Raw genomic sequence first — 72,089 nt, 5'->3', positions numbered from 1 at the left:
CAAGTCATCTTAAGCCTTCACTGAAGAGTAGTGAAGCAATCCAATTTTGAGTCTGATCTTCACAAAAGAGTAGTGAAACAGATTCTTCACAAATCATCTTCATCCTTCACGGAAGAGTAGTGAAGGAATCCAATTTTGAGTATGATCTTCACGAAAGAGTAGTGAAACATATTTTTCACAAGTCTTCTTCAACCTTCATGGAAGAGTAGTGAAGTAATCCAATTTTGAGTATGATCTTCATGAAAGAGTAGTGAAACAGATTCTTCACAAGTCATCTTAAGCCTTCATGGAAGAGTAGTGAAATAATCCAATTTTGAGTCTGATCTTCACAAAAGAGTAGTGAAACAAATTCTTCACAAGTCATCTTCAGCCTTCACGAAAGAGTAGTGAAGCAATCCAATTTCGAGTCCGATCTTCACGGAAGAGTAGTTAAACAGATTTCGTTCAAGCCATCTTCAGCCTTCACAGAAGAGTAGTGAAGCAAGATCAAGATCAAAGTTTGATCTCCACGAAAAAGTAGTGGAACAAATCTCCCAGCAAAGCATGGAGTTCAGTCGACGAAAACTTATTGTTTTTTTATCTTTGCTTTATTCTTGTTTACACAAAAATAAGCTGTCGATAATAATTTTCATCCGAGTGATGTTTTTATTATACATATAATAATAATATTATTATTTATAAAGCCCAAAGGCCCGTTTACAAAGCAAAGCTCACATGCCTAAGTTACAAGTTCAACTGTAGGCCCAGTTACAACCCAACTCGGGCTAGGTCCAGACTTTGTTTAAATTGATGCACGCTCAGCAACTAGTCCAGGCCCTATTCCAACAACCAGTCCAGGCCCAATTCCAGCAAGCCCGCGAGAAGGTCCATGCATGCTAGGGTTTCCATGCTTCTCCAACACCGCCGTTCTTCCACAACCACTCGATCAGAGGCAGATCCAAGGGTATACATCCATTCAACAGGAACCCCAGGGTATCATTACCACCCTAGGGCCTATTACAGCCACCGCCTCTAGCTGCTCCAACTGAAGAGTGCCACACCTCCACCACCTCTCTAGATCTATCCCTAAGATTCTAGAGGCCACACAAGAGCTGCACAGCACATAACCCTAGGGTGAGTCACCACCATAGGTCCGGTGTCTCACAGGTTGGGATAATCATTTCGGCCGACTGCTGGGGGCTATAAAAGCCCGAACCTGCAAGAACACAACAACAAAAACGAGAGACCAAAAAAATAGAGACAGAGGGGGATACACAACATCAAGCATCCATACACCAAAATAGTGAGAAACAAACAACCCAGCAACGAAAAAGCAAAGAAGAAAAGGAGAATTAGCGTACCTTGTCCTTGTTGGAACCCAAAAGAGTCATCGAAAAACCTTCTATTCGAAGGTATTCTTTTAGATCTAGGAAGTTTTGTTGGGTTTTAGCAAAAAGGGAGATCAGATTTGAGTCTAAAGAAAACCGGTGAGGATTTTTGTGTAATTTGTAATTTTTCGACCACCGTGGGTAGTGGCCGGCGACGGTGGTGGACGGTGGTGAATGGCTGCCGGCTGGTGGCCGGCCATCCCTCCGGTGGGATATTGAAGAGAGAAGCAAGAGAATTCTCTCGTTAGAGAGAGAGGGAAAATAGAGAAATGAAAAGGGTAAGGCTCTTAAGGGCCGAATTTGGGCATTTATACCCTTTTCTATACGGCGTCGTTTTGGGAGAGTGTATCTGTGTAATTTAGGGATGGGTAAACTACATCCACAATCCTCTTAGTTTTGTAATATTCCATTTTGGTCACCAAAATCAAGTATTTACGAATTTAAATTTTATCTTCAAATTTTATTTTACTTTATTTTAGTTCTATTTGTAAGTTTATATATTTAGGGTAAAATTATATATTTAGTCCCTATTATTTTTATTAGTTTATATTATAATACCGTATTATTATATATGTTCAAATTATATTATGAGTACTTATAGTTTATAATATTTCGAATTAGAGGCTATAATTTTATTTTTTTTCAATTTAGTCACCCTACTTTAATATATTTTAATTTAGTCACCCTATTAATCATTATTTTATTATATATATATATATTTAAGCTGTATTATTTCATACAATAGATCATTAAATATTTTCTTAATTAATTAAGAAGGTATTTTAAAATGTTCATTGGTAAGATTTGATGTTCATATTTTTTTATTTATTGGTTTGTAAATTTAAATTTAAAAGAAAAAATTTATAATTTATTGCAAAGACACACCGAACTCATTTTTCTGGTAAACGGACCCAAGTTGTATTATTTTAATATTATTATTAGGAATTGTATTAGAATAATATAACATTTTGGTGACCAATCTCACCACATTAAAAGATTGGTGGCGACTCTACAACTAAGTGATTCATCTAATTCAAGGAAGATAAACACTCAATTTTTTGAGACTAGTTACATCCCTTGAGGTGTACTATTTGCACTCTCCGTCGTCGGGTAGAGAAACGTCTCTACAGAATATACATTAATGATGTTTTAAATATATTTATACGAATATGAAATTATTTTGTTATTTAAATATACTAATATATGAATAAAACAATATGTGAATGTGATAATTTTTCTATGAATATTATTATTCTAACACTCATTTCCTATATACGTCCCCGTACACGAGTCACATATGTCACATGAGTTTTAAAACATTTTCATACTTGAAAACTAGTAAAATTTTGTTTCTTTAAATAAAAAGTTTAATAATATAATTTAAAACGTTCTTCAAAATACATATATACATAAAAACGTTGGGAATCCATCAAACAGTAGTTTAAGTTTGAATATAATATAATGCTATAACCATATGTCAAATACATACCAGAACATCATCATATAACTAATACATGTCAACAAGTAATATCAAAAGTAAACATCTAAAGATGTCATACAGTTACTGATGAGGCAACCTTGATTTACGATGTCAGCTACACTCCTCACTTTAACCGTACACTATTACATACTCGTGAAAATCATCACACCCTAAGTATTCACTTATTGAGGCATTATATAATAAATGAGACAAATTAAAACATAAGTATTTCATAAAAGATCAATATACAAGTTTAATCGTATAAAATATATTAATGCATAAAACGATTGGACAGGCAAATTTTCCATTAAATAACATGAGAAATAATATTTCGTATGCCTAACACACATATAAATCAGTATATTCCAAAATATCCATTCAACACCCAATGTATGACAAATGAGAATTCAAGGTGCACAATAACATAATTCTAACCCCTTTTCGGAAAAGTAATCTCGTACGATTATCATCCTTGCACAGAAAGTTCCATAGTACACAAAGTACTACTCAAAGTACACAAAGTACTCTTACAAAAATGCAATAATGCATTTTCTTAAAAAATTCGATAGATATCCATCTCACTGTTAGAGTATGCCCAATGACCAATCATATGATGATTGTAATAATACATTTATTTACTGATTTTATTGAATAAAGGCATTACCAATATTATTTTCAGTTATATGTTTGTCTTTAACATAAACTGAAAGATAATAAAGTCCATATAATAACATTATTAAAAGATTCATAGTCAAGTATCATTATGGGCATGGACAATAATAATATCCTTAAGACTAACATGTTATTGATTGATGACATGGAGTTGTCATTGGCATAGAGATGTTAGAATTGATACATGATTATATTGTTAGAGAACAATGTATTGGATTGACCCATCATGAGCATATGTCTTGGATTATTATGTAACAGTCATAACATTGCTCATGGTAATGACTATATGTATGATCCTCATACTTGAGATCAATGTCATCACAACATATATTGTTGTATGTTTTGATATAGTTAAACATGCTCTGTAAGTGGTTGCACTATAAAGATTACTATTGAATATATCTCGATATATGTGGTGGGGTTTATATGGTTAAGATAGGATTTGTCCTTCCTACATAATAGGAAATATATCACAAGCTACTTGATTGAGTGAGACTAGAAATTCATGGCCATGCTCGAATAAGTTGATATTTGATATCACAATTTATTCGTTAATTATAGTCTACTCTAGATATCAAGAAACAATAGATGGGTTGTACAAGTGAGACTATTCTAAGACTTATGCCTATTCTAGAAATAAAGGACAAAAGGATGTAATACATAAAAGAGTTAATCACGAAGATGATATGTCGAATCATAATTTATTTTAACTTAGGTAACAATGATATATTGCTACATGTCACTCTTTGTATGTAATATTAGAATTGATCTAATGATTACTACTAATGTTACAAGAACCTACAGGATCACACCATAGGATTGAAATGAGCAAAGATGTTTAATTTTTTGTATGTTACTAAAATATATCTAGAGTTAAGATATGTATATTTGTTATACATATTATTTTAATTATCCCAAATATAGTAAGTAAGAATTAAAAGAATGTAATTTAGATTACAACTCTTTTAATTGATATATAATTAAGGATAATTAAATAAGTTTTTAAATAAACATTAAAGATTGTAATTCAGATTATAAGTCTTTAATGTATATTTAATTTGAATTAATTAAATAATATTTTATTTATTAATTTGAAATAACCTTAAAAACCCTAAGATGTTAGGGTAATTGATATATTTAAAGGAGGTAAGGTTTAGCAGCCGTTTCACTTCAGCCGTTTTTCTCAAAACTTATTTTGGGAAAAGAAAATTTTGTTCTCAATCGGGTGAACTAAGTAGAGGCCGAGACGTTTTTTTGTGGAGGCTTACAATTCAAACAGTTTGTGGTCACCACTTCTCATTGTTGTCTTTGCGGTTTTTCAAGGAACCCATTGTAAGTATTGACATCCTTTCCTCCCGATTTTGGTTTTACGTACTTGGATCCCTGGTGAGACCGTCGAATTTTGTTTCCGCTGCGCCGTGGGGTGCCCCGACGGTCCCAACAGTGGCATCAGAGCCACTTGTATGATTCAAATTCGGGTTAAATTATTGGTCTATGCTATATGTATGAGATTCATGTTCTAGTTTTATCTTTTTCGACAAATATGCATGATATCATTGTTCGAATCGATAACCACAATGATTAATATGTTAATTTGTTAATCTGTCTTTCAATCTATTTGTTGCTGCAATGATTTTATGAAATCCATACATCAGTTGTTGACATTATGATCTGTGGGAGTGCGATAGCAGATCGCTTTTAGCTATGGAACAAAGGTTGTTCCGATGCAGAAAACCTTCGTGATTAGAAATCCCAAAAGCACGATTTCTGTTGATAAGTGTTATCAAATCATGAGGTTTTTCTATCGAAACGGAAGTATTGTTTTTTCAAAAAATCCTACGTATTAATATTTTTTAACAAAGGCGTAACAACGTGTATACATATGATATGTTTGTTTTGCATGGTGTTTGACATGCCTAGTTATAGCCCTTGTTCAATTTACAATGGTTTAATTTGAAATACGGTCTGTGAGCCGTGCTTTTCTATATATTAGTTGTATTTCTCTTCTCATCTTACTCCATCGTATGTAAAACGAGTTTCTTTTAAAATTGTAATCCTATGATGATTCACAAGGAGCAGAAGAATGAAGAGAAGATACCTAGAGAGCACTATTAGGCTTTAGGGTCTTTTGGTTCTCCTATTGGCTTGGGATGGGTCACCTTAGTCATTTTTTTGGGCTATAACCATTGCATCTTATTTATTGCTATATATGCATCAAATGATAAAATAAGAATGAATATTGATGATATCAATAAGGGCCTAATATTAAAATGAACAATGATGAGATAATTATGCAAATCCCTCTTTATAATCAAAGTTAACTTAATTGTCCAATATTTACCCTCATTAAGGCTTTGATTGATATTGTGTGGGCTTTTCCAAAGCATTGGCATATAAAATCTATCTTGGTTAAATACGAAGAATAAGTAATTGATATTTAATTAAGATATTCGTAATAACTTAGCTAGGTTATTCTAATAGGATTAGAGACCTATAGGTTAAATATTTGGATAAGTCATGAGATGACTTGAACAATAGTTGTTCACCAAAAGGAGGAGTTACATGAGATGTAACTAATAGTGTTACTTACCTAAATAATTACTATCCTACAAGAAAAGCCAAAGCTGATTTACGAAATTGATGTACTATGCATCCTCACCCACTAGAAAAGTTTTCGATTAATATTTCTGAAATTAAAACAGAGAGGGCTTTTAATTTTGAATAAAATAGTAGAAGTTATTTGTAAATAAAAACCTATTTATAAATTTTAATTCGGTAAATTTACTTGCTTTAATATTTCCATTTTTGTAGATTTAATGGAAAACAACACTTTACCACTGCGATCACTCCTTGAGAAGGATAAACTTAATGGAATAAACTTCCTTGACTGGTTTCGTAATTCAAGAATTATTCTCAAACATGAAAGGAAGAAATATGTCATTGAAGAACTTGTTCTTGATGAACCGGTAGCTAATGCTTCAAGAACTGACAAAGATAAATTCAAAAAACATATGGATGATATGTAGATGTTGGATGTCTAATGCTTACCACCATGATTCATGAGCTTCAGAAGCAACATGAGAACATGGTTGCATATGAGATGATTCAAAATCTCAAATAAATATATAAAGGGAAAGCACATTAAGAGAGATATGAGACCTCTAAAGCTCTATCTCAATGAAAAATGGTAGAGGGAACTCCTGTAGGAGCTCACGTCATCAAGATGATGGGTTACAACCAAACGTTGGAAAAGTTGGGATTTTCTCTCAAAGATGAATTATCTACCGATGTTATCATGCAATCGTTTCCAATTATCTTTAGCGAATTTAACCTTAATTTCAACAATAATGAAATTAACAAGACTTTGCCATAGTTACTTGGTATGTTACGAACTGCTGAAAGTAACATGAAAAGGTTGAACTTAAGCCCATTCTGATGGTCCATAAGGACAAAGGAAAGGGAAAGAAAAAGGTAGTGCCAAAGTATAAGGGCAATGCTAAGGCAAAACCGAAAGGGAAAAATGCATTGAAACCCAAAGGGGGAGTTAGCATGGAAGGAAAATGTTTCCATTACGATAAGACTGGACATTGGAAGAGAAACTGCCCTGTTTACCTTGAAGAGGTCAAGAAGGAAAAAGCAAACGAAATGTTTGTTTCAGGTATTTATTTTATTGATGTTAATTTGTCAATATCTACTTCTTGGGTATTAAATATTGGTTGTGGCTTTTATATTTGCACTTCTGTATAGGGACTGCAAAAGAGAATGAATCTAGCTAAAGGAGACGTAGACCTACAAGTGGGAAATGGAGCAAGAGTTGTTGCATTAGCTATAGGGACATATGTTTTATTTTTGCCTAGTGGACTTGATTTAAATTTAGAGGATTGTTATTATGTTCCTAGTTTGACTACGAACATTATTTATATTTCTTGTTTGGACAAGATTGGTTTTGAGATTATTATTAAGAGTAATTGTTGTTCTTTTTATCTCGATAATGTTTTTATGGTTCGACAGAATTGGTTAATGGTCTCTATTTTTTTTATCAAGAAAACACCATTTATAACATAAATACTAAGAGATCAAAAACAAATGACTCGAATCAAACTTATCTTTGGCATTGTCATTTAGGCCATATAAGTGAGGAACATATCAAAAGTCCATAAAGATGGATTTTTAGATTCATTTTTTTTCGGACAATATGATGTATACGAATATTTCTTGTTGGGAAAAATGACTAAAGCTCCTTTTAATAGTAAATGTGAGTGAGCAAGTGATTTATTGGGGTTAATACATAGTGATGTATGTGAACCGATGAATACAGAAGCTAGAGGTGGATTTTATTACTTCATTACTTTCACCGATGACTTCAGTTGGTATGGGTATATTTATCTTATGCGCCATAAATCTGAAGCCATTGATAAGTTTAAGGAATTTAAAAATGAAGTACAAAATCAACTAGGCAAGAGTATTAAGTCATTTCGATCAGATCGAGGTGGAGAATACTTAAGCATAGAGTTTGATGAACTCCTAAAAGAATGTGAGATTGTCTAACAGCTTACACCACCTGGTACACCAAAGTGGAATGGAGTTTCTAAAAGAAGGAATCGAACACTGTTAGACATGGTTCGATCGATGATGAGTCATAGTGATCTTCTGATTTCTTTTTGGGGACATGAACTTGAAACAACTGCTTTCACACTAAATTATGTTCCATCTAAATTGGTTCAAAAGAAACCATACGAGATATAGACTGGAAAGAGTCCTAGTATGTCTTTTATGAAAATTTTGGGTTGTGAAGCTTATGTAAAACATCAGATATCTATAAAGCTCGAACCTAAATCTCATAAATGTATATTTGTTGGATATCCTAAAGAAACTAAGGGTTACTATTTCTTTAACCCTAACGAGAACAAAGTGTTTGTTGCTCGAACAGGAGTTTTTCTAAAGAGAATCTCTCAAAGAAAAGGAAGGGTAGAAATATTGAACTTGGAGAAGTTCAAGAACAACTGATCAATGAACTTGAAGTTGAGCATGTTTCACAAGTTGTTGAGGAGCATTCAACAGATTTAGAAACACAACCACTGCGCAGATCCACAAGAGAACATCGTGCACCTATGAGATTTAGATTTCTTTTTACTACAAATGGATATGTTCTTCTTATGGATCAAGATGAGCCCAGGACTTATCAAGAGGCAGTATCTATCCCAGACTCTGAGAAATAGCTTGAAGCCATGAGATCTGATATGGATTCCATGTCAGTAAAATAAGTATGGACTTTGGTTGAACCACCTGAAGGGGTCAAACCTATAGGGTGTAAATGGGTTTTCAAGAAGAAAACTGACATGGATGGTAATATACAAACATACAAGGGGCTATTAGTCGCTAAAGTTTTTCGACAAGTTCATGGTGTAAACTATGATGAAACATTCTCCCCTGTAGCTATGTTTAAGTCCATATGGATCTTACTCGCAATAGTTGCATTCCATGATTATGAAATCTGGCAAATGGACGTCAAAACTGCTTTCCTTAATGAAAAACTTGAAGATGATGTGTATATGACACAACCATAAGGTTTTTTCATTCCAGGAAATACTTGAATGGTTTGTAAGATACAGAGGTCTATTTGTGGACTAAAGTAAGCTTCTTGAAGCCCAAATCTTTGTTTCAATGATGCAATCAAAGATTTTGGTTTTATCAAAAAATGAAGATAAGCCTTGTATTTATAAGAAGGTTAGTGGGAGCATTGTTTCTTTCCTAATATTGTATGTAGACGACATACTCATCATAGGAAATGATATACCTACTTTACAGTCTGTTAAGACTTGGTTAGGTAGTTGTTTTTCTATGAAAGATTTGGGTGAGGCAGCGTATATCTTAGGAGTTAAGATCTATAGAGATAGATCAAGATGACTTCTAGGTCTGAGTTAAAGTACATATATAGAAAAAGTATTGAAAAGGTTTAGTATGGAAGAATCCAAGAATTGATTTTTGCCTATGAGGCATGGCATTTCTCTTTCGAAAGAAATGAGTCCTTCAACTCCACAAGAAAGAGAATGGATGAATAAGATTCCATATGCTTAAGCTATTAGTTCTATCATATATGCCATGATATGTACTTGACCAGATGTATTGTATGCTTTAAGCATGACGAGTCGGTATTAAGCAAACCCTGGTGAAAATCACTGGGGTTGCGATTAAAAATATCCTTAAGTACTTATTAAGAACGAAGGATAAATTTCTTGTATATGGAGGGAAGGAAGAGCTTAGTGTAAAAGGTTATACTGATGGCAGCTTCCAAACTAACAAGGATGACTCACGATCGCAATTAGGTTTTGTGTTTTAACTTAATGGAGGTGTTGTGAGCTGGAAAAGTTCAAAGAAAGATACAATAAATAATTTTACAACAGAGGCTGTATACATTGTAGCCAGTAAAGTAGCAAAAGAGGCTGTTTGGATCAGGAAGTTCATATTGGAATTAGGGGTTGTTCCAGCATATCAGATGTTGTAGAACTCCGTTGTGATAATAATGGAGTCGTTGCATAAGCAAAGGAACCCAAATCTCATCAACGAGCGCTTTCATCTCATTCGAGAGATCATAATCGAAGAGATATGGATATATGCAGAGTACACACGGATGACAACATTGCTGATCCCTTGACGAAGCCTCTTACACAGCAGAGACATGATCGTCATACTGAGTCACTCGGTATTAGATATGTGAGTGATTAGTCTTGGTGCTAGTGGGAGATTGTTAGAGTATGCCCAAAGACCAATCATATGATAATTGTAATAATACATTTATTTACCAATTTTATTAAATAAAGTCATTGCCAATATTATTTTCAGTTATATGTCTGTGTTTAACATAAATTTAAAGATAATAAAGTCCATATAATAACATTATTAAAAGATCCATAGTCAAGTATTATTATGGTCATGTTATTGATTGATGACAAGGAGTTGTCATTGACATAGAGATGTCAAAATTGATACATGATTATATTGTTAGAGAACAATGTATTGGATTGAACCATTATGAGCATATGTATTGGATTATTGATATCATCACGTTTTCATCTACAAAGGGAGTACTTTTGAACATCTTTATATTGAATTTACTTATTATTAGCTTTATAATATATGCTATTATAATATATTTTATGATAAGAATATTAGTTAAAATAACTTAGTATGAATTCATATTACACATTGTTATTTTTAATATGTTAAGAATGTTAGGATAGTTTTATTATCATATTATGCATGATTATTATATATACATCAAGGCAGCATACTTATAATGCATTTCATTAGTTTATTTGCATTCATGTTAACTCTTAGGCTTTATACATTATCTTACACATATTAGGAGATGATGTACTTAGCTCATGACCATCATACTTAGCTCACATTACCATAAACAAACATGGCAGCAAGGTATTTAGCTCGTTTTAGCTCAATATCATGAACTTACCTTGTTTCCTTGCACATATAGGTACAATGGAGTGTGATGCACGTTGAGGTAGCTTGGTGAATGATTTGGACGTCATACATAGCTCACAAACAGCTCACAAAGTACAAGGCAGCTCATGGAATGCTAAGGGAAGCTCGGTTCAGCTGGATAAGCTTCAGGCTAGCTAAACTTAGATAGTTGGACTATTTGAAGCTGATTTGCTAATAGTGATGACAAAGGTAGCTGAATGTAGCTGAACATGCTGTTATGGAGCTCAAAGGGACTCGGCTAGGAAGATCATTTATAAACAGCCCCATTCTTGCTAGCTAGCTCAACACTCAAGCAAGCTTGGAAGGAGACATATGCACGCCTAAGATGGAACCCTTGATCAGCCATCATTCCATGCGCAAGGCTACACCACAAGCATCCTAGAGAGGCCATGTGCACGCCTTGTGACCAGACCACCATGTGATTGGCGTGTGACTTCATTTAGGCGCCAAGATGAAGAGTCCTCTTACCATTCGGCCAAGCACTCCTTTCTCTCTAATTTGGCGCCAACTTGAAGGGGTACAAGCACTATTCGGCCAAAGGATATTTTCTTCCATTTAAACCGAACCATCCTCTCTATTTGTAATTAAATTATGTTATTTTATAGAGGCACAAGGGCTGGCCGAAACCTCTTGTAACCATTCGGCCATATCCTTCCATTTCCTATAAATAGGAAAGCATATTTCATTTGTAACTACACCTTTTTATTCAATTAAAGTGAGATTATTCTCTTCTTAAGTCCTGGTGACTTTTTATCGACTTATCAAGTATTTTATACTTGTGGCGTCAACCCCTTTCTTTCATCTTGATACTTCTGGTTCCTAGTTCATATAACTAGTGGGTCAAAGTACTTAACACCACCCCTTGAAGAAACAATATAAAGATTGGGTCTCTGCTCTATATAGCATTGGTTCTTCTTTGAGATCTCTTCAAGATACTATCCTCACAACCATCCTTTTATTTCATCACCGTAACCATAGCCTTATCAACTATCTTCCGCTTCCATTACTCATTATTTAAATAGCCTACCAATTCACCCATACGTCTACCACCCTTAACCATTCTATTTTGAGCCATTCACTTTGCAGGTTGTTTTGCTTCCTTCCTAGATCCACAATCATTTGAAAAGGTACAAGTACCTTACATCAAGCGGTAATCAGAGCTTTGGTGGAAGAAGCAACGTGCAACAACAACAAAAAGAAAAATACAAAAAGAAGTGCAAAAGTGAAGTGCAAAGTCAAAGAAAAAGAATAAAAAAAAAAATCAGCAAAGAAAATTGAAGGACTCAAAAATCAAAGTACTCAAAAAGAAGAAAAAGCAAAGAAAAGAAAGAAAAGTTGGAAGTACTCATCAACAATTCTTATCACCAAGCATTTTCAAGTAAGCCTTTAAAATTGATTGTGGTGATAGAAGGTTGTGAAGTGACTTGTGTAAGTAACCCTTTCATTCTCTTCTTTCTAATTTCTAAGCCACCTTTTCAATTATATTTGCTTTCCATTCCTACTAACCATTTGCAGCCGACGCCAAACAAGTGAAATTACTTGATATAGTCTTGAGTAAAAGTTCATTAGAACTTGAGACAAGAGAATCGAGAGGAAAAAGGCTGGAGCGTGTGTGAGATCAGAAGAGGACAAGTAAAAGCCATTAAAAGTCCTAGAGTGCAAACACGAGCGGATTGAGTGACATCAAGTTTTTCTTGGAGTGACTCGTTAGGCTTTGTGAGAGTATATTCTGGTAAGGTCTTTTACACATCTTATTCTTTTCTTATTTATTAACCATGTCTCGGAGTTCAGGACGATCCCCAGAAAGAGAATCCCCTAATTTGCAGACTCAAGCCGTTATGCGTGAAATGGCAAGATTGCTGAAATTAGAATTGGAGCCTTTGCAAGATCGTCTGGATCAATTAGAAGTATCTCTAGGCAATCGGAGAATAAATCGCCCTAGAATGGAAGAAGACTTAGAAGAGGAAGAGGCTGAAGTAACATCAGTAGCAAGGAGAGATGTTCATCGAAATCAAAATGACAACTTCAGTAACATTAAAGTGACTATTCCTCCATTTCAAGGACGAACTGATCCAGAAGCCTATCTTGATTGGGTAATCAAAATTGAACACATTTTTGAATGCCAAAACTATACGGAGCAAAAGAAGGTTAGACTTGCTGCTATGGAATTCGTTGACTATGCCTTAGTTTGGTGGGATCAGTTGGTGAGTTCAAGAAGACGAAATGGTGAACGCCCCATCACAACTTGGGAAGAAATGAAGGCTATTATGAGAAAAAGGTTTGTTCCTAATCACTATCACCGAGATCTCTATCATAAGTTACAAAATCTGAAACAAGGAAGCAAGAACGTTGAAGATTATTTCAAGGAGATGGAGATTGCCATGATCCGAGCCAATGTAGATGAAGATAGAGAAGCAACAATGGCAAGGTTCTTATCTGGTCTAAATATTGATATTGCTAACCTTGTTGAACTTCAGCATTATATAGAAATTGAGGAGATGGTGCATGTGGCCATGAAAATTGAAAGACAACTCAAAAGGAAATCATACACTAGGAGCAGTCCAAATTCGGCCACCAAATGGAAGCAAGAACCTATTACCTTCCGGAAACAAACTCCAATCCAACTAAAGGAACGCGCAGAGATACCCAAATCTGCACAAATGGGCGAATCTAGCAAGGGTAAAGAAAAGCAAACCAGCACTTTCGAGAGATCCAGAGACATCAAATGTTTCAAGTGTTTTGGAAAAGGACATGTTGCTAGCCAGTGTCCCAACCGAAATGCCATGATGATACTTGACAATGGAGATATTGTATCAGATTCTGATGAGCCTATTTTGACGAGGAACCTGAAATAATACAAGACGAAGAAACGGAAGAAAATGCAGATCATGGTGAAATGCTTGTTTCAAAGAGGTGCCTACAATCACAAACATCCCAAGAGGATATTCAAAGAAACAATATCTTTCATACAAGGTGCCATGTCAAGGATAAGGTTTGCACAATGATCATAGATGGAGGAAGTTGCACAAACGTAGCCAGCACTCTTATGGTTGAAAAACTTGGATTAACAACGTCAAAGCATCCTACTCCGTATAAACTCCAATGGCTCAATGAAGGAGGTGAGTTAAATGTTACCAAACAGGTTCTAATTCCTTTTTCAGTTGGTAGGTACAAGGATGAGGTGCTTTGTGACATTGTCCCTATGCATGCTAGCCACATTTTACTTGGGAGACCATGGCAGTATGATAAAAGGGCTATTCATGATTGTTTTCACAATCAATACACTTTTAAGCATGATGGACGCAAGGTGACCTTGATGCCTTTAACGCCCAAAGAAGTGCAACAAGATCAGTTGCATATGAGAAAGAGTGTACAAGCATGGCGCAAAGACAAAACCCCAACAAAGAATGAAGAGGAACAAAACAAGAAACCAAACTTCTTCATAGAGAAACATGATGGTTCAATGCTGAAAAATGAAGGGTCTTCTACGAACAATGGTGATGTTTGGGGCTTAAAGTCACAACTTTTCACCAATGGGTTTAGACTTCAAAAGGTAAGTAACCCTTCATATGAAACCTTTTCTCTTCTCACTTTTCAGGACCAATCACGTAAAAGGTCACTTCCAAAAGGGATATCCTTAGATAAAGATCATTCCCAAAAGGTATCTGTTGGTAAATCATATTCCAAAGAAGACCTAAAGGAAATCTTACGAAAGGTACCTAATGGAAGAACACAAACGTTCAAAGAATACTTTCTATTAGCAAAGAGGCGTGAAGCTATGCAAGGACAGAATGAACTCGATTTGAGGACAAATCTCCCTAAAGAAGGGGGGGATGATATCATCACGTTTTCATCTACAAAGGGAGTACTTTTGAACATCTTTATATTGAATTTACTTATTATTAGCTTTATAATATGCTATTATAATATATTTTATGATAAGAATATTAGTTAAAATAACTTAGTATGAATTCATATTACACATTGTTATTTTTAATATGTTAAGAATGTTAGGATAGTTTTATTATCATATTATGCATGATTATTATATATACATCAAGGCAGCATACTTATAATGCATTTCATTAGTTTATTTGCATTCATGTTAACTCTTAGGCTTTATACATTATCTTACACATATTAGGAGATGATGTACTTAGCTCATGACCATCATACATAGCTCACATTACCATAAACAAACATGGCAGCAAGGTATTTAGCTCGTTTTAGCTCAATATCATGAACTTACCTTGTTTCCTTGCACATATAGGTACAATGGAGTGTGATGCACGTTGAGGCAGCTTGGTGAATGATTTGGACGTCATACATAGCTCACAAACAGCTCACAAAGTACAAGGCAGCTCATGGAATGCTAAGGGAAGCTCGGTTCAGCTGGATAAGCTTCAGGCTAGCTAAACTTAGCTAGTTGGACTATTTGAAGCTGATTTGCTAAAAGTGATGACAAAGGTAGCTGAATGTAGCTGAACATGCTGTTATGGAGCTCAAAGGGACTCGGCTAGGAAGATCATTCATAAACAGCCCCATTCTTGCTAGCTAGCTCAACACTCAAGCAAGCTTGGAAGGAGACATATGCACGCCTAAGATGGAACCCTTGATCAGCCATCATTCCATGCGCAAGGCTACACCACAAGCATCCTAGAGAGACCATGTGCACGCCTTGTGACCAGACCACCATGTGATTGGCGTGTGACTTCATTTAGGCGCCAAGATGAAGAGTCCTCTTACCATTCGGCCAAGCACTCCTTTCTCTCTAATTTGGCGCCAACTTGAAGGGGTACAAGCACTATTCGGCCAAAGGATATTTTCTTCCATTTAAACCGAACCATCCTCTCTATTTGTAATTAAATTATGTCATTTTATAGAGGCACAAGGGCTGGCCGAAACCTCTTGTAACCATTCGGCCATATCCTTCCATTTCCTATAAATAGGAAAGCATATTTCATTTGTAACTACACCTTTTTATTCAATTAAAGTGAGATTATTCTCTTCTTAAGTCCTGGTGACTTTTTATCGACTTATCAAGTATTTTATACTTGTGGCGTCAACCCCTTCCTTTCATCTTGATACTTCTGGTTCCTAGTTCATATAACTAGTGGGTCAAAGTACTTAACACCACCCCTTGAAGAAACAATATAAAGATTGGGTCTCTGCTCTATATAGCATTGGTTCTTCTTTGAGATCTCTTCAAGATACTATCCTCACAACCATCCTTTTATTTCATCACCATAACCATAGCCTTATCAACTATCTTCCGCTTCCATTACTCATTATTTAAATAGCCTACCAATTCACCCATACGTCTACCACCCTTAACCATTCTATTTTGAGCCATTCACTTTGCAGGTTGTTTTGCTTCCTTCCTAGATCCACAATCATTTGAAAAGGTACAAGTACCTTACATCAATTATTATGTAACAGTCATAACATTGCTCATTGTGATGGCTATATGTATGATCCTCAGACTTGAGATCAATGTTATCCCAACATATATTATTGTATGTTTTGATACAGTTAAACATGATTCGTAACTGGTTGCCGCATATGATTTGTCCTTCCTACACAATAGGAAATATATCATAGGCCACTTGATTGAGTGAGACTAGAAATGCATGGCCATTCTCGAATAAGTTGATATGTGATGTCACAAATTATTCGTTAATTATAGTCTACTCTAGATATCAAGAAACAATAGATGGGTTGTACAAGTGTGACTATTCTAAGACTTGTGCATATTCTAGATATAAAGGACAAAAGAATGTAATACATAAAAGAGTTATTCAAGAAGATGATATGTTGAATTATAATTTATTGTAACTTAGGTGACAATGATATATTGCTAGATGTCATTCATTGTATGTTATATTAGAATTGTTCTAATGAATACTACTAACGTTACAAGCCCTAGGATTGAAATGAGCAAAGATGTACAATTTGTTGTATGTTACAAAAATATATCTAGAGTTAAGATATGTATATTTGATATACATATGATTTTAATTATCCCAAATATAGTAAGTAAGCATTAAAAGAATGTAATTTAGATTACAACTCCTTTAATTGATATATAATTCAGAATAATTAAATAAGTTTTTAAATAAACATTAAAGATTGTAATTCAGATTATAAGTCTTTAATGTATATTTAATTTGAATTAATTTGAATTAATTAAATAATATTTTATTTATTAATTTGAAATAACTTTAAAAACCTTAAGATATTAGGGTAATTGATATATTTAATGCAGGTAAGGTATAGCAGTCGTTTCACTTCAGCAGTTTTTCTCAAAATCGATCTTGGGAAAAGAAATTTTTTCTCTCAATCGGTTCAACTAAGTAGAGGCTGAGGCGTGTTTTCGTGGAGGCTTACGATTTGAACCGTTTGTGTTCACCACTTCTCTTTGCTGTCGTTGCTCTTTTTCAAGGAACCCATTGTAAGTATTCACATCATTTCCTCCCGATTTCAGTTTTACGTACTTGGATCGCTGGTGAGACCGTCGAGTTTTGTTTCCGCTGCGTTGTGGGGTGCGATGACGGTCCAAACACTCACACCAAATGTAACACCCCAGACTGATGCGGGTGACCCGATCCGTTTCAAGGTGTCACATTAGGGTGACCTGAGTAACCCTTCGTAAAAATAGCGGAAAATTTTAAAACTTTTATTAAAAAATGTAAACTTATAAAATCATTTATAAATACAAAAGTAAACTTTACCAGTATTCAGAAATAAAACAAATTTATAGACTCGTGTATAAAACAAAATGCAACCTATTTACCTCCTAATCACATGTACCATACTCTGCAAGCAATGCCAGAGAAACTCCCTTACTAATGTCGATAGTTACACTGGTACGATTTCTTTAACCTTGAATAATGAGTAACAGAGTGAGCTTTGGAAATTTCAGTAATACAAAATTATCATATGATGCTGAAGAACATGCATATAACAAATAAGCATATATTTCCTTATTGGTTCACATATCTACAGATTTTTAGGTTGAGCTAAGGACCTATTGATATCTCAGGTAATAATAGACCGTAAGCTTTCAATTCAGAGGTAAATATTTTCGAATAACTGGGTTCAGGAGATCAGAATAATTTATCTAGTGTGTTCTTGCAAAACCAGTGAAAAGATATATACATTTTTAAAATATTTTTTTAAAATTCAAAAACCATAGTAATCCCTCCAACGAAACACGTCCAAATGTGTAGCCTCTTTAGAACTATACACCCACCAGCATATCCAATAAGGCCCTGAGCACAAAGCTGAGGAGTATGTAGATATACTTCCTCCAACAATACCCCCAAATAAAACATTTTTCATCAATAAACGGAGATATCATAAATCAAAACATAATTCAGGTCAGATATCATAATAGAATTCAGGTCAGGTATTAGAACAAAATTCAAATAAAAAATCAGATAAAACATTCATTTGATTAGGGAACACACTAGAGTTTTTAGATATTAGTCAGAGATATTGGATAAACTTATCAAGAAGAGAAACACAGATCTTTAGTATACCGATAGAATGTCAAAAGTTAGAATCACTATTGGAAGAGTTCATTAACTGACAGAATCATCAGTTCATAATGTGAATTATTAGGATTATATCTTATTCGGGCATTTTTCGGAAGCTCTACGTAATCAGAAGGGTATTCAGAATCATTTACATCTGAGTTACTTGCGTTTTCAGATATGACCAGAGTGATTTGAGCTGATAAGGGAGAACAAATATTTAGGATCATTACAATTTGTAATACCCCAATTATTAAATGAGGGATTTTATTGAAAAGATTCAACAATTGAGTATTTAAATGCTTAAATGTTAGAAGATGATGATGGATTTGAAATAGTGGTTTAGACTAAATTGGAATAAAGAATGAACAAAAGGAGATTTTGGTCATTTAGATTTAATTGAATTTAATAATCAATTATGGGATATTAGATAAAGAGATAAGAGAATGAGTGGGGGAAAATGAAGTCAACTATTATCTTCTTCTCTTCTTGGCCGTGAGAAAATCTCCTCCGTAGCTCAAAGGTGAGTTTTCAATTTGTTGACTAATCCTTTCATTTTTTTGAAGCATTGAGTATAATAGAAGCTTAATATAGGATTTAATGGGAGTAAAACTATGAAATAGAGAAAATAATGAAGATTTAAGAAAATGGGTTTTTGAATGATATGTTAATATATGAGTGTTTATTGATGATTATTGGTAGATTTGACTTGTCAAATAGGTAAATAAGAGGTTAGAAGCAAAGGAAGAGATTAAAAATAAGTTATAAATTTTGGTGTGATTCATAGAATAAACTGATTTTGAGGGATACTAGATGTTTTAAGTGTTTAAATGAAAGAAAGTTAGTATTGATAAGTAGAGAAAAGTTAAATAGCATTGTTGGGGGAAACATCGATTCTAATTTAGGTAACGGGGTATCGGTACCCTAGTAGGGGTATCGATACTACCATGTCAAAAATGCTAAGATAGATTGAGATTGTTATAGAAATTTAATAATAAGTATCTTTGAGTATTTCTTAGGTATAATTGAGAAGGAATATACTAATAATGTATATTGTACATGTTTTGAATGGATGCTTAAGTAGATCGAAATCAAGCTCCCAAGTCGAGTAAGGAAAAAGGCAAAGGTCAAGTCCCAGAATAATTATCTTTACATTTTGGTCTGCAAAGCCAGGCAAGCTAGGAGAGTACCTTTATTGTATTCAATTTAAATAAAGATGAATGAGATTCATCAAGTTATAATATTTGAATGTTAATGTATGTGTTATTGAAATTTTTATGTTTCTATTGATTATATGGAATTGATGTTGTGAATGAGTTTTAGAGTATGAATTGCTCCATAATGAATGAAAAATTAAAATGCATACAAGTGCATTATCAGCATGAAATGATGATATAGTTGAAATGTATTTGGGTACATTATCAACAGAAAAGTAAGCACTAGTTGAAATGTATATGGGTACAGTATCAACAGTAAAGTATACTATAGATGAAATGTATATGGGTACATTATCAACAGAAAAGTATGCTATTGCTGAAATGCATATGGGTGCATTATCAATATAAAAATATATTATGATTGAATTGCTTAGGGGTGCATTATTAACATAAAGGCATGGTATAAGTAAGAATCATTCAAAAGAGTCTTCCACTCGTCCTTAAACTATTTTTACTTTGTAAATTTATAACCCTAATTTAAGGTTATAAGAACTAGTAATACGTGCCTACGCCTTAACTGAAGACTTCTTCTGCGATAGCTCAGGATGAATAAGCTGTGCCCATACCTTATACGAAAACTTCTTCTGGTCTTGCTAACATATTGAATTTTGATTTTTTTCTCCTTAATTTGGGGATCTCATGAATATCATGCTATTCATTGGATTTTGAACTTGTTTAATCCAAATCTTTAACCTAATCCGCAAAATACAAAATATAATTAATATCAATGATTTAAGCAATTTTAGTTATTCAAATATGAGGAAAATATCATGGAATATATATCTATTATGCGTCTTATCACTCACTAAGTAAATATTTAATGTGTGTGTTTTCATGCGTAGGTAACAGCGAAGATCAATCAAGTAAGGAGTGCAACAGTAGCAGCATATTTCATCCACTAAGGTTGACTCATCAGTAACATTAGGAAAATAATGCTCATTGTGGAAACTTCTACGTCATTTAATTAAATGTAATAAAATATTTTGTAATGTGTTTTGAACAAGTACTTATTTAGTATTTTAAAATTAAGGTGAAATCAACTTAAAAACAAAACATATTAAAGAGTTTTCAAATGATAAATAAATATTAAATGATAGGACATCTATACTGGTTATATGTAAACGTATATAAGTTATGGGTGATACATTTATTAGCATCATAGCTACAGGTTTAGCCGATTCTCGGCTAAAACTGGTTCAATTTTCAAAAGAAAAATGATTACATGCCATAAAGATTATCAATGTTACTGATATGATGACATTAGAGGATGATTGATGACACTCCTTACTAATTGTATTGTTATTACTGTGTTTCTATTAATACATGTCAGAATCCTCGAACTCAAGAAGAGAAGGGGAATAAGAAATACAAGAAGAAACATGTGGTGAGAGTTATGAGGATAATAGTGCACGACCTCTTCCATCTGAAAATGCCAGTGCACCTGCACCTCAGGGGATTTGAGTGCCTGAGTTTGGAACTTTCATGCAAGATTTAGACAATATATTGAATCGGTTTCAATCTTCCCCTTCCTACAGTTTCTAAAATGTTGATTCCAAAAGAGCTGAAGAGTTTGGAAGCTCCAGAGTTCTGAGGAGATAAGGGTGAGGGTCCTGTGAAGGCCGATCTGTGGTTAAACGATGTAATGTTAATGCTAGAAAGTTTGCAATGCTCGGATCCAAAAAATTTGGGTGGAGTTGTATTGTTACTTAGAGGATCAACTCTTGTATGGTGGTCAAACACTACGATGTATGCACTACCAGAGCATGTGACCTGGCAATATTTCATAGAAGAATTCAAGAAAGTATGTGGGTGAACAGTTAAAATGGGCAATGTTGATGAAGTTCCTTAATCTAAAACAATGTGATCGATCCGTACATGAATTCGAGGCCTAGTACAACAAGTTGAGCCATTTTTCCACTGAAGTTATTCCAAATGACAAGGCAAGACATGATTGGTTCATAAAAGGTTCGAGGCCAAAATTGAAAGAGATGATGTCTTCACATAATGGATAGGTGGATTATCGTAAGAAGCTATTATTTTTTAAGGATGCGGAAGGCTTCGAAATGGTAGTGATTGATGAAAAAGCGAAATCACCCTCCAATGTGATATCAGCCATGACAACACAGAAAATGATGTCAAAAGGATGTGTAGCTTTTCTAGCTAATGTAATAGATACTCGAGTACCTGAAGCGAGGTTACATCATATTCCCACGGTTAAGGAATTTCAAGAGGTATTTCCGAAAGAGTTACCGGGTTTAACTCCAGATCGTGAAGTAGAATTCAGGATTGAGGTTTACCCGGGTACTGAACCTGTTTCTATGACTCCATGTAGAATGGCACCAATAGAGTTAAGAGAATAAAAAACACAATTGCAGGAGTTACTGGATAAAAGATTTATCAGATCCAGTGTTTCTCCTTGGGGAGTGTCTGTGCTATATGTGAAAAAGAAGGACAGGTCTATGCGGTTATGTATTGACTATCAACAATTAAATAACGTAAATATAAAGAACAAGTATCCTCTTCTGAGAATAGATGATTTTTTTGATCAATTAAAATGTGTAACAGTGTTCTCCAAAATAAATATGAGGTCGGGGTACCATCAGTTAAAGATCAAGAAGGATGATATTCCAAAAATAGCTTTTCAGACTCGGTATGGACATTATGATTTTGTAGTAATGTCATTTGGATTGACTAACGCCCCGACATCATTTATGGATTTAATTAATAGAGTATTCCAACCGTATTTAGATCAGTTTGTGATAGTGTTTATAGATGATATATTAGTGTACTCCAAGTCAAGGGAGGAACATGACATTCATCTTTGTGTAGTTCTTCAAAAACTTCGCGAAAAGAAATTCTATGCGAAATTGTCCAAATGCGAATTCTGGTTAGCTGAGATTACTTTCCTTGGTCATATAGTCTCTGCAGAAGGTATAAGAGTGGATTCTAAAAAAATTCAAGCTATAGTGGATTGGCAGTCCCCAAAGAATATTTTTGAAGTTCAAAATTTCTTGGGGCTTACAGGGTATTATAGGAGGTTTATGAAGAACTTCTCAATGTTAGTCGTGCCTCTAACTAAATTGTTATGAAAAGGTTGCCTTATTTTTGGACAGAAAGGTACCAAGAAGGCTTTGAAAAGTTAAAGAGATTAGTAACTGAAGCTCCAATGCTCGTGCAACCAGAGTCGGGTAAAGAATATGTTGTTTACATTGATGTATATCATAACAGACTAGGATGTGTACTGCTGCAAGAAGGGAAAGTTGTGACTTATGTCTCAAGACATTTGAAGAATCATGAGAGAAATTACCCAACACATGATTTAGAATTGGCAGCAGTAGTGTTTGCTTTAAAATTTTGGCACCATTATCTGTATGGTGAGCGTTACCAGGTCTACACTGATCATAAAAGTCTAAAGTATTTTCTGACGTAGAAAGAATTAAATTTGAGGTAGAGAAGATGGATTGAGCTCTTAAAGGATTATGGTTTGGTTATTGATTATCATCCGGGAAAGACTAATGTGGTAGCCGATGCTCTAAGTCGAAAGACTTTTGTAACTTTAAGGGCTTTAGATGCATGTATATATTTAAAGGAAGATGATGCATTGATTGTGGAATTAAAGTTAAAACTGATGCTTTTGGATAGGATAAAATAATTACAAGGTCGAGATAAGAAATGCTTAATGAGATTGGCCCAAATCGAAAAAGAAGATGTCAAAGATTTCGAAATAAGAGAAAATGGATGTTTATATTATCTTGGAAAACTTTGCATTCCCGAGGATGAAGAATTGAGAAAATATATTCTTTGCGAGGCATATTATAGCTCTTTGACGATGCATCCAAGCGGGAACAAGATGTATCAGGACTTAAAGAGTCGTTATTGGTGGCCTGGTATGAAAAGAACTATAAAAAGTTTGTTGCAAAATGTTTGACATGTCAGCAAGTAAAAGTTGAACATCAAGTGCCTTCCGAATTACTACAACCAATGTCTATTCCCGAATGGAAGTGGGAGCGAGTTACGATGGATTTTGTTTCAGGGCTACCATTGTCATCGGGTAAAAAAGATTCGTTATGGGTTATTGTAGATCAATTAACCAAGATAGCTTATTTTATTCCAATTCAGGTATATTACTCGATGGATAAGTAGGTGAAGTTGTATATTAATAAAATAATCAGATTGCATGGAATATATGTATCAATAGTGTCGGATAGAGACCCATGTTTTACTTCACTGTGTTGGAAGTCATTGCACGAGGCATTGGGTACTCGATTGAACTTCAGCACAACTTTCCATCGCAGACAGATGGGCAGTTAGAGCGAGTCATTCAAATACTTGAGGTTATGCTAAGGGTACGTGTGATTGATTTTAAAGGACCATGGGAAAGGTATTTGCCTTTAGCCAAATTCACATATAATAATAGTTATTAGTCAAGTATTAAGATGGCCCCGTATGAAGCATTATATGGAAGAAAGTGGCGTACACTATTAAATTGGTTTGAATTAAAAGATCGAGATCTAGTGGGCTCGGATTTGATGAAAGAAATGGTGGAAAAAGTAAAAGTTATTCAGGGCAATTTAAAGATAGCCTCTGATCGTCAGAAATCTTATGTTGATTTAAAAAGAAAGGAAATCGAATTTTAAGTTGGGGACAAAGTATTTTTGAAAGTATCACCATGGAATAAAGTACTTCGTTTTGGGAAAAAAGGAAAGATGAGCCCGAGATTTATTGGACCTTATGAAATATTAAAAAGGGCCTGACCCGTAGCTTACCAGTTAGCTTTACCTACGGATATGGATAAGATCCATAATGTTGTCCACGTATTGATGCTTAGAAGATACAGATGTGATCCATCTCATGTCATCACTCCAGAAGAAATAGAGATCCGATCAGATTTAACTTACGAGGAGAAACCAGTACGGATCTTAGCTAAGGAAATCAAGACATTACGTAACAAAAGTATTCCATTGGTTAAAGTACTTTGGCATAATCATAAAGTAGAAGAGGCTACTTAGGAAAAAGAGGAGGCTATGAGGAAATAGTTTCCACACCTATTTGTTTAAATTACTTCTATAAATTCGAGGACAAATTTTCTTAAGGAGAGGAGGATTGTAATACCCTAATTATTAAATGAGGGACTTTATTGAAAAGATTTAACAATTGAGTATTTAAATGCTTAAATGTTAGAAGATGGTGATGGATTTGAAATAGTGGTTTAGACTAAATTAGAATAAAAAATGATTACAAGGAGATTTTGGTCATTTATATTTAATTGAATTTAATAATCAATTACGGGGTATTAGATAAAGAGATAAGAGAATGAGTGTGGGGAATGAAGTCAACTCTTCTTTTCTTCCCTTCTTCTCTTCTTGGCCGTGAGAAACTCTCCTCCATAGCTCAAAGGTGAGTTTTCAATTTGTTGATTAATCCATTCATTTTTTGTTAGTTTTTGAAGCCTTTAGTATAATAGAAGCTTAATAAAGGATTTAATGGGAGTAAAACTATGAAATACAGAAAATAATGGAGATTAAAGAAAATGGGGTTTTGAATCATATGTTAACATATGAGTGTTTATTAATGATTATTGGTAGATTTGGCTTGTCAAATCAGTAAATAAGAGATTAGAAGCAAAGGATGAGATTAAAAACAAGTTAGAAATTTTGGTGTGATTCATAGAATCAATTTATTTTGAGGGATACTAGATGTTTTAAGTGTTTAAATAAAAGAAAGTCAATATTGATAAGTGGAGAATAATTACATAGCATTATTGGGGGAAACATCAATTCTAATTTAGGTATTGATACCAAAAAGGGTGTATCGGTACCCTAGTAGGGTTATCGATACTACCATGTCAAAGATGCTAAGATAGATTGAGATTGTTATATAAATTTAATAATAAGTATCTTTGAGTATTTCTTTGGTATAATTGAGAAGGAATATACTAATAATGTATATTGTACATGTTTTGAATGGATGCTTAAGTAGATCGAAATCAAGCTCCCGAGTTGAGTAAGGAAAAAGGCAAAGGTAAAGTCCCAGAATATTTATCTTTACATTTTGGTCAGCAAAGCCAGGCAAGCTAGGTGAGTGCCTTTATTGTATTCAATTTAAATACAGATGAATGAGTTTCGTCAAGTTAGAATATTTGAATGTTAATGTATGTGTTATTGAAATTATAGTGTTTCTATTGATTATATGGAATTGATATTGTGAATGAGTTTTAGAGTATGAATTGCTCTAAAATGAATGAAAAATTAAAATGCATACATTTGCATTATCAGCATGAAAGGATGCTATAGTTGAAATGTATATGGGTACATTATCAAGATAAAAGTAAGCACTAGTTCAAATGTATATGGGTACATTATCAACAGAAAAGTAGGTTATTGTTGAAATGCATATGGGTGCATTATCAACATAAAAATATATTATGACTGAATTGCTTATGGGTGCATTATTAACATAAAGGCATGATATAAGTAAGAATGATTCAAAAGAGTCTTCGAGTCGTCATTAAACTATTTTTACTTTGTAAATTCGTAACCCAAATTTAGGGTTATACAAACTAGTAATGCGTGCCTATGCCTTAACTGAATACTTCTTTTGAGGTAGCTCAGGATGAATAAGTCGTGCCCACGCCTTATACGAAAACCTCTTCTGGTCTTGCCAACTTATTGAATTTTGATTTTTCCTCCTTAATTTGGGGATCTCGTGAAGATCATGCTATTCATTGGATTTTGAACTTGTTTAATCCAAATCTTCAACTTAATCCATAAAATACGAAATATAATCAAAATCCTTGATTTAAGCAATTTTAGTTATTCAAATATGAAAAAAATATCATGGAATATATGGTTATTATTCATCTTATCACTCAATAAGTAAATACTTAACGTGTGTGTTTTCACGCGTAGGTAACAGAGGAGATGAATCAAGTAAGGAGTGCAGTAGTAGTAGCATAAATCATCCACTAAGGTTGACTCATCAGTAACATTAGGGCAATAATGATAATTGTCGAAACTTATATGGCATGTAATTAAATGTAATAAAATATTTTGTAATGTGTTTTGAACAAGTACTTATTTACTATTTTAAAAATAAGGTGAAATCAACTTAAAAACAAAAAGTATTAACGAGTTTTCAAATGATAAATAAATATTAAATGATAGGACATATGTACTGGTTATACGTAAACGTATACGAGTTATGGGTGTTACATTTATTGGCATCATAGCTACAGGTTTAGCTGATTCTTGGCTAAAACTGGTTATATTTTCAAAAGAAAAATGATTACATGCCATAAAGATTGTCAATGTTACTGATATGATGACATTAGAGGATGATTGATGACACTCCTTACTAATTGTATTGTTATTATTGTGTTTCTATTAATACATGTCAGAATCCTCGAACTCAAGAAGAGCGGGGGAACAAGAAATACAAGAAGAAACATGTGGTGAGAGTTATGAGGATAATAGTGCACGACCTCTTCCATCTGAAAATGCCAGTGCACCTGCACCTCAGGGGATTTGAGTGCCTGAGTTTGGAACTTTCATGCAAGATTTAGACACTATATTGAATCGGTTTCAATCTTCCCCTTTCTACAGTTTCTAAAATGTTGATTCCAAAAGAGCTGAAGAGTTTGGAAGCTCCAGTGTTCTGAGGAGATAAGGGTGAGGGTCCTGTGAAGGCCGATCTGTGGTTAAACGATGTAATGTTAATGCTAGAAAGTTTGCAATGCTCGGATCCAAAAAAGTTGGGTGGAGTTGTATTGTTACTTAGAGGATCAACTCTTATATGGTGGTCAAACACTACGATGTATGCACTACCAGAGCAAGTGACCTAGCAATTTTTCATAGAAGAATTCAAGAAAGTATGTGGGTGAACAGTTCAAACGGGAAATGTTGATGAAGTTCCTTAATCTAAAACAATGTGATCGATCCGTACATGAATTCGAGGCCGAGTACAACAAGTTGAGCCGTTTTGCCACTGAAGTTATTCCAAATGACAAGGCAAGACATGATTGGTTCATAAAAGGTTTGAGGCCAAAATTGAAAGAGATGATGTTAGCCTTGAACTTGCAGAGTCTACAAGAAGTCATAAACAGAGCCAAAGCTATTGAAAGAGCTCAGGAGGAAACTTTAGCTACAGAGCAGAGTGGTCAGATAGGGAAAAGAGCAGTAATGCTTTCCACTCCCCATTATACTAAAAGAGGCAAGGGCTCGAGTTCAAGATATTCTGAAAGAGATAGTTATGCGGCAGTTTCACAGAAAAATAGACAATCCCAGTCTTTTGTTGTTAGCTCTGGTAGAGCATCGAGGGAAAAGACTTATGTCAAACATGTGGCAAGCTATACCGAGGAGTATGTAGATTTATCAGTGGAGCTTGTTTTCATTGTGGTGAATCTGGTCACTTTGCTCGTAATTGCCCAATGAAATTGGGAGATAGATCCACATAATCAGAGAGATCAGGTGTTGCACCAAGTAAAATTAGAGGAAGGGGAAGATCAGGTGGTCAATATGAGTCTAGCTAGAGATAAGAGATTCAGGGAGTGGCCCGAGTTTATAATATAAATACCAGCAAAAATAGGTATTATTCGAAGATCATAATAGGTACATTTCACCTTTTTGATGAGCATATTTTTGTTCTAGTTGACCCTGGTTCGACAACTAGAGGAATTCCTTTAGAACCAATTCCTAGTGAAATAGTAGCAGTGAACCCTATGGGTCATAGTTCAAGGGTAACTCGAGTATGTAGGAAATCTTCAATTAAGATTCAAGGGGTTGTGCTATTAGAAAAATTGATGGAGTTGCCATTTGATGAGTTTGAAATCATTTTTTGTATGGATTGGTTGTCTTCACATAATGGATAGGTGGATTGTCGTAAGAAGCGATTATATTTTAAGGATGTGGAAGGCTTCGAAATGGTAGTGATTGCTGAAAAAGCAAAATCACCCTCCAATGTGATGTCAGCCATGACAACACAGAAAATGATGTCAAAAGGATGTGTAGCTTTTCTAGCTAACGTAATAGATACTCGAGTACCTGAAGCGAGGTTACATCATATTCCCACGGTTAAGGAATTTCCAGAGGTATTTCCGAAAGAGTTACCGGGTTTAACTTCAGATCGTGAAGTATAATTCAGGATTGAGGCTTACCCGGGTACTGAACCTGTTTCTATGACTCCATGTAGAATGGCATCAATAGAGTTAAGAGAATAAAAAACACAATTGTAGGAGTTACTAGATAAAAGATTTATCAGATCCAATGTTTCTCCTTGGGGAGCGCCTGTGCTATATGTGAAAAAGAAGGACAGGTCTATGCGGTTATGTATTGACTATCATCAATTAAATAAGGTGAAAATAAAGAACAAGTATCCTCTTCTGAGAATAGATGATTTGTTTGATCAATTAAAATGTGTAACAGTGTTCTCCAAAATAAATATGAGGTCGGGGTACCATCAGTTAAAGATCAAGAAGGCTGATATTCCAAAAATAGCTTTTCAGACTCGGTATGGACATTATGATTTTGTAGTAATGTCATTTGGATTGACTAACGCCCCGACATCATTTATGGATTTAATTAATAGAGTATTCCAACCGTATTTAGATCAGTTTGTGATAGTGTTTATAGATGATATATTAGTGTACTCCAAGTCAAGGGAGGAACATGACATTCATCTTTGTGTAGTTCTTCAAAAATCTCGCGAAAAGAAGTTCTATGCGAAATTGTCCAAATGCGAATTCTGGTTAGCTTAGATTACTTTCCTTGGTCATATAGTCTTTGCAGAAGGTATAAGAGTGGATTCCAAAAAAATTCAAGCTATAGTGGATTGGCAATCCCCAAAGAATATTTCTGAAGTTCGAAGTTTCTTGGGGCTTGCGGGGTATTATAGGAGGTTTATAAAGAACTTCTCAATTTTAGCCCTGCCTCTAACTAAATTGTTACGAAAAGGTTGCCTTTTGTTTGTACAGAAAGGTACCAAGAAGGCTTTGAAAAGTTAAAGAGAATAGTAACTGAAGCTCCAATGCTCGTGCAACCAGAGTCGGGTAAAGAATATGTTGTTTACATTGATGTATATCATAACAGACTAGGATGTGTACTGCTGCAACAAGGGAAAGTTGTGACTTATGTCTCAAGACATTTGAAGAATCATGAGAGAAATTACCCAACACATGATTTAGAATTGGCAGCAGTAGTGTTTGCTTTAAAATTTTGGCGCCATTATCTGTATGGTGAGCGTTACCAGGTCTACACTGATCATAAAAGTCTAAAGTATTTGCTAACGCAGAAAGAATTAAATTTGAGGTAGAGAAGATGATTTGAGCTATTAAAGGATTATGATTTGGTTATTGATTATCATCCGGGAAAGACTAATGTGGTAGGCGATGCTCTAAGTCGAAAGACTTTTGTAACTTTAAGGGCTTTAGATGCATGTATATATTTAAAGGAAGACGATGCTTTGATTGTGGAATTAAAGTTAAAACTGATGCTTTTGGATAGGATAAAAGAATTACAAGGTCGAGATAAGAAATGCTTGATGAGATTGGCCCAAATCGAAAAATAAAAGGTCAAGGATTTCGAAATAAGAGAAAATGGATGTTTATATTATCTTGGAAAACTTTTCATTCCCGAGGATGAAGAATTGAGAAAATATATTCTTTGCGAGGCACATTATAGCACTTTGACGATGCATCCAAGCGGGAATAAGATGTATCAGGACTTAAAGAGTCGTTATTGGTGGCCTGGTATGAAAAGAACTATAACAAAGTTTGTTGCAAAATGTTTGACATGTCAGCAAGTAAAAGTTGAACATCAAGTGCCTTCCGGATTACTACAACCAATGTCTATTCCTGAATGGAAGTGGGAGCGAGTTACGATGGATTTCGTTTCAGGGCTACCATTGTCATCGGGTAAAAAGGATTCGTTATGGGTTATTGTAGATCAATTAACCAAGATAGCTTATTTTATTCCAATTTGGGTATATTACTCGATGGATAAGTTGGTGATGTTGTATATTAATAAAATAATCAGATTGCATGGAATATCTGTAAAAATAGTGTTAGATAGAGACCCATGTTTTACTTCAAGGTGCTGGAAGTCATTGTACGAGGCATTGGGTACTCGATTGAACTTCAGCACAACTTTCCATCCGCAGACAGATGGGCAGTCAGAGCGAGCCATTCAAATACTTGAGGTTATGCTAAGGGTACGTGTGATTGATTTTAAAGGACCATGGGAAAGGTATTTGACTTTAGCTAAATTCACATATAATAACAGTTATTAGTAAAGTATTAAGATGGCCCCGTATGAAGCATTATATGGAAGAAAGTGGCGTACACTATTAAATTGGTTTGAATTAAAAGATCAAAATCTAGTGGGCTCGGATTTGATGAAAGAAATGGTGGAAAAAGTAAAAGTTATTCAGGGAAATTTAAAGATAGCCTCTGATCATCAGAAATCTTATGCTGATTTAAAAAGAAGGAAATCGAATTTTAAGTTGGGGATAAAGTATTTTTGAAAGTATCGCCATGGAATAAAGTACTTCGTTTTGGGAAAAATGGAAAGATGAGCCTGAGATTTATTGGACCTTATGAAATATTAAAAAGGGCCGGACCCGTAGCTTACCAGTTAGCTTTACCTACGGATATGGATAAGATCCATAATGTTGTCAACGTATTGATGCTTAGAAGATACAGATGTGATCCATCTCATGTCATCACTCCAGAAGAAATAGAGATCCGATCAGATTTAACTTACGAGGAGAAACCAGTACGGATCTTAGCTAAGGAACTCATGACATTACATAACAAAAGTATTCCATTGGTTAAAGTACTTTGGCAGAATCATAAAGTAGAAGAGGCTACTTAGGAAAAAGAGGAGGTTATGAGGAAACAGTTTCCACACCTATTTGTTTAAAATACTTCTAAAAATTCGAGGACAAATTTTCTTAAGGAGAGGAGGATTGTAATACCCTAATTATTAAATGAGGGACTTTATTGAAAAGATTTAACAATTGAGTATTTAAATGCTTAAATGTTAGAAGATGGTGATGGATTTGAAATAGTGGTTTAGACTAAATTGGAATAAAAAATTATTACAAGGAGATTTTGGTCATTTAGATTTAATTGAATTTAATAATCAATTACAGGGTATTAGATAAAGAGATAAGAGAATGAGTGCGGGGAATGAAGTCAACTCTTCTTTTCTTCTTTTGTTCTCTTATTCTCTTCTTGGCCGTGAGAAACTCTCCTCCATAGCTCAAAGGTGAGTTTTCAATTTGTTAATTAATCCTTTCGTTTTTTGTTAGTTTTTGAAGCCTTGAGTATAATAGAAGCTTAATAAAGGATTTAATGAGAGTAAAACTATGAAATACAGAAAATAATGGAGATTAAAGAAAATGGGGTTTTGAATCATATGTTAACATATGAGTGTTTATTAATGATTATTGGTAGATTTGACTTGTCAAATCAGTAAATAAGAGATTAGAAGCAAAGGATGAGATTAAAAACAAGTTAGAAATTTTGGTGTGATTCATAGAATCAATTGATTTTGAGGGATACTAGATGTTTTAAGTGTTTTAATAAAAGAAAGTCAATATTGATAAGTGGAGAATAGTTACATAGCATTATTGGGGGAAACATAAATTCTAATGTAGGTATTGATACCAAAAAGGGTGTATCGGTACCCTAGTAGGGTTATCGATACTACCATGTCAAAGATGCTAAGATAGATTTAGATTGTTATAGAAATTTAATAATAAGTATCTTTGAGTATTTCTTAGGTATAATTGAGAATGAATATACTAATAATGTATATTGTACATGTTTTGAATGGATGCTTAAGTAGATCAAAATCATGCTCCCGAGTTGAGTAAGGAAAAAGGCAAAGGTCAAGTCCCAGAATATTTATCTTTACATTTTGGTCAGCAAAGCCAGGCAAGCTAGGTGAGTGCCTTTATTGTATTCAATTTAAATAAAGATGAATGAGTTTCGTCAAGTTAGAATATTTGATTGTTAACGTATGTGTTATTGAAATTATTATGTTTCTATTGATTATATGGAATTGATATTGTGAATGAGTTTTAGAGTATGAATTGCTCTAAAATGAATGAAAAATTAAAATGCATACATGCATTATTAGCATGAAAGGATGCTCTAGTTGAAATGTATATGGGTACATTATCTAGATAAAAGTAAGCACTAGTTCAAATGTATATGGGTACATTATCAACAGAAAAGTATGCTATTGTTGAAATGCATATGGGTGCATTATCAACATAAAAATATATTATGACTGAATTGCTTATGGGTGCATTATTAACATAAAGGCATGATATAAGTAAGAATGATTCAAAAGAGTCTTCGAGTCGTCATTAAACTATTTTTACTTTGTAAATTCGTAACCCAAATTTAGGGTTATACAAACTAGTAATGCGTGCCTACGCCTTAATTGAATACTTCTTTTGCGGTAGCTCAGGATGAATAAGTCGTGCCCACGCCTTATGCGAAAACCTCTTCTGGTCTTGCCAACTTATTGAATTTTGATTTTTCCTCCTTAATTTGGGGATCTCGTGAAGATCATGCTATTCATTGGATTTTGAACTTGTTTAATCCAAATCTTCAACCTAATCCATAAAATATGAAATATAATCAAAATCCTTGATTTAAGCAATTTTAGTTATTCAAATATGAGGAAATATCATGGAATATATGGTTATTATGCATCTTATCACTCAATAAGTAAATACTTAACGTGTGTGTTTTCACGCGTAGGTAACAGAGGAGATGAATCAAGTAAGGAGTGCAGTAGTAGTAGCATAAATCATCCACTAAGGTTGACTCATCAGTAACATTAGGGCAATAATGATAATTGTGAAAACTTATATGGCATGTAATTAAATGTAATAAAATATTTTGTAATGTTTTTTGAACAAGTACTTATTTACTATTTTAAAAATAAGGTGAAATCAACTTAAAAACAAAAAGTATTAACGAGTTTTCAAATGATAAATAAATATTAAATGATAGGACATATGTACTGGTTATACGTAAACGTATACGAGTTATGGGTGTTACACAATATATGTCGAATGATCAAATTATCGAACAACTCGAGATGAACAGCTCCTAGAACTAATTCTTGTCGACTGGTTAATTCATTTTCCTTCCAGGTTATTTACTCTTAAATACCAAAAATTATTGTCCATATATCATCTTCAGAATCATCGCTGAATAGATGTTCCAATGGTATTTATTTCATTTCTATGTTTCAACAATATCTGGAAATGCTGACGTACTTGTTTGTGATTCATGACCCATAAAGATAATACATCATTTAAGGTCATTAGCTTTCCTAGACTCATCCGAAACAATTATTTAATAATTAGTCATTGAGGTTACTTAGTTCACTTAGCAGTCAAGTTTTCCCGGTTACTTCAGAGTTTTCCAGAGTAATTCGAATGTTTCTGAATTTCGTATACGTATTATACTTTCGTTCAATTCAATTTGGTATTCGTGGTTGATTTGTCTAACGAATATACGCTTCTTAGTACCGAATGCACTTTAGATTTAAGATGATCTGAGTACTTCCAGAATTATCATCTATATAAACTTAGGGAGACGAACAAGAATTCAAGTGGTATCTATGCCATTCAGGTATTGATATAGCACTAGCAATGGTTGACCAACTTAATACGTGTTCTATAACTTTTAAGAGCAATACAACATCCATGTTTATTTGAATTTCTTAATTAATCCAAGAAATTTACTTATTCTAGGCCATAAAGGTATTTTGGTCATTTTGGTGCTCAATGTTAATTCAGTCATTTAAGAGCTTGAGGATATCCAATCATTTATGAGCTTGGTGATATTCTTGATTCATTTCCATTCTAGGGGTATATTGGTCATTTTATAGATACAGGGTATTTCAATCATTTCCTTCTGTCCAATCTTATTACTTAATTCAAACTTATCATCTATTTCAGTACTTTCGAACAATTCTGATAAAAGAGAACCCTCGATAAATTATTCTTCAGTATTTACTTATAACTCGGAGATTTTCGGGTCAAGTGCCTTCTCATATGTTACAAACGGATTATCAAAAATTTTATGTACCAAAATAGAATCTTAGCAATTAAACCAGTAATTTATCGGGTAGGTATGAATTCTCAGTGTACTTTCTTATTCATGGTCAACTAGGACTATTTTTATCTCTCAATGATATTTTTGTAATTTCTTAACCAAGTATTTTCGGTATTAAAACTCTTAACAAGGATAAAAAGAATTTAGAGATCCTAGAGTTAAGTGCTTTTTTGAATAATCTCTGAACTTGAAATTATTCCATATCAAACTTCTAATTTCATGGACAAGCCATCAGAATTTTATTCAGTTACCGACTTTTTATCGCATTCGTATCGAGTGTAGGAAATACCTAACTACACAAATGAGATCAAACATTTCCGTATTCATTCTTTTACCAATACCAACATGTTTCATAAAGCATGAAAAGGCAGTAATGTATTACCTCAATTTTCATTCCATATCGATTGACAATTTAAACTCCATTTGAATGCCCACGATCTTGAAATCAACTTCCAATAATTCCTCAGATACATATTAACAACATTTTCATAAAAAATAGAGCTTAATTATGAAAAAATGATCGAATCAAGTGATTAATAAGTGAAAACTAGCTTATCGGGTTCGAATTTGGCAAAATGGATCACAAAAATGGACTCAGGACACCGAAAAATGTCAGGATAGGTGTACCCGAAAAAAGTCAATGATGCGGTGGTTAACGGTCCGATCAACGGTAAACGACAGTCAACAATTTATGGCGGTCAACTGCTAGGTGGCTTAGTGGCTCGGCTCGGCTTGGCTCGGCTCAGACCGGTCCAACCGGTTTGTATTGGTCTAGCCAGTCAACTACTGGCAGACGACGTCCACGCGTAGGGGGAGGCGTGCGCGGCGCGTGCAGCGGTTTCGATATTATATAGGTTGAATCTACACTTTTCAATAGAAGTGAATAGATAACTTATTGTTGTCCTGATCTAGGAATGACAAGTATTGTTATCCTTGAGTTATAAGTATGGTTGCAACAAATATTATAAGAATAGTATTAGTATTGGACTATGAAATGGATAAATAATATAAGTAATGGAATGAAATAGATGAAAGGAGATGGCTACAGAATTACAATGAAGTTGTTGGTGGCCTTGATGGAATATGGTTGATGGCGTGGATGTTGTATAGAAGATGGTGATGATGTTGTATCTCAAACTCACCAAAGAGGAAGCAATGCTGGAGAGCGAAACCCCAATCTTCACAAACTTACTTGATGGGTGGTAATAGTGTCTTCAACCCACTAGATACAAATCTAGGAATTTAGAAATCAATGGTGAAGGAATGACGCCACAAGTATAAGAAATATAATTGCTTAATCGGTAAAGTTCACTAAGAACTTTGAAGATAGATTTAACTCACAAAGATTTTTTATATTATGAAATGAGGTGATTACAAATGATAGCAAGCCTCTCAATTTAAAGGAAATAAAAGGGCTTAGCTAAATAGGCACCTATTGTTTCGGCTAGTTACATGTCTCTACTGAAAGTAAATAATTAATTAATTGAATGGATATGTCTATAGGCTTGGTGTTGGTTCGACTAATCTTTCATAAAGGGACTTGATGTTTCCGCCATACATGAATCAATCTCCCTTTGGCCGAATAGTAGGGTGCTTGTTCATCTTGGTGCCAACTTTATCCTTCTAGGCCGAATGGTGATGTGCCGGTTCATTTTGGCGTCCAAAGCTCTCATGTGCAAAGCATGTGGATGGTGGCCGAATAGGTATGGTGCTTTGTCTCATGTCCCTTCATGATTTAGGCCTCCAATAGATGTAATCACTTCACCAATGTGCACCTTGATGAAAAGGCATCTTCAATGGGCATCATCATTCATGAAAGGTCATAATTGTGGGAAGGTAACCTTTCATGTTTGAGCTAGTTTTAGGGAAAATGAGCTGGAGGTGAGCTGGCCATAAATGAGTTGTAGCATGATGAACATTATGGCAACTCCTTGTGAAAAGGTACCTCCTGAGGTGACAACTATTCGTGAAAAGGTATGATTTCACAAAATTTGAGTTAGGACATATTAGAAGTGTCATCAGTGGTGATGATGATGGTGCAGCTCCCCAGCTGAATTGAAGTCATCTTGTAGCTCAAATCATCATCTCAATCCAGCTATGAGCTCACGGGTCTCCGGATAACTTCTCACCAAATGTTCCTTATGCTCACCTAAACATTCCCATGTAAGATTCATTACCTTTTCTTTTACTATTTAGCTCCAAGATAGCTCCCAAGTTATGGCTGAATGTGCCTACACACATAATATAAAGAATAAGTTAAGTATATGAACTATATTAATGTGTATAAGATAAAAATGTCTACTTTAGTATATAATAATAACTTATGCCTCACATAGTAATGAATAAGTTATTATCATTATAGGTATAGATGTAATATATGTATATGAATATAACTATGTTAAGCATATGAAATATGCATCATTATGTATAAAGATAAAAAGTTTCTTCCCTTGAAAGGCTGGAATAGCAAAGTTAAACATGATGTTCAATTGGATCACATCATCCTCCCCTTCTTTTAATCGATTTGTCCTCAAATCTTCCTAGTGTCCTTCCATCCAATAGTTTTAACAAGTACCATTATGAAAAGGTTCATGTCATTTGAATGAATGCTTTGGAAGTCCAAGACCTGAAAAGAAAGAAAACATTCATAAGTAAAGATTTGATTAAACATAATTAAAAATAAGATGTACTCCCTATTCATTTCTGTTAAAGACATGTTGCTTTGAACGTTTATGTCCTTTAGCATCTCAAAAATCATGTTCAATGGTCCTCCAATAGATGTATGCATTGAATCATGATAGGTTATAATTTTTGGAATGGAGATTTCCTTAGAATCCTCATAAGTCACGCCCTTTGGATGAAGAATTGTCTCCCAAGGTCACGTCCCTTAATCTCCCAAATTGACAAATTGTGTTGCTTGGAACATCTTGCAAATCAAAGAAAATTTTTGCATTTTCAAGGTTAGAAAAATCTTCTTCAATCTTGCATCTTGACAATAAGCATTTCTGTAACAAGCACTTAGATGAATAAGCACTTTTTTCTGAAAATTTTCCTCCTTGCTTGATGTTGATTTCCCTTCCTCATAGCCTCAACACTTTGCTTCATCTTGATTTGATCAATTTGGACTTGTTTTGGCGTCAAATGTGTCAGAATAATCTTCTTTCCTCCATGGTTGAACGAGTATATATTGGTAAAACAATCATGGATAGTCCTTTTATCATATTTCCATAGCCTTCCAAGCAGTAAATGGATAGCATGCATAGGAACGACATTACACATAACCTCATCCTTGTATTTTCCAATTGAATAAAAAACCATCACCTGTTTATTGACGTTAAGTTCTCCTCGTTCATTGAGCCATTGTAGTTTATAGGGACTTGGATGCTTCAATGTTTTCAATCTCAACTTTTCCACCATGATTGAACTTGCTACATTGGTACAACTCCCACTACCTATGATCATGAAACATACCTTTTCATTCCATGGAATAGTATATGAAAAATGTTTTCCCGTTGTCCATTGTCCTCTAACACTTGAGTACTAATTCTTCTCTTAACCACTAAAGCTTCTCCTTCCACGAAAGCCCCAAATTCGACCTCTTGCTCAACTTTAATGGGTGCTAATTCTTCTTTTTCTTCATGTTCAGATTCAATGTCACCATTTCCAAGTAAAAGCATGGTGTTTCGTTGGGACATTGTGTAGAAATATGCCCCCTCCCAAGAAATTTAAAACACTGAATGTCTCTTGGTCGTTCAGGGATTTCACCTCTTCGATTATCCTTGTTGAATTATAGAGTATTGGATCTCTTTTCTAGGAGTAGAAGTAGATTTCTTCAAGTTGTTTGGACTCTATTTTGAAGGTGTACGCATGGCATTGTGAGAGGTAGATCTTCTTCGCAGTTGCCTTTCTATCTTCATTGCCATTTGCACCATTTCATCTATCTTTATGTAATGGTATAACTCCAAGGTATTGGCAATTTCTGGATTGAGTTCGACAAGAAACCTAGCCATGGTTGCTTCACGATCCTCCTCAATATTGACTCGGATCATTGCCACTTCCATTTCCTTATAGTAATCCTCCACACTCCGTTGGCCTTGTTTAAGATTCTACAGTATTTGAAACAAGTCCCGGTGATAATGAACACGAATGAAATGTTTACCCATGATACCTTTCATTTCAAGTCATGTTGAGATTGGTCTCTCTCCATTCCTCCTTCTAGTAATAGTAAGTTGATCCAACTTTATCAAAGCATAATATACAAACTCCAGGGTTGTCAATCACACTTTCTTTAGTTTGGAATAGTTGTGGCAACTAAAAACATGTTCCACCTTGCTTTCCAATTAAAGATAGACTTCAAGATCAGTTTTTCCTTAGAATTAAGGAATCTTGATATTGATGTTGCTCATATTATCATCAACATTGGCACGTTTAGGTCCTTGTAACATTGTTGGTTCTTCTCCATCATAATTTTCTAGGACATCATCTTCTTGAAGAGGTTGTTGTGTCTGAGGTGTATCATCGTTTTGAGCTTCTGGGGGATCTCGACGTTGGTCTAGTTTATCATAAAGAGCATCAAACTCTTCACGAAACATTCTCATAATTTCTCGAATTAATGCTTGCATTTGCAAGTTTGGTTGACCTGTATTTCCTTTAGTACTTTGAGCCATGGTTGTAAAATAAAATAAAATAAACCTTACCAGCACACTCACAAATTTCACGCCAAAGAAAAGATAAGATCACTCCACTCAACACTCGTGTTTACTTTTGGAAATATGATTTGGCTTTTATAATTCCCCTTTTGATCGCACACACTCAAAAAGCCTTTTTCCACTCAATCTCTCTTGCTAGGTCCTTTGAAGAACTTACTCAAGATTAGACAAGTTATTTCTCTTCTTGTGTGCATCTACTGCAAAATATGTTAGGGTAAAAGGAAAAGAAGAAATGGAAAAATAAGAAGAAATGATTCAAGGACATGAAAGTAAAGAAAAGGTTAAAAACAAGGAAAATGAAAGTAAAGAAAAGAAGTGGTGACTTTTCCTTGGCTTTTCTTTTCTTTTTTGTAATTTTTTTCTATTTTTGTAATTTTTTTCTTTTTGTTTTTGAACTCCTTTCGTTGTTGTAGGAGATTTTGATTTCCTTTTTGAACTTATTTTCTTTTTGCTTTTGTTGCTGCAGGCCAATGACACTTTTATTGTCAATCCAACTATGCTCTAAATACCGCTTGATATAGGCTGAATATGCACTCTTCAATGTAAGTGAATAGATAGCCTTATTGTTGTCCCGATCTAGGAATGACAAGTATTGATGTCCTTGGGTTATATGTATGGCTGCAACAAATATTATAAAAATAGTATTCGTATTGAAATATGAAATGGATAAATAATATAAGTAATGGAATGAAAGAGATGAAAATAGATGGTTGCAGAATTATAATAAAATTGTTGGTGGCCTTGATGGAATATGGTTGATGGCGTGGATGTTGTATGAAAGATGACGATGATGTTGTATCTCAAACTCTCCAAAGAGGAAACAATGCTAGACAGTGAAACCCGATCTTCACAAACTTACTTGAGAGGTGGTAATAGTATCTTCAACCCACTAGATATAAATCTAGGAATTTAGGAATTAATGGTGAAGGAATGACGCCACAAGTATAAGAAATATACTTATTTAATCGATAAAATTCACAAAGAACTTTGAAGAGAGATTTAACTCACAAAGAATTGTTTATATTATGAAATGAGGTGATTACAAATGATAGCAAGCCTCTCAATTTATAGGAAATGAGAGGGCTTGGCTAAATAGGCACCTATTGTTTCGGCTAGGTACATGTCTCTAATGAAAATACATAATTAATTAATTGAATCGATATGTTTATATGCTTGGTGTTTGTTCGGCTAATCTTTTATAAAGGGGCTTGATGCTTCCGCCATATATGAATCAATCTCCCTTTGCTCGAATAGAAGGGTGCTTGTTCATCTTGGCACCAAATTCATCCTTCTTGGCTGAATGGTGATGTATTGGTTCATTTTGGCACCCCAAGCTCTCATGTGCAAAGCATGTGGATGGTGGCCGAATAGGTATGGTTTTTTGTCCCATGTCCCTTCATGATTTAGGCCTCCAATGGATGTAATCTCTTCACCATGGTGCACCTTGATGAAAAGGCATCTTCAATGGGTATCATCATTCATGAAAGGTCACAATTGTGGGAAGGTAACCTTTCATGTTTGAGTTAGTTTTAGGGTGAATGAGATGGAGGTGAGATGGCCATAAATGAGTTGTAGCATGACGAACATTATGGCAACTCCTTGTGAAAAGGTACATCCTCAGGTGACAACTATTCGTGGAAAGGTACGATTTCACAAAATTTGAATTAGGACATATTAGAAGTGTCCTAAGTGGTGATGATGATGGTGCAGCTCCCCAGCTGAATTGAAGTCATCTTGTAGCTCAAATCTTCATCTCAATCCAGCTATGAGCTCACTGGTCTCCAGAAAAATTCTTACCAAATGTTCCTTATGCTCACCTAAACGTTCCTATGTAAGTTTCTATGCCTTTTATTTTACTATTTAGCTCCAAGATAGCTCCCAAGTTATGGCCGAATGTGCCTACACACATAACATAAAGAATAAGTTAAGTATATGAACTATATTAATGTGTATAAGATAAAGATGTGTATTATAGTATATAATAATAACTTATGCCTCACATAGTAATAAATAAGTTATTGTCATTATAACTATAGATGAAATATATAGTTATGAATATAACTATGTTATACCATATGAAATAGGCATCATTATGTATAAAAATAAAAAGTTTTTTTCTTTGAACATGATGTTGAATTGGATCATATCATCATCCCCTTCTTTTAATCGATGTGTCCTCAAATCTTCCTAGTGTCCTTCCATCCAATAGTTTTAACAAGTACCATTATGAAAAGGTCCATTTCCTTTGAAGGAATGCTTTGGAAGTCCATGACCTGAAAAGAAAGAAAACTTTCATAAGTAAAGATTTGATTAAAGATAATTAAGAATAAGATGTACTCCCTATTCATGTATGTTGAAGATATTTTTCTTTGAACGTTTATGTCCATTAGCATCCCAAAAATCATATTCCATGGTCCTCCAATAGATGTATGCATTGAATCACGATAGTTTATAATTTTTGGAATAGAGATGTCCTTAGAATCCTAATAAGCCACTCCATTTGGATGAAGAATTTTCTCCCTTTGCCTTTCATTGGATGCACCACTTGGCTCTGGAAAGGTCACGTCCCTTAATCTCTAAAATTAATAAATTGTGTTGCTTGGAACATCCTGCAAATCAAAGAAAACTTTTGCATTTTCAAGGTTAGAAAAATCTTCTTCAATCTTGCATCTTAACAATAAGCATTTCTGTAACAAGCACTTAGATGAATAAGCACTTTTTTCTGACAATTTTCCTCCTTGTTTGATGTTGATTTCCCTTCCTCATAGCCTCAACACTTTGCTTAATCTTGATTTGATCAATTTGGACTTGTTTTGGCGTCAAATGTGTAAGAATAATCTTCTTTCCTCTATGGTTGAACGAGTATTTATTGGTAAAACAATCATGGATAGTCCTTTTATCATATTTCCATATCCTTCCAAGAAGTAAATGGCTAGCATGCATAGGAACGACATCACACATAACCTCGTCCTTGTATTTTCCAATTGAATAAGGAACCATCACATGTTTATTGACGTTAAGTTCTCCTCGTTCATTGAGCCATTTTACTTTATAGGGACTTGGATGCTTCAATGTTTTCAATCTCAACTTTTCCACCATGATTGAACTTGCTACATTGGTACAACTCCCACTGTCTATGATCATGAAACATACCTTTTCATTCCAAGGAATAGGATATGAAAGATGTTTTCCCGTTCTCCATTGTCCTCTAACACTTGAGTACTAATTCTTCTCTTAACCACTAAAGCTTCTCCTTCCACGAAAGCCCTAATTTCGACCTCTTCCTCGACTTTAGTGGGTGCTAATTCTTTTTTTTCTTCATGGTCAGATTCAATGTCACCATTTCCAAGTAAAAGCATGGTGTTTCGTTGGGACATTGTGTAGAAATATGCCCCCTCCCAAGAAATTTAAAACACTTAATGTCTCTTGTTCGTTCAGGGATTTCTTTTCTTCAATTATTCTTGTTGAATTATGGAGTATTGGATGATTCGGCCTTCTCTTTTCTAGGAGTAGGAGTAGATTTCTTCAAGTTGTTTGGACTCTATTTTGAAGGTGTGGGCATGGAATTGTGAGGGGTAGATCTTCTCCGCAGTTGCCTTTCTATCTTCATTTCCATTTGTACCATTTCATCTATCTTTATGTAATGGATTAACTCCAAGGTGTTGGCAATTTCTAGAATGAGTTCGACAAGATTCCTAGCCATGGTTGCTTCACGATCCTCCACAATATTGACTCGGATCATTGCCACTTCCATCTCCTTATAATAATCCTCCACCCTACGTTGGCCTTGTTTAAGATTCTGCAGTATTTGAAACAAGTCCCGGTGATAATGAACAGGAATGAAACGTTTACCCTTGATACGTTTCATTTCAAGCCATGTTGAGATTGGTCTCTCCCCATTCCTCCTTCTAGTAATTGTAAGTTGATCCCACTATATCAAAGCATAATATAAAGACTCCATGGCTTCTAATCTCACTTTCTTTAGTTCGGAATAATTGTGGCAACTAAAAACAAGTTCCACCTTGCTTTCCAATTAAAGATAGAGTTCAAGATTAGTTTTTCCTAGAATTAAGGAATCTTGATTTTGATGTTAATCATGTTATCATCAACATTGGCACATCTAGGTCCTTGTAATATTTTTGGTTCTTCTTCATCATAATTGTCTAAGACATCATCTTCTTGAAGAGGTTGTTATCTCTGAGGTGTATCATTGTTTCGAGCTTGTGGGGGATCTCGACGTTGGTCTAGTTTATCATGAAGAGCATCAAACTCTTCACGAAACACTCTCATCATTTATCCAATAAATGCTTGCATTTGCAAGTTTGGTTGACATGTATTTCCTTTAGGACATTGAGACATGATTGTAAAATAAAATAAAATAAACCTTACCAGCACACTCACAAAGTCTCACAAATTTCACTCCAAAGAAAAGATAAGATCACTCCACTCAATACTCTTGTTTACTCTCAGAAATATGTTTTGGCTTTTATAATTCCCCTTTTATCTCACTCACTCAAAAAGCCTTTTTCCACTCAATCTCTCTTGCTAGGTCCTTTGAAGAACTTACTCAAGATTAGACAAGTTATTTCTCTTCTTGTGTGTGTCTGCTGCAAAATAGGTTAGGGTAGAAAGGAAAAGATGAAATGGAAAAAATTAGAAGAAATGATTTAAGGAAATGAAAGTAAAGAAAAGGTTGAAGACAATGAAAATGAAAGTAAAGAAAGGAAAATGATTCAAGGGAAAATTAGAAGAGGTTACTTACAACCCAAGAAATAACACTTACTGCACCCTTTCACAAGACGCAATAAGGTTATCTTATCTAATGTAGATTTTCCTCCTTGATTGAATTGTAATGGTAGAGAAATTTTCCTTGGCTTTGCTTTTCTTTTTTGAAATTCTTTTTCTATTTTTTTGATTTTTTTCTTTTTGTTTTTGAACTCCTTTTGTTGTTGTAAGAGCTTTTGATTTCCTTTTTGAACTTATTTTCTTTTCGCTTTTGTTGCTGCAGGCCAATGACACTTTTATTATCAATCCAACTATGCTATGAATATCACTTGATATAGGCTGAATCTACACTCTTCAATGGAAGTGAATAGATAGATAGCCTTATTGTTGTCCCGATCTAGGAATGACAAGTATTGATGTCCTTGAGTTATAAGTATGGTTGCAACAAAGATTATAAGAATAATATTAGTATTGGAATATGAAATGGATAAATAATATAAGTAATGCAATGAAAGAGATGGTTGTGGAATTATAATAAAGTTGTTGGTGGCCTTGATGGAATATGGTTGATAGTGTGGATGTTGTATGGAAGATGGTGATGATGTTGTATCTCAAACTCGCCAAAGATGAAAAATGCTAGAGAGTGAAACCCCAATCTTCACAAAATTACTTGAGGGGTGGTAATAGTGTCTTCAACCCACTAGATACAAATCTAGGAATTTAGGAATCAATAGTGTAGGAATGACGCCACAAGTATAAGAAATTTACTTGCTTAATCTATAAAGTTCACAAAGAACTTTGAAGATAGATTTAACTCACAAAGAATTGTTTATATTATGAAATGAGGTGGTTACAAATGATAGCAAGCCTCTCAATTTATAGAAAATGAGAGGGCTTGGCTAAATAGGCACCAATTGTTTCAGCTAGGTACATGTCTCTAATGAAAGTACATAATTAATTAATTGAATGGATATGTACATAGGCTTGGTGTTGGTTCGGCTAATCTTTCATAAAGGGGCTTGATGTTTTCGCCATACATGAATCAATCTAACTTTGGTCGAATAGTAGGGTGCTAATTCATCTTGGCACCAAATTCATCCTTTTTGGTTGAATGGTGATGAGCCGGTTCATTTTGGTGCCCAAAGCTCTCATGTGCAAAGCATGTGGACGGTGGCCTTATAGGTATGGTGCTTTGTCTCATGTCCATTCATGATTTTAGGCCTCCAATGGATGTAAACTCTTCTCCAACGTGCACCTTGATGAAAAGGAATCTTCAATGGGCATCATCATTCATGAAAGGTCACAATTGTGGGAAGGTAACATTTGATGTTTGAGCTAGTTTTAGGGTGAATGAGCTGGAGGTGAGCTGGCCATAAATGAATTGTAGAATGATGAACATTATGGCAACTCCTTGTGAAAAGGTACCTCCTTAGGTGACAACTATTCATGAAAAGGTACGATTTCGCAAAATTTAAGTTAAGACATATTTGAAGTATCCTAAGTGGTGATGACGATGGTGCAGCTCCCCAGCTAAATTGAAGTCATCTTGTAGTTCAAATGTTTATCTCAATCCAGCTATGAGCTCACAGATCTCCGAATAACTTCTCACTAAATGTTCCTTATGCTCACCTAAACGTTCCCATGTAATATTCCTTGCCTTTTCGTTTACTATTTAGCTCCAAGATAGCTCCCAAGTTATGGCTGAATGTGCCTAAACACATAACATAAAGAATAAGTTAAGTATATGAACTATATTAATGTGTATAAGATAAAGATGTGTACTATAGTATATAATAATAACTTATGCCTCACATAGTAATGAATAAGTTATTATCATTATAGCTATAGATGTAAAATATGTATATGAATATAACTATGTTATAGCATATGAAATAGGCATCATTATGTATAAAGATAAAAAGTTTCTTCCCTTTGAAAGGCTGGAATAGCAAAGTTAAACATGATGTTGAATTGGATCACATCATCCTCCCCTTCTTTTAATCGATTTGTCCTCAAATCTTCCTAGTGTCCTTCCATCCAATAGTTTTAACAAGTACCATTTTGAAAAGGTTCATGTCCTTTGAAGGAATGCTTTGGAAGTCCATGACCTGAAAAGAAAGAAAACTTTCATAAGTAAAGATTTGATTAAACATAATTAAAAAAAGATGTACTCCCTATTCATATCTGTTGAAAACATTTTGCTTTGAATGTTTATGTCCTTTAGCATCCCAAAAAATCATGTTCCATGGTCCTCCAATAGATGTATGCATTGAATCACGATAGGTTATAATTTTTGGAATGGAGATGTCCTTAGAATCCTCATAAGTCACGCCCTTTAGATGAAGAATTGTCTCTCTTTGCCTTTCATTGAATGCACCACTTGGCTCCTGAAAGGTCATGTCCCTTAATCTCCCAAATTGACAAATTGTGTTGCTTGGAACATCCTGCAAATCAAAGAAAATTTCTGTATTTTCAGGGTTAGAAAAATCTTCTTCAATCTTACGTCTTGACAATAAGTATTTCTGTAACAAGCACTTAGATGAATAAGCACTTTTTTCTGACAATTTTCCTCCTTGCTTGATGTCGATTTCCTTTCCTCATAGCCTCAACACCTTCCTTCATCTGAATTTGATCAATTTGGACTCGTTTTGGCGTCAAAGGTGTAAGAATAATCTTCTTTCCTCCATAGTTGAACGAGTATTTATTAGTAAAACAATCATGGATAATCCTTTTATCATATTTCGATAGCCTTCCAAGAATTAAATGGCTAGCATGCATAGGAATGACATCACACATAACCTTGTCCTTGTATTTTCCAATTGAAAAAGGAACCATCACCTGTTTATTGACGTTAAGTTCTCCTCGTTCATTGAGCCATTGTAGTTTATAGGGACTTGGATGCTTCAATGTTTTCAATCCCAACTTTTCCACCATGATTGAACTTGCTACATTGGTATAACTCGCACCGTCTATGATCATGAAACATACCTTTTCATTATCACGGAATCGGATATGAAAGATGTTTTCTCGTTGTCCATTGTCCTCTAACACTTGAGTATTCATGCTTCTCTTAACCACTAAAGCTTCTTCCTCCACGAAAGCCCTAATTTTGACCTTTTCCTCGACTTTAGTGGGTGCTAATTCTTCTTCTTCATGGTCAGATTCAATGTCACCATTTCTAGGTAGAAGCATAGTATTTCGGTTGGGACATTGTGTAGAAATATGCCCCCCTCCCAAGAAATTTAAAACAATGAATGTCTCTTTTTATTCAGGGAATTTTTTTCCTCGATTATCCTTGTTGAATTGTGGAGCATTGGACGATTCAACCTTTTATTTTCTAGGAGTAGGACTAGATTTATTCAAGTTGTTTGGACTCCATTTTGAAGGTGTAAGCATGGCATTGTGAGAGGTAGATCTTCTCCGTAGTTGCCTTTTTTATCTTCCTTGCCATTTGTACCATTTCATCTATCTTTATGTAGTGGTATAACTCCAAGGTATTGGCAATTTCTGGATTGAGTTCGACAGGAAACCTAGCCATGGTTGCTTCACGATCCTCCTCAACATTGACTTGGATCATTGCCACTTCCATCTCCTTATAATAATCCTCTACACTCCGTTGGCCTTGTTTAAGATTCTGCAGTATTTGAAACAAGTCCTGGTGATAATGAACATGAATGAAACGTTTACCCATGATACCTTTCATTTCAAGCCATGTTGAGATTGGTCTCTCTCCATTCCTCCTTCTAGTAATAGTGAGTTGATCCCACCATATCAAAGCATAATATACAAACTCAATGGCTGCCAATCTCACTTTATTTAGTTCAGAATAGTTGTGGCAACTAAAAACATGTTCCACCTTGCTTTCCCATTAAATATAGCCTTCAGGATCAGTTTTTCCTTAGAATTAAAGAATCTTGATTTTGATGTTACTCATGTTATTATCAATATTGGCACGTCTAGGTCCTTGTAACATTGTTGGTTCTTCTCCATCATATTTGTCTAGAACATCATCTTCTTGAAGAGGTTGTTGTCTCCGAGGTGTACCATTGTTTCGAGCTTGTGGGGGTTCTTGACGTTGGTCTAATTTATAATGAAGAGCATCAAACTCTTCACGAAACACTCTCATCATTTCTCCAATCAATGCTTGCAATTGCAAGTTTGGTTGACATGTATTCCCTTTAGGACTTTGAGACATGGTTGTAAAATAAAATAAAATAAATCTTACTAGCACACTCACAAAGCCTCAAAAATTTCACTCCAAAGAAAAGATAAGAACACTCCACTCAACACTTGTGTTTACTCTCAGAAATATAATTTGCCTTTTATAATTCCCCTTTTGATCTCATTTACTCAAAAATCCCTTTTCCACTCAATCTCTTTTGCTAGGTCATTTGAAGAACTTGCTCAAGAATAGACAAGTTATATCTCTTCTTGTGTGCGTCTGCTGCAAAATGGGTTAGGGTAGAAAGGAAAAGAACAAATGGAAAATTAGAAGAAATGATTCAAGGAAATGAAAGTAAAGCAAAGGTTGTAGACAAGGAAAATGAAAGTAAAGAAAGGAATAGGTGACTTACAACCCAAGAAACAACACTTACTGCACCCTTTCACAAGACGCAATAAGGTTATCTTCTCTAATATAGATTTGCCTCCTTGAAATAATTGTAATGGTAGAGCACTTTTCCTTGTTTTTGATTTTCTTTTTTGAAATTCTTTTTCTATTTTTCTGATTTTTTTTTTTGTTTTTGAACTCCTTTTGTTTTTGTATGAGCTTTTGATTTCCTTTTTGAACTTATTTTCTTTTTTGCTTTTGTTTCTCTAGGCCAATGAAACTTTTATTGTCAATCCAACTATGCTCTGAATACCGCTTGATATAGGTTGAATCTGCACTCTTCAATGGAAGTGAATAGATAGCCTTATTGTTGTCACGATCTAGGAATGACAAGTATTGATGTACTTGAGATATAAGTATGTCTGCAACAAAGATTATAAGAATAGTATTAGTATTGGAATATGAAATGGATAAATAATACAAGTAATGGAATGAAAGAGATGAAAAGAGATGGTTGTGGAATTATAATAAAATTATAGGTGGCCTTGATGGAATATGGATGATGGCGTGGATGTTGTATGGAATATGGTGATGATATTGTATCTCAAACTCCCCAAAGAGGAAGCAATGCTAGAGAGCAAAACCCTGATCTTCACAAACTTATTTGTGGGATGGTAATAGAGTCTTCAACCCACTAGATAGAAATCTAGGAATTTAGGAATCAATTGTGAAGGAATGACGCCACAAGTATAAGAAATATACTTTCTTAATTGATATACTTCACAAAGAACTTTGAAGAGATATTTAACTCACAAAGGTTTGTTTATATTATGAAATCATATGATTACTAATGATAGTAAGCCTCTCAATTTATAGGAAATAAGAGGGCTTGGCCAAATAGGCACCTATTGTTTCGTCTAGGTACATGTCTTTAATGAAAGTACATAATTAATTAAATGAATGGATATGTCCATAGGCTTGGTGTTGGTTCAGCTAATCATTCATAAAAGGGCTTGATGTTTCGGCCATACATGAATCAATCTCTCTTTGGCCGAATAGTAGGGTGCTTGTTCATATTGTTGCCAAAGTCATCCTTTTTGGCCGAATGGTGATGTGATGGTTCATTTTGGCGCCCAAAGCTCTCATGTGCAAGGCATGTGGATGATGGCCGAATAGGTATGGTGCTTTATCTCATGTCCCTTCATGATTTAGGCCTCCAATGAATGTAATCTATTCACCAACGTGCACCTTTATGAAAGGGCATCTTCAATGGGCAACATCATTCATGAAAAGTCACAATTGTTGGAAGGTAACCTTTCATGTTTGAGCTAGTTCTAGGGTTAATAAGCTGGAGGTGAGCTGGTCATAGATGAGTTATAGCATGATAAAAATTATAACAGCTTCTTGTGAAAAGGTACCTCTTGAGGTGACAAATTGATGTAAGGTACTCCTACCTTTGATTGATTATGGATCTAGAAAGGTAGCAAAATAACCTGTATAAGTGAATGGCTTAAATAGATGGTTTGGTAGTAGATGTAAAGGTGAAATGGTAGGCTATTTATGTTATGAGAAATGGTAGAGGATGCATGCTGACATGGCTATGTTTTAGGTGATGAAACAAAGGAAGGTTGGTAAGGATAGTATCTTAGAAAAGACCAAGGAAGAACCAATGCTATAAAGAGCAAAGACCCAGCCTTACAAATCTTTCTAAGGGGTGGTAACAAGGACTTAGACCCACTGTCTATAGAGATAGAAACCACAAGTTTCAAGGGAAGGAAGTGGTTGATGCCACAAGTAAATAAATTACTTGATAAGTCGATAAAAGTCACAAGGACTTAAGAAAAGAGAATAATCTAACTTTAATTTATAAGAAAAAGTGTACGTGCAAATGAATAGCACTAGCCTATTTCTAGTTTTTAAAGGGACTTGGCCGAATGGGTACATGGTGGTTCGGCCAGCCCTTGTGTCCCTCTATAATGACATAATTAATTAATTAATAAATAACATGAAAAATATAGGTGATGGTTCGGTTGGAATGAGGAGTCTTAATCCTTGGCTGAATAGTGCTTGAATCCCTACGAATTGGCGTCAATTTGGAACTGAAATGATGCTTGGCCGAATGGTTATGTGGCCATTCATCTTAGCGCCTAAAAGAAGTCGCAGGCATAGCACATGGCCTGCGGGTCACAAGGTGTGCACATGGCTCTCTAGGATGTTTGTGGTGCAACCTTATGCATAGGATGAAGACCAAGCATAGGCAATAGCCTTGGGTGTGAGTTGAGCTACCTTGAAGCTTGTATGTGCCTAGCAACTTTTAGCTTTGATGAGATTAGCTAGCCTTGAGCTGCCATGATGTTTGTGAGTTGATTAGCTAGCTGAGATTAGCTAGCCTTGAGCTCGCCCAGCTGAGTTAATCTTTCCATTGTGTTCTACGAGCTGCCATGATGTTTGTGAGTTGATTGTGAGATGCATATGGCTTCAAAATACTCCACCAAGTTGTCCCAATGTGTGACATGCTCCAATGTACCTATATGTGCAAAGAAAACAAGGTAATTCAAAGGCATTGAGCTTGTATAGTCTAATTACCTTACTGGCATGCATGATTATGACCTTGTGAGCTATGAATGTATGACATGAGCTAAGTATATCATCATATAATATATGTAAGCTAATGCATAAGGTCTAAGAGCCAAAATGAATGCAGATGAGCTAACAAATGAATGAATAAGCATGCTGTCATTTGATGAATGTAATGAAGCATACTTAAATGAATGCAAGACTATTCTAACATGCTTAACATACTTAAAATATCATGTGCATTAATTATAAAGATGTGTATAGGCACATGATTTATGCTTTAGCTATTAAAACATTATACAACTTGACATTGGATGGTCTTAAGTTGTCGAATGAATTGAAAGCTTCAAGACACTTAGTTAAGAGCAGTTCCCTGAAATGTTTGGCCCTTGATCTAGTAATGGGACCTTGAGGCATGACTTCTGGATCCAAGGTAGGCGTGATCACATCATCCCCCCTTATTTTAAGCGATTTATCCCCAAATCGTTTCCATCCTCAAATGGTGATAAGCCTAAGATGTTGAATGAAGCACTTACACCACCAAAATCTCCGGGCAACTCTAGTTTATATGCATTGTCATTTATCTTTTCCACAATTTGAAAGGGACCATCTCCTTGGGGTTGTAGTTTGGACTTCCTTTGATTTGGGAACCTTTCTTTTCAAAAGCGTACCGAAACCCAATCACCGACTTCAAAAGTTATATTTTTCCTTCCCTTGTTTGCTTGCTGTTCATATTGTCTAGTTCTTCTTTCAATATTGTCCTTGACTTGTTAATGGAGTATTTTAACAAATTTTGCTTTGGCCTTTCCATCTTTGTTCACTATTTGATCACAAGGTAAAGGAAGTAAGTCCAAAGGCATACACTACCTCAAATGGAGAATATTTGGTTGTTGAATGAATTATTTGGTTGTAAGAAAACTCCACGTGTGGTAGGCATTCTTCCCACGTTTTGATGGTCTTTTTTATGATGGATCTAAGTAATGTTGACAAAACTCTATTAACCACTTCTGTTTGTCCATCCGTTTATGGATGGAATGTAGTCGAAATGAGTAGTTTTATGCCAACTTTGTTCCACAAAGTCCTCCAAAAGTGGCTTAAGAATTTGACATCTCTATCTGACATAATGGTTCGAGGAAGTCCATGTAACCTTGTCACCTCTCTGAAGAATAAATTTGTAACATGGATAGCATCATCGGTCTTGTTTCATGGTATAAAGTGAGCCATCATGGAGAACCTATCGACCACCACATATATTGAATCATTTCCACTCTTGGTCTTTGGTAATCCCAAAACAAAGTCCATAGAGATATCTACCCACGACATGGTTGGTATCATCAAAGGCATGTACAATCCATGGGGCATGACTCCTGACTTTGCCTTTCTACATACTAAGCACCTTTCACATATATTTTCATCACACATTTTCATATTTGGCCAAAAAAAGTGTTCTTTCAAAATGCTAAGTGTTTTTTTAACGCCAAATTATCCCATAAGTCCTCCTTCATGTGCTTCTTTGGTTAATACTTCTCTCATGGAACCTTGTGGGATACAAAGTCTTCATTCCTTGAAGAGATATCCATCATGCTGGTAGTATTTTTCATGAGAACCTATTTCACATAACTTATACTTTTCTCCAAAGTCCAAGTCAGTAGAATATTGTTCTTTAATGAGTGAAAAACCAAGGAGTTTAGAATCCAAAGTGTTAAGTAAAACATACCTGCGTGAAAGAGAATCTGCCATAATGTTATCTTTTCCTTTCATATAGTGGATGACATAGGGAAAAGACTCAAGGAATTTGACCCATTTTGCATGTCTCTTGTTAAGTTTGTGTTATCCTTTGATATGCTTTAATGCTTCATGGTCAGTGTGCATAATAAATTTCCTTGGTAACAAGTAGTGTTGCCAAGTCTGGAATGCTCGAATGAGTGCATACATTTCTTTGTCATATGTTGGATAGTTCAAGGTTGCGCCATTTAGTTTCTCACTAAAATAAGCGATTGGCTTCCCTTCTTAACTCAAAACAGCATCAATTATAATTCCGGAGGCATCACATTCAACTTCAAATGTCTTTTCAAAGTTTGGCAAGGCTAATTATGGTACCTTTGTCAATCAATCCTTGACGGTTGAATGCTACATCTTGTTCTTGGCCCCAAGAGAAGCTTTAATTCTTCTTAATAATCCTATTAAGCGGGTGACAATAAAACTAAAGTTTGGTACAAACCTCCTATAAAAACTAGACAATCCATGGAAACTCCGAACTTGACTGACGTTAATAGGTTTTAGCCATTCTTGAATTGCCTTAATCTTCTTTGGATCCACTGTTAGTCCCTGCGAACTTACAATGAATCCTAAGAAGGTAACTTGGTTAGTATAAAAAGCACACTTCTTAGATTAGTGTATAAGTGCTCTTCTCTCAAAGTGTTAAGAATATATCTTAAATGTTCAATATGCTCGTTCAGAGACTTACTGTATATCAAGATGTCATCAAAATAAACAACACAAAACTTACCAATGTAAGGCCAAAAGACATGGTTCATCAGACATATAAAGGTTCTGGGGGCATTTGTTAAGCGAAAAGGCATGACTAACCACTCATATAAACCTTGATTAGTCTTGAATGTGGCTTTCCACTCGTCACCTTCCTTCATTCTAATTTGATGGTAGCCACTTTTCAAGTCAATTTTGGAGAAGTTTCTGACTCCACTAAGTTCATCAAGTATATCATCCAATTGATGTATAGGGTTCCTATATTTGATAGTGATCTGGTTCACAGCCCTGCAATGCACACACATTCTCCAAGTTCCATCTTTTTTTGACACTAACAAAACCAGTACAGCACAAGGACTTAAACTCTCCTGAATATATCCTTTGTCTAGTAGTTCTTTGACTTGCTTTTGTAATTCCTTGGTTTCCTCAGGCTTTCTTCTATATGATGGTCTATTAGGAATGGTGGCTTTGGGAATGGAATCAATTTGATGTTCAATTCCTCTAATCAATGGTAATCCAACTGGAATTTCTTCAGGGAACATGTCTTAAAATTCTTGTAAAAGAGTAGAGACAGATTAAGGCAAGACTTTAGGAGGGTTAGTAAGTAGAAAACTTTCCTTATACATAAGTATAAGTATAGTTTTCTTTGTTGATAAATGTTTCTGAACATCTCCTCTACTACATATATGTTCATCTTCTGAGTGTGAATTTCTTTGGCCTTCTCTCATTCTTCTTTGAGTGACTTAAGGGTCACTTGACATTCAGGGATTTGACTTGGAAGCATAGGCACCAATGTGATTTTCTTTCCTTGATGTTGGAAGGAATACTCATTGGAAAACCCATCATGAGTAGCCTTCTTGTCAAATTACCAAGGTCGTTCTAATATAATGTGGCTTGCATTCATGGGCACCACATCACAAAGAACTTCATCTTTGTATCTTCCAATTGAGAAAGGGACAACAACTTGTTTGGTTACCTTTGTTTCCCCCACATCATTGAGCCATTGAATTTTATAAGGATGAGGATGCTTGGAAGTTTTTAGACCCAACTTTTCCACCATGTGAGTACTTGCTATGTTTGTACAACTTCCTCCATCAATGATCACCACACAAACTTTATCTCCCATATGACATTTTGTATGGAAGATATTCTCTCTTTGTTTATCTTCTTAACTTTGAATGTTTAAACTCCTTTTGACTACAAAGATGTTTGATGGAAGAGACATGTTAGCAAATAAGAAAAAAGAAATGTGCATAGGACCTTACCAATAATGCTCTCGCAAAGCCTCACGAGTTCACTCTAAGGAAACTTGAATGTCACTCAATTTGCTCGTGTTTGTACTCTAGGACTTCAAGGCTTTTACTAGTCCTCTTCTAGTCTCCCGCACTCAAGCCTTTTTCCTCTCAATCTCAAGTCCTAAGTAACTTTACTCAAAACTATACCAAGTAAAGTTTACTCGTTGTGTGTCGGCTGCAAAAGGGTTAGTAGGATTAGAAAACAAAATATAATGAAAATGTGGCTTAGAAATAGAAAAAAAGAATAAAGGGGTTACTTACACAAAGTCACTTCACAACCCTTCTATCACCACAATCAATTTTAAAGGCTTACTTGAATGGCTTGGTGATGAGACCTGTTGTTGAGTGATTCAACTTTTCTTTCTTTTTGTTTTTTTCTTCTTTTGAGTGCTTGCAATTTCTTTGCTGATTTTTCTTGATTCTTTCACTTGCACTTCACTTGCACTTCTTTTTTTGTATTTTTGTTGTTTGTTGTTGCACGTTGCTTCTTCCACCAAAGCTCTGAATACCGCTTGATATAAGTTACTCCTACCTTTGATTGATTGTGGATCTAGGAAGGAAACAAAACAACCTGCATAAGTGAATGGCTTAAATAGATGGTTTGGTAGTAGATGTAAAAGTGAAATGGTAGGTTATTTATGTTATGAGAATTGGTAGCAGAAGTATGTTGATATGCCTATGGTTTAGGTGATGAAACAAAGCAAGGTTAGTGAGGATAGTATTTTAGAAATGACCAAGGAAGAACCAATGCTATAAAGAGCAAAGACCCAGCCTTACAAATCTTTCAAAGGGGTGGTAATAAGGACTTAAACCCACTATCTATAGAGATAGAAACCACAAGTATCAAGGGAAGAAAGGGGTTGACACCACAAGTAAATAAATTACTTGATAAGTCGATAAAATTCACAAGGACTTAAGAAAAGAGAATAATAACACTTTAATTTATAAGAAATGTGTGCTTATAAATGAATAGGACTAGCCTATTTATTGTTTTTGAAGGGACTTGGTTGAATGGGTACATGGTGGTTCAGCCAGCCCTTGTGTCCCTCTATAATGACATAATTAATTAATAAATAACATGAAAAATATAGGTGATAATTTAGTTAACATGGGGAGTCTTAATGCTTGGTCGAATAGTGCTTAAATATCTTCAATTTGGCACCAATGTGGAGGAGAAATGATGCTTGGTCGAATGGTTATGTGGCCATTCATCTTGGCGCCTAAATGGAGTGACACGCATACCACATGGTCTGGATTGTCACAAGGCGTGCATATGGCTCTCTAGGATGCTTGTGGTACAACCTTGTGCATATGATGAAGACCAAGTATGGCCAGTAGCCTTGGGCGTGAGTTGAGCTACCTTCAAGCTTGCATGTACCTAGCTAGCTAGCAACGTAAAGGCTGGTGGTGAATGATCTCCTTAGCCGTGACCTCTCAAGATTTATAGTATCACATTCAGCTACATTCTGCTGTCACTTTTAGCAACTTATCTTCAAATAGTCTAACTAGCTGAGATTAGTTAGTCTTGAGCTTCTCCAACTGAGTTGAGCTTTTCATTGTGTTCTACGAGCTACCATGCTGTTTGTGAGCTGTTTGTGAGCTGCATATGGCTTCCAAATACTCCACCAAGCTATCCCAATATGTACTATGTTCCAATTTACCTATATGTACAAAAAAACAAGGTAATTCAAAGGCATTGAGATTGTATGGTCTAATTACCTTGCTGTCATGCATGATTATGACCTTGTGAGCTATGAATGCATAACATGAGCTAAGTATATCATCATATAATATATGTAAGCTAATGTATAAGGTCTAAGAGCTAAAATGAATGCACATGAGCTAACAAATGAATGGATAAGCATGCTACCATTTGATGAATGTAATGAAGCATACTTAAATGAATGCAAGACTATTCTAACATGCTTAACATACTTAAAATATAATGTGAATCAATTATAAAGATGTGTATAGGCACATGAGTTATGCTTTAGCTATTAAAACATTATACAACTTAACAATGGATGGTGTTAAGTTGTTGAATGAATTGAAAGCTTGAATACACTTAGTTAAGAGTACTTGCCTGAATTATTTGGCCTTTGATATAGTAATGGGACCTTGAGGCATGACTTTTGTATCCAAGGTAGGCGCGATCACATCACAACTATTCGCAAAAAGGTACGATTTCATAAAACTTAACTTAGGACATATTTGAAGTGTCCTAAGTGGTGATGATGATGGTGCAACTTACCAGCTAAATTGAAGTCATCTTGTAGCTCAAATCTTCAGCTCAATCCAGCTATGAGCTGACGGGTTTCCGGATAACTTCTCACCAAATGTTCCTTATGTTCTCCTAAAAGTTCCCATGTAAGTTTCCTTGCCTTTGCTTTTACTATTTAACTCCAATATAGCTTCCAAGTTATGGCCAAATGTTCCTACACACATAACATAAAGAATAAGTTAAGTATATGAACTATATTAATGTGTATAAGATAAATATGTGTACTATAGTATATAATAATAACTTATGCCTCACATAGTAATGTATAAGTTATTATCATTATAGCTATAGATGTAATATATGTATATACGAATATAACTATGTTAAAGCATATGAAATACGCATCAATATGTATAAAGATAAAAAGTTTCTTCCCATGAAAGGTTGGAATAGCAAAGTTAAACATGATGTTGAATTGGATAACATCATGATATTTTCCAGATTTGTAGATCGACACCTCGGGAGTCTCGTGCAAGTGTTATTTTTCATCAAAACATAATGGATTGTAGAATTTTAAAATGTACGAACTTATCCGAAAATGATCAGTGAGTGTGGATGACGGAGCAACAACAACATGACGATTTTGGTCAGGTTTTGAGCACACGGTGACAGTGAGTCCGATGGTGTAGGAGGTGTGATAAACGGGTGGCCAGATCGACCAGAATCAACGAAAAACCAACAGCGATAGAGTTAAAACCAATGAATCTTTCAGTTGAGTTTTACGACGAACGGTGCCAATTCACTATGGAATAAAGGTCAGGTTTTGTTCACCGATCGATGGTGAGTCTATTGGTGGTTTTGAATTGACTATCGGTGGCCATATGGTGAAGAATCTGAGCTACAAATAAGGGTTAACGGGGAAGTAAATTGGGGGAAAAACATTCTGGGAAAAAGCTCGGGGAGGGGGTTTTAGTTTTCATCATATAAGAAAAATAGGTAAATTCAAGATTGGGTCCATGAATTTCTTACACATTCTAAAATTGACTATAAGTTTCAGAAACTTATAATTTGACCCCCTAAATTAGGGTGTGACACCAAGTATGCCAATTAAAAACATAGTGCTACAGTACACAAAGTACTACTACAATATCACCTTATTTATTGTATTATTATTGCACCTATGACTCTCCATGTGTATAAAATAGGCTTTAAAATCCAAATCGAAGTTTAAACATTTATTCCAAACCACCGATAAATAATAATTTGTATGAAACGCATCCATTCGTTTTAGGGTAATGCATACCCTAAAATCATTCGTAAAAATCATTTTCATAAACTTTATGAAAATATTTCAAAATACAATAAAATATGTTTTCAGAAAAACATTCGAGGTTGACTCATCACAAGTCGTCCTCATATCATATAAGTACATAATAAATGCACTCACCCGGTATGCTTTATTATTATGCCTTATTGGGGAATTCCATTTTTTCTAAAACTTTTTGCTTGTATCCCGAATTTGATCACTATCTACACAAGCATCCATAATCACATATACAAAGATAAAATAAAATTAAAATGTTAGTATCATTACTAACATTTTTACAAAATAATAATACTCAAAAGTACTATTATTTTTTTTAGATTCTTTTAATTTTCGTCTTAACTTTTCCTTTTTATTTATAATGGGCCCTTGTCATAAATTATTCAGTTCAAGCCCAAATAAGCCCAATAATTTTCCCATCATTTAATTTCCATCCTAATACCTCAACAATGCCATATTTACCACTTAAGTCACTAACTTTCCCAATATTTTCCATTTTTTATTTCAACTTCGCCAAATTTCCATGAAATCAACCTCGATTCCACTTTTCAAGACCTATATAATCAAAGACCTAATCAAATTTCATAAAAACACTTCTTTCCCCTAAAGCTAAGGTTTGGCCAAATTAAATATGTGCTTATATAGCCACATATGAGTGATTTTAATCATCAATACTGCTTGTATATGATTCTACAACCTCAAAAACATCAAACTTCTTCATCAATTCCTTAAACCCTAATATGAACATAAACCCTAAAATTTGGGATCTTTCAAAACAAACCAATTAGCATGTAATAATGGTACCAATTGATAGCATTTTTCGAATAGAACAAAATTCTACTTCAGAGCATGATCCAAAATCCAAAGTAAATTGTTCAAAAATTGAAAAGAAAAATTTTCTTACCTCACAAGGAGGCTCACAACAATGGTGGCTGAAAATTACCCAACTTCATGAAATTTTCCTTTAATTTTATGTTAATTTAACCTTTATTTAAGCTAAAATGAATAAAATATTCATTTAATGAGAAATGTCCATTTTTCCATTAATGAAACTAGATATTGACAATAATACCAAGCCATGTAACCTTATCATATTTCCAAAGTCAATGATGAACCAAATATTTTACCCTTTTCCAATATTACCAAGCAACTTTCCAAAAATTAATCTTGCCACTTTGATCAAATGGTCCAAAATAAACACGTAATTAAATATTCAAATCCAATGATCCATATTATATTCCATCATTTTAATATATGGAAATAATTTTTTAAGCCTAATTTATCATCCTTCAAAATTTCCTAAAAATTCGACTCGATTCGATTATTTGGATTTATCTCAAACTTTATAACTTTATAACTTTTAATACAAAATCCATACGAAAAAAATATGATTCCTATGTAAACATCATTCTTGTGGGTAAAATATTCATTTACGGGGCTGGATTACATTATTTTTAAATTACACTTTAGTCCTTAAACTTTTCTAAATTGTATACTTTGGCCACTTAACTTTCAAAATTTATATTTTGGTCACTAACCAAAATATGGGGTATTACAAATCTCTCCCCTTAAGAAATATTTTCCTCGAATTTTATTATATACCTGATGTGAAAAGGTGCAGATACTGTCTTTTCATGTCATCTTCTCTTTTTCAGGTAGCTTTTTCGACTTTATGATTCCTCCAAAGAACTTTAACTAAAGAAATCATTTTGTTTCGTAATTGTTTGACTCATCTAGCTAGAATCTCAGTCGATTCCTCTTCATAAGACAAATCTGGTAGAATTTCCATTTCCTCGAAGGTGAAAATATTCGACAGATCTGATCTATATGGATCTTGTCCATTTCGAGAGGCAATGCTAACTGATACACCACTGGTCCTACTCTTTTCAAAATCTCATAAGGTCTAATAAATCTCAAACTCATCTTTCCTTTGTGTCCAAATCACAATACTTTCTTCTAAGGTGATACCATAAGAAATACCTTATCACCTACTTGATATTCAATCTCTTTTCTCTTTAGGCCTGTATAAGAATTTTGTCGATTGGAAGCTTTCCTAATATTATCTTGGATAAATTTCACTTTATCTTTCAATTTTTTCATCAAGTCAGGTCCAACTTGATCTTGATATTTTAGCTCGAACCCATTTAATGGTGTTTGACACTTCCTCCCATATAACGCTTTATACGGAGCCATCTTGATACCCGATTGATAGTTATTATTGTAGGAAAATTCCACTAAAGGAAAATATCTATCTCATGATCCTTTGAATTCAATCACACATGCCCTTAGCATATCCTCTAATATCTTAATAGTCCACTCTGATTGACCATCTATCTACGGATGAAATGACGTGCTGAAATTCAATCGAGAACCCAAGGCCTCGTGCAAAGAATTCTAGAATATAAAAGTAAACCTTGGATCTCTGTTAGATACTATTGATACAGGTACTCCATGTAGTCAAACTCTCTTTTATGTACAACTCAGCATATTTATCCATCAAGTAATATGTCCGAATAGGAATAATATAAGCTATCTTGGTTAATCTATCAACAATCACCCATATTGAGTATTTCTTGTTTGGTGTCAAAGGTATCAAAGTCCATAATGACTCGCTCCCACTTTTATTCAGGAATGTATATCGATTGTAGCAAACTGGAAGGCACTTGATGTTCAGCTTTCACATGTTGACACGTCAAGCACATTACCATGAATTCCCTAATAGCTCTTTCCATACCAGGCCACCAATATCGACTCTTTAAGTCTTGATACATCTTTTTCTGCTTGGATGCATAGTTAAAGGAATATAGTGTGCCTCAAAAAGTATGTATATCTTTAATTTTTTATCGTCGGGATGCAAAGTCTCCCACGATAGTACAAACATCCATCAATCTTGACTTCAAAGTCTTTAGTCTCGCTTATTTCTACTTGTGCAATTCTTGTCGAACACTTTTCCTCCTTACCTTGCATATATTTTATTCAATCCAAAAGCATCGGCTTTAAATTTAGCTCAACAATCAAGGCGCCATCTTCCTTTAACGATAAATATGCATCCAAAACTTGTAAAGCTGAAAAAGTCTTTCGACTAAGTGCATCAACTACCACAATAGCCTTCCCCTAGATGAAAATCAATGATCACATCATAATATTTTAATAGATTTATCCATCTTCTCTGTCTCAGGTTCAACTCTTTTTAAGTCAACAACTACTTTAAACTTTTGTGATCTGTATAAATATAGCACCGCTCACTGTACAGATAATGGTGCCAAATCTTTAAAGAAAACATGACCGCTGCCAACTTTAAATCATGCGTTGGGTAATTACTTTCATGAGACTTTAACTGTCTCAAAGCATATTCCTTCTTGCATAAGCACACATCCCAAGTTGTTATGAGATGCATCACTAAAAACCACAAAGTCTTTACCCAACTCAGGTTGTACAAGCACTGGACCCTCTGTTAAAATCTTTTTTAACGTTTCAAAATGCTCTTCTCTGTCCAAAAAAAAGGCATATCTTTCCTTAACAAATTGGTTAGCAGCAAAGCTAACATCAAGAAGTTTTTCACAAACCTTCGATAATAACCAGCAATTCCCAAGAAACTTCGAACCTCATAAACATTCATTGGAGGTTTCCAATCCACTATAGCTTGAATCTTCTTGGGATCTACTCATATTCCTTATTACAAAACAGCATGGCCAAGGAAAACAACTTCTGATAACCATAATACACACTTGGACAACTTGGTGTACAACTTTTTATTTCGAAGAGTCTAAAGAACAATACGAAGATGAATATCATACTCCTCCCTCGACTTTGAATATACTAAAATATCATCAATAAATACCACCATAAATTGATCCAGGTAAGGTTGAAACACTTGATTCATAAAATCCATAAACACTACAAGAGCATTAGTCAAATTGAATGGCATCACCACAAATTCGTAGTATCCATACCGAGTCCGAAAAGTTATCTTTGGAATAACCTCCTCTTTAATATTTAATTGATGTGCCTTTCAATTGATCAAACAAATCATAAATCCACGGAAGAGGATACTTGTTCTTTATTGTTACTTTATTCAACTGTCGATAATCTATGTATAATTGCATAGAATCGTATATCTTTTTCAAAAACATTATAGGTGCTCCCCAAGGTGAAACATTGGGTCTGATGAATCCTCAATCAAGCAGCTCCTATAATTAGGCCTTTAATTCTCTTACCTCGGTTGGGGCCATTCGTTATAGAGCCATGAAAATAGATTTGGTACCCGAATAAACTGTTGGCATTTTCGAAAGCTCGAATCGACAACCGGAACAGTTTGCAAAGAGGGGTCAGAACGGTTTTGTGTTTAGGGAGTAAGGAGATTGAAAGATAGAGAATTGCACAGCGAATTATAGTGGTTCGACTTTCTCAACCAAAGTCTACGTCCACTACCTTAGCTCCTCACCAAGGATTTTCTAACAAATTCACTAATTTGTTATTTCTTTTGAGGACAAAGAGTAACCTTACAAACTCCCTAGTTTTTCCAGGTTAAACTAGAACCTTTCCCTAGCTTTTACACGGGATTAGCTAGAACCTTTCCCCTTTACAAAAGGATAAAAGAAGTAAACAAATAAACCTCTCAAAGGTAGGTGTTTACAAGAATTAAGCTCACAAGAACAAAATATTTACAAGAGAAAGATGAAATATTTCTCTAGCTTGGAATGTGTTTGATGTTGTATATAGCCATTGGGGATGTTCTAGAGCCATTTGGGGATGATTTTTCTACTCAAAAAGGCTACCCATAACATGATGCATCGGTGCACTATCAAGGTGCATCGATACCCCTTCATTAAATTCAAATAAACTAGTCGTTGCAGCCTTGATGCATGGATGCATAGTAGGATGCATCGATGCATGCATCGATGCATGGATGGATGCATCAATGCACTAAGTGCAATCTATGTTTGAGTACATGGATGCATTGCATGATGCATCGATGTATTAGTGCAGGTGCATGGATGCACTTTGACACCCTTTAGCATTTTGGCTCAAATCTGATTTTAATGGACTTTGAATTATTTTTGAAACCTTTTAAAACTTTGAATAAATTTAATTAAGTCCAAAAATATTTTGTAAATTCAATTTAAGTCCAAAAACATTTTGCCTTAAATTGTTATATCAAAACATAGTTCAACAATCTCCCCCTTTTTGATATAACGAAACATTTGAAAAATTCTTTTTTGCAAAACTCCCCCTTAATAAAATGTTTAATGAAAAAGATACTAATTGTTGGAAAATATATGAAAATGTTAAGCTCTCCCTTTTTCATTAAGAAAATGAATTTTTCAAACCAAACTTCTCCCCCTTTTTGTTATATCAAAAATAATTCAATCTTTGAAGTTCAAAATAACTTTGGAGAGTAAGTGGTAAATTTGACATTTAAAAATCATTTGAAAAATCAAAGCTCCCCCACAATAATAGAATTCCAAACAAAATTTAGCTTTTAAGATCATGACACTTAAACAAAATTGAATTTCACCAAAGAATAACAAACATGTTAGTAGAACATGAAATTCAATAATCCAAGTCTAAAATATTTTATGCAATATCAATTATTGAAATTAAGTTCATATGCATAAAGTTTTCCAAAAATGTTATGCATTTGAAAATTTTGATATCAATTGTTAGAGAGATATCTTTTGCATTTTAAATAACATGCATAAACATTTAAATTTAGGTCAAAATTTAAAATTTATAAATTCAAAGTATTTGAAAAGTTGATATCAATTGTTAGAGAGATATCGTTTGCATTTAAAACTAATTTTGACCAAAATTTTATTATGATGAACTAAAAATTCTGAAAAATCATTTAAAACTTTAAAATATTCATCATAAAACAGCTTTTCAACATACATGAGATTAAAACAATGCATAATCATTCAAAATCAAAACTCATGCATGCATAAATCCAAATGAGCAACCAAATAACCAAAATCAAAAGCATTAAGTTTAGAGGTTACCCATTCCTTTTTCATGTGTGGCTAGAGCATCTTGAATATCATCATCTTCATAACCATTGCTCCCACACACCTACAAGAGACATTCATTTCGATTTTGGTATCCAAATTGCTTTGGATCCTTGGACGTTAGTATCAATGCCCCTTGTTTCTTTAGGAACCCATACTTGTCTATTTTTAAAATGTTTTCCTTTCTTTAAAGGACAAGTATGTTCCAAATGACCATAAAAATGACAATTTGAGCATTTTTCCATTTTTAAACATAATAGGTTATTTTTAGAAATTATTTCTTTTTATTTTGTTAAGCCTTCAAGCTTAACTACTAACTCAAAATTTTCTTTTTCTAAATCATTTATTTTGATTTTTGAAAGCTCTAAATTATTTTCCAAAATTTCATTTTGATTTTCAAAATCAACTTTTGCTTTTAGAATCAAATTATCTTTAATTTTGAGTTTTGAAATTAATTTCGTATATTTGGAATTCATGGTCTCAAATCCCAAATACAACCTATTATAAGCATCTTGTAACTCATCAAAAGTAAATGAATTAAATTCATTTGAGTTAGAAGATACCTTGAATTCTTCTTGAGTGATCATGAGACATAAGTTGACTACTTCATCTTCATCATTGGAATCATCTTCATCACTCCAAGATGCAGCAAATGCCTTCTTCCCCTTTTTCTTTAGAAGAGGACATTCATACTTGACATGCCCCTTTCTTTGACAATTGAAACATATCGGGGGACTCTTCTTCTTGGTTGATTCATGTTTCACTTCTTTGGAAATCATGAATCTCTTGAGTTCCTTCAAGAGCTTGACCATCTCTTCTTCTTGTTCATCATCGTCTTCATCCACCTCATCACTTGAATCTTGATAGCTTTCATTGGTGGATTTGAAGGCAATGTCTACCTCTTTCTTCTTGTTTTTCTTCTCTTCCCTTTCTTCATCTTCCTTCACCATCATCTCATGAGTGAGAAGGGAACCAATTAGCTCATCGAGAGTGAGAGACTTTAAGTTTCATGCTTCGATAATGGTCGTCTTCTTAGATTGCCACTACTTTGGAAGAGAGTAACGGCCACTCCTTTGGAAGAGAGTAAATCATCTTCCTCACAAGCTTCTCATTAGGGATTACTTCTCCATATCCCTTGAGACTGTTGACAATCACAGAAAATCTATCCGTCATAGCTTTCATGTCTTCATCGGGTTTCATCTTAAAGTTCTCGTAGCTATGGTTGAGAAGACTTTTCTTTGATTCCCTCACTTCGTCGGTTCCTTCATGAATGACTTGGAGCTTATCCCAAATCTCTTTGGCACTGGAAAAAGATGAGATTCTTCCATATTCATTTGGGCCTAAAGCACATAATAGAATATGTATAGCCTTAGAGTTAAGCTGGAAATTTTTCTACTATTCTCTACTCCAATCGTTGTACTTGTCGGGTGGAGAAGAGTAGTCGTCCATGATTGAGTTCTAAGCTCCTAGATTGTAGGATTGAATAAATTACATCATCTTATTCTTCTAATGTGCATAATTTTCTCCATTAAAGAAGGGTGGCTTGTTGACCGGTTGTGAATCCATAATAGGATATTCTTCAAGATAATAAACACCGGAGGAAAGAGTCATTTCTTTGTCGGTTGCATCGTAAATTGGTAGAGCTTCTTCGAGGATCGTCTCAAGGTGGTTAAACCTTCTTAATGAGTTAGGCTCTGATACCAATTGATGGGATTTTCGGAAGTTCGAATTGACAACCGAAACGATTTGTAAAGAGGGGTCGGAACGGTTTTGTGTTTAAGGAGTAAGGAGATTGAAAGATAGAGAATTACACAGCGATTTATAGTGGTTCGACTTTCTCAACCAAAGTCTACGTCCACTACCTTAGCTCCTCACGAAGGATTTTCTAACAAATTCATGAATTTGTTCTTTCTTTTGAGGACAAAGAGTAACCTTACAAACTCTCTAGTTTTTCCGGGTTAAACTAGAACCTTTCCCTAGATTTTACACGGGATTAGCTAGAACCTTTCCCCTTTACAAAAGGATAAAAGAAGTAAACAAATAAACCTCTCAAAGGTAGGTGTTTACAAGAATTAAGCTCACAAGAACAAAATATTTACAAGAGAAAGATGAAATAAGAATAAAATATTCTTCTCTTGTGTTTGATGGCTTAGATGGTTGTTCTCTTACTTCTTTAAGTGTCCTTAGCTTGTATTTATAGCTTGGAATGTGTTTGATGTTGTATATAGCCATTGGGGATATTTTGGAGTCGTTTGGGGATGATTTTTCTACTCAAAAAAGGCTGCCCATAACATGATGCATTGGTGCACTATCAAGGTACATCGATACCCCTTCATTAAATTCAAATAAACTAGTCGTTACTAGTCGTTGTAGCCTTGATACATGGATGCATGGCAGGATGCATCGATGCATGGCAGGATACATCGATGCATGCATCAATGCATGGATGGATGCATCAATGCATGGCAGGATGCATCGATGCATGGATGGATGAATCGATGCGCTAAGTGCATTCGATGTTTGAGTGCATGGATGTATTGTATGATGCATCGATGCATTAGTGCAGGTGCATAGATGCAGTGCAGGGATGCAGGGATGCACTTTGACACCCTTTAGCATTTTGGCTCAAATCCTATTTTAATGGACTTTGAATTATTTTTGAAACCTATTAAAACTTTGAATAAATTCAATTAACTCCAAAAATATTTTGTAAATTCAATTTAAGTCCAAAACCATTTTTTCTTAAATTGTTATATCAAAACATAGTTCAACATAAACATCAATCTTGAATTCCACCTCATGATCTAGAGGAAAACCCATTAATTTGTCCGGAAAAACATCTTGAAATTCTTGAACTGTTGGAATATCATCCAACCTCACTTCAGATATTTGAGTGTCTATCACATTAGTCAGAAAAGTTGTACACCCTTCCGACATTATTTTCTTTCCAGTCATTGTTGATATCACATTTGATGGAGATTTTACTTTTTCACCGATTACTATAATTTTCGAACCATCCACATCTTGAAAAAAATCAACCCATCCATGATGCAGACACAACCAATCCATGCCCAAAATAATCTCAAATTTTTTGAAAGGTAATTTCATCAGATTCGCCGAGTACATAGCCCATTGAATCTGTATTAGGCACTTTCCACACATCCGAGTCATCCTTGCACTATGACCCATAGGGTTTATTGATATCATCTCACTAAAGATTGGTTCTAATGGAATTCCTCTAGCTCTAATCAACTTTGTACTAATATAAGACTACACAGAACCAGGGTTAACCAAAACAAATACAGGTTCATCAAAAAGATGAAACTTACCTGTTATAATATATGGGTCATCCTGATCCTCATTAGTCATGATGTTATAAATTATGGCTACTCCATGCATCTGCCATCATTGAACTGACTCAAATTGTCTTTCAGATCTACCTCTTCCTCTGCCTCTCTGAGATGCTGATGTTGATATCTCAGTATGCACTGATCTTTCCCCAGATCTCTTAGGACAATTTCTAACATAATGGCCAGTATCACCACAACAAAAGCAAACACCACTATTATACATACTCTACCATGTAATTTGCCACAGGTCTGACATGGTGAAGATAGATCTCGAGGTGCCCTGTCTGAGCTAGCAGCAAAATATAGAGATTGTTTATTCTTATACGAAGCTGCAACAAAACTAGATCTATTATTGTATCAAGAACCTAAACCTTTACCTCTCTGTGCATGATAGGAAGCTAAAGATGTTTTAACTCTTTTCCATGTCTGCATACTCTGCTCTGCTGCTAAAGTATCCTCTTGAGCTCTTTCAATTGCCTTAACTATATTTATCACCTCTTTCAGGATAGGCAAGTTTAAAGCCAACATTATCTATTTCATCTTAGGCCACAAACCCTCAATGAATCAATTACGTTGAGCCTTGTCATTGGGAACTACTTCAGTAGCGAATCATCTTAGCTTGTTATACTCAGCCTCATACTCATGCATGGCTCGATCACCTTATTTCAGGTTAAGAAATTTTAGCAGCATTTCCTGCATAAATTGTTCACTAGTGTACTTGTTCTTGAATTCATCCTAAAAGAACTGCCAAGTCATTTTCTCAGGCGGTGCATACATCGTGATACTCGTCCACCACACTCAGGCTAATCCTTGGAGTAAAGATATAACTCTGTCCAGCTTCTCAAAATCTGAGCAGTGAAGATTTTCAAGCATCACCTTGATGTTGTTTAACCATAAGTTAGCATCTATGAGACCTTCATCTTCTTCTCCCCTGATCTCTGGTGCTACCAAACTTTTAAGCTCTTTTGAGATTAATATTCGTAGTGTTGGAAGAGTAAGGGGAGACGGAGGAGGTTGATATCTTGCTAAGATTGTGTCGAGAGCTTGCATAAATGCTCTATGATCTTTCAATGGCCGAGAATTGGCTAAACCTATAGCTTTGATACCAATAAATATAACACTCATTTTCCTTATACGTCCACGTACATGATTCACAGATGTCACATGGCTTTTAAAACATTTTCATACTTGAAAACCAGTAAAATTTTGTTTCTTTAAATAAACGGTTTAATAATATAGTTTATAAAACATTCTTCAAATACATACATATATATATATATGTATATATATATATATATATATATATATATATAATGTTTAAAATCTATCAAACAATATTTTAAGTCTGAATATAATATAATATAATACTACAACCATATGACAAATACATACCAGAACATCATCATATAACTAATACATGCCAACTAGTAATATCAAAATTAAACATCCAAAGATCTCATATAGTTACTGATGAGGTAACCTTGATTTATAATGTCAACTGCACTCCTCACTCCTACCGTACACTATTACCTACGCGTGAAAATCATCATAGACTAAGTATTCACTTAGTAAGGCATAATATAATAAATGAGGCATATTAAAACATAAGTATTTCATAAAAGATAAAATTATGAGTTTAATTGTATAAAATATATTAACGCATAAAACTGACTTGATAGGAAAAATTTTCATCAAATAACATGCGAAACAGTATTTCGTATGCCTAGCATACTTATAAATCAATATATTCTAAAAATAACCATTCACACCCTATTGCATGACAAACAAGGATGCAAAGTACATAACAACATAATTCTAACCCCTTTTGGAATAGTAATCTCATATGATTATCATCCTTGCGCACAAAGTGCTAAAATACACAAAGTACTACTCCAATTACACAAAGTACTCTTACTAAAATGCAATAATGCATTTTCTAAAAAAATCGATAGATATCCATCTCACACCAAGTATGTCAATTATATACATAGTGTTATAGTACACAAAGTACTACTACAATACCACCTTATTTATGGTATTATTATTGCACCTATGACTCTCCATGTGCATACAATTGGCTTAAAAATATAAATTGTAAGTTAAACATTTATTCCAAATCATCAATAAATAATAATTTACATGAAACACTTCCATTCGTTTTAGAGCAGTTCATACCCTAAAATCATTCGTAAAAATCATTTTCATAAACTTTATGAAACTATTTCAAAATATAGTAAAACATGTTTTTTTAAAAACATTCGCGGTTGACTTATCACAAGTCGTCTTCATATCATATAAGTACATAATAAATGCACTCACCTGGTATGCTTCACTATTCGCTAGCATGTCTAGACTAGGCCAGATGCTCACTATTAACTTCATTACTTTCGTAACCCGACCCTTCTCAACCTTCTTGTTCTGTCGTTCTCCAAGAATTCATAAATTCTGACATCTAATACGACAGACATAATAATAAAAACATAGGTTAGTAAGGAGTGACATCAATCATATCATATCATATCGACACCATATCAGTAACTTTGACATTCTAGTGGCATGTGTACCCTTTTCACGTAAAATACACCCAGTTTCGGATGAGACTCGACTAAACCTATAGCTATGATTCCAATAAATATAACACCCATTTCCCGTATACGTCCCCATACACGAGTAACATATGTCACATGACTTTTAAAACATTTTCATACTTGAAAACCAATAAAATCTATCAAACAGTAGTTTAAGTTTGAATATAATATAATACTACAATCATGTGTCAAATACATACCAAACCATCACCATATAACTTGTATACAAAATACAGTAAAATATGCTTTTATAAAAACATTCAAGGTTGACTCATCGCAAGTCGTACTCAAATCATATAAGTACATGATAAATGCACTCACCTGGTATGCTTCACTGTTATGTCTGACTGACGAAGTCCAACTTTTCTTGAACTTTTTCCTTGCCTTTTGGTTTGTTATATCCCGAATTTGATCACTATCTACACTAGCATCCATAATCACATATACAAAGATAAAATACAATGTTAGTATCCTTACTAACATTTTTACAAAATAATAGTACTCAAAAGTACTATTAGTTTCAAATTCTTTTAATTTTCATCTTAACTTTTCCATTTTATTTATAATGGGCCCTTGTCATAAATTCCTCAATTCAAGCCCAAATAAGCCCATTAATTTCCCAACATTTGATTTCTAGCCAATACCTCAACAATGCCACATTTACCACTAAAGTCATTAACTTTCCCAATATTTTCCATCTTAACTTTTCCAAATTTCCAAAATGGTAACTTTCACATTCTAACTTCAATTTCAGCCCTCAAACAATAATTTCCAGTAATTTAAATCAATTATTGAGTAATTACACATTCAACCCATAACTTTTCAAAAAAAATAATAGTTCCCTCAACTTTTGAAACTTGCAAAATGGCCCAAAAATTTTTCTAAGGCTTGTAGAAGATTCCAATATCATTTCTAACCAATAGGTATTTTTCCATAAATTTTCCCACAAATATTCCCAAGCTATTTTTTAAGGATGTATGGTTGTAATTTAGGGTTCAAGATTTTTACTAGGTTCAAACATGAAATCAACTTCGATTCAACATTTCAATACCTCTAGAATCAAAGATCTAATCAAATTTTATAAAACACTTCTTTCCCCTAAATCTAGGGTTTGGCCGAATTCAACATGTGCTTATGTAGCCATGTACAAGTGATTTTAATCATCAATCATGCTTGTATATGATTCCATAACCTCAAAAAAACTCTATTTTGAAAATCGGACCGGCCGGTTCAACCGGGTACCGTTGCTTAGTACGGTTCAATCTAAACCGGTTGAACCGCTATTAGTGAACCGACCAGAACCGCTGAACCGTTCGAACCGGACCGACTGAAAATCGGAAAAAACCGGGAAA

Source organism: Hibiscus syriacus, unplaced genomic scaffold (genome assembly GCF_006381635.1).
Source record: "Hibiscus syriacus cultivar Baekdansim isolate YM2019G1 unplaced genomic scaffold, ASM638163v2 tig00110528_pilon, whole genome shotgun sequence".
In the NCBI taxonomy this organism is placed as follows: Eukaryota; Viridiplantae; Streptophyta; class Magnoliopsida; order Malvales; family Malvaceae; genus Hibiscus; species Hibiscus syriacus.
The sequence above is the reverse complement of the archived record's forward strand: the minus strand, read 5'-3'. Positions refer to the sequence as shown.